General features: G+C 48.6%; 2 protein-coding genes across 3 annotated transcripts; one reads left to right on the top strand and one right to left on the bottom strand.

The window, feature by feature from the left end:
• Positions 1-31,899: 31,899 nt before the first annotated feature.
• On the top strand, positions 31,900-40,072 carry LOC109759673 (uncharacterized). Of its 2 annotated transcripts, XM_045228319.2 has the most exons (3): positions 31,900-32,085; positions 32,238-32,998; positions 39,283-40,072. In XM_045228319.2, the coding sequence occupies exon 2, from the start codon at positions 32,308-32,310 to the stop codon at positions 32,950-32,952; it is 645 nt and encodes a 214-aa protein (XP_045084254.1). In that variant the 5' UTR covers positions 31,900-32,085; positions 32,238-32,307; the 3' UTR covers positions 32,953-32,998; positions 39,283-40,072. The 2 variants fall into 2 exon arrangements, with proteins under 2 accessions (XP_045084254.1, XP_020174092.1); XM_020318503.4 differs by lacking the exon at positions 39,283-40,072 and having other exon boundaries at positions 31,902-32,085; positions 32,238-33,082.
• Positions 40,073-47,848: 7,776 nt separating this feature from the next.
• Positions 47,849-55,976, bottom strand: LOC109759674 (syntaxin-132-like). Its single transcript, XM_020318504.2, has 12 exons — positions 55,959-55,976; positions 51,371-51,478; positions 51,206-51,262; positions 51,055-51,103; positions 50,889-50,977; positions 50,711-50,784; positions 50,552-50,594; positions 48,997-49,079; positions 48,824-48,905; positions 48,668-48,748; positions 48,511-48,576; positions 47,849-48,309 (listed from the first exon to the last, which is right to left on the bottom strand). The coding sequence occupies exons 1-12, from the start codon at positions 55,974-55,976 to the stop codon at positions 48,163-48,165; spliced, it is 897 nt and encodes a 298-aa protein (XP_020174093.1). The 3' UTR covers positions 47,849-48,162.
• Positions 55,977-72,089: the final 16,113 nt, after the last annotated feature.

Raw genomic sequence — 72,089 nt, 5'->3', positions numbered from 1 at the left:
GAACATGACTTAAATCTGTCATCGGACCACATCCAGGAGATAGCTCCTGCAACTACTCTGGCCTTAGATCCGGAGCAAATCACGCCATCCGAGGATGGGAAGCTCAACCCCGCCACGGAGGCCGCAGATGCCGCGACGTTGGAGCCGCACACAGACTTAGCCTCATGTGATGTCTGTGTCACCGGAACTCCGGACTCGTTTCCAGCTATAGGTTCCAAACCATGTGCGTCCGCGGACGCCGAGCTTGATCGGTTATCGATCTTCGAATTCAGCGCCGCAGACATCTTCCGACACTCGGCTTTTGGCGATGTGCTAGACTTATTAAAGAATCTGTCATTGGCAGGAGACTCACAGTCGAATTATGTCCGGTTCGAACTGGAGGCTGATGATGGAGAATTTCGCTTCCCACCCACCACCCACTTCATAGCCACTGTCGATGACTTAACTAACACGCTCGACTATGACTCCGAATACATCGATGGCATGTACGACGATGCTGGAGAAGAGGAGGCCCATAACCCGCCGTTCACCGGACGATGGACGGCCAGTTCTTCATATGACATATACATGGTGGATACGCCGAAAGATAATAGCGGCGACGACAAGGAAAACCCAGGGGAGGATAGCCCCCCTAAGACACAACCAAGCGCCAACGTCAGCGGCGCCGCTCTAAACCACGCCGCAGCAAGGACATCAACACCGGCACAGGAAACGACAACACTCCGGACGGTGCCGAAGACATAGAAGACCACGATGAACAAACTGCCGAATAGGACAATCAGGAGGATGGGCAAGTCAGCCCTGACGATCAGGCCATAAATGAAGACTCGGAGGACAGTAGTTATCATCCGCTCTCCGAGGAGGAGGCGAGCCTCGGCAACGAGGACTTTATCGTGCCTGAGGAGCCCCTCGAGCAGGAGCGCTTTAAGCGCCACCTAATAGCCACGGCAAGGAGCCTGAAAAAGAAGCAGCAGCAGCTTCGAGCTGACCAAGACCTACTGAACGATAAATGGACTGATGTCCTGGCAGTCGAGGCATACGGCCTTAAGCGCCCAGCCAAAAGCTACCCTCTGCGTAAATTGCTACCTCAGTTTGATGATGAGGCATTGGAGCCCATACCATCATCGCGCAATGCGGCTGAGCGACCACCACGGGGTCGGGACAAAGCGGCAACTCAAGCCGAACACCAGCCTGCTCCAACTCACCGTAAGGGTAGAGATCAAACAGCTCGGGGATATACCTATGACCTACGGCAAAAACTGGACAATAATGCAGGACATACCAGATCGATCTACGGACCGCGAGGGCGTGCCCTGACACGTGACGACGGACACCTATTTGGACGTAATAAGCCCAGTCACGCCCGGGCCGAACTCCGCAGACGGACTCAATCGGAGCTACATCGTGATGTGGCCCGATACAGAGGCGCCGCACACCCTCGTTGCTTCACTGATGAAGTAATGGATCATGAATTCCCAGAAGGGTTTAAACCCGTAAACATCGAATCATATGATGGGACGACAGACCCTGCGGTCTGGATAGAGGATTTCCTCCTCCATATTCATATGGCTCCTGGTGACGATCTCCACGCCATCAAATATCTCCCACTGAAACTCAAAGGACCAGCTCGGTACTGGTTGAATAGTCTGCCAGAAAACTCCATCGGCAGCTGGGAAGACTTGGAAGAAGCCTTCTTGGACAACTTCCAAGGAACATACGTCCGGCCTCCGGATGTAGATGATTTAAGTCATATAGTCCAACAGCCCGAAGAATCAGCCCGGAAATTCTGGACTAGGTTCCTAACTAAAAAGAACCAAATCGTCGACTGTCCAGACGCCGAAGCCCTAGCGGCCTTTAAGCATAGCATCCGCGACGAATGGCTCGCCCGACATCTCGGGCAGGAAAAGCCGAAGTCCATGGCGGCCCTTACGGCACTTATGACCCGCTTTTGCGCGGGCGAAGATAGTTGGCTAGCCTGTTGCAATAATAATGCAAGCGAACTCGGCGCCTCTGAAGCCAAGGATAACAATGACAAGCCCCGACGAACAGACACAAGCGTCGAAACAATGGCAACCATACCGATGACACGGCGGTCAACGCCGGATTCAGTGGCTCCAAGTCCGGTCAGCGGAAGATGCCGTACAATAAGAACAATTCGGGCTCATCCAGTCTGGACCGTGATAATCCCCAAGTGCAGGGAATCATCGTAGCAATTTCCAAAGGTGGAAGTGATAAGTATGGAGTGTCGAACCCACAAGGAGCTAAAGGTAAGATCAATATTCTCTCAAGCCCTATCTGCCACTGATACGACTCTATGTGCACCGATCGTTTGCTTCCAACTAGAAACGAGAAATAAAACTACGTTGTGGGTATGAAGAGGATAACTTTGCATGATATCGGAGAGCTAAAATATAAAAGTAGGTGCTGTTATCATAAAGTTAGAATATATTACTAAATATTATAAATAGCGAGTGTGGAATAATGGTGGATCGGTGTGCGGAATTGTCCTAGGCAATCGTTAACAAGACCAATAGTCGTCATTGCAATTTCATATGAGGGAGAGGCATAAGCTAACATACTTTCTCTACTTGGATCATATGCACTTATGATTGGACCTCTAGCAAGCATCCGCAACTACTAAAGATCATTAAGGTAAAACCCAACCATAGCATTAAAGCATCAAGTCCTCTTTATTCCCATACGCAACAACCCCCTTACTCGGGTTTGTGTTTCAGTCACTCACCAACCCACTATAAGCGAATCATGAACGTATTGCAACACCCTACAGCGGGAATCCCTCACGCTTGCGCGACACGGAGGGCACCATAGGACAGCACCAAACTAAAACATACAACTCGTACCAATCTAGATCATCAATCAACCCAAAGACAAAGGATATCTACTCAAAACATCATAGGATGGCAACACATCGTTGGATCATAATATGTGGCATAAAGCACCATGTTCAAGTAGGGATTACAGCGGGGTGCGGGAGAGCGGACCGCGTAAAAGAGATGAGGATGGTGATGATGATGGTGATGTTGCTGAAGACGATCACCGCGGCGATGATTCCCCTCCCGATGGCACTCCGGCGCCACCGAGAGAGAGGAGGAGAGGTTCTCCCCCTTGTGCATCCTCCTCCATGGCCTCCCCCTAGACGCGGAAAGGTTCTCCCTCTGGTCCTTGGCCTTCATGGCGATGATGGCCTCTCCGGGATACTCCTCCATGGCCACCGGTGATGATGGCTCCCTCCAGCAGGGTGCCAGAGAGGGCCTAGATTGATTTCTCGTGGCTACAGAGGCTTGCGGCGGCGAAACTTCTGATCTAGGTTAATTTTCCGAGGTTTATGTATTTATAGGAATTTTTGGCGCCGGTCTCACGTCAAGGAGGTGCCCGAGGCGTCCACGAGGCAGGCCCACGCGCCTGGGGGGCCGCCCCCCACCCTCGTGGACGCCCCGGGACTCTCCTGGCCCAACTCTTTTACTCCGGGGTCTTCTTTTGGTCCATAAAAAATCGTCAAAAATTGGCACGTCAATTGGACTCCATTTGATATTCCTTTTCTGTAAAACTCAAAAACAAGGAAAAAACAGAAACTGGCACTAGGTTAATAGGTTAGTCCCAAAAATCATATAAAATAGCATATAAATGCATATAAAACATCCAAGGTTGATAATATAATAGCATGAATACTTCATAAATTATAGATACGTTGGAGACGTATCAGCATCCCCAAGCTTAATTCCTGCTCGTCCTCGAGTAGGTAAATGATAAAAGAAATAATTTATGAAGTGTGAATGCTAGCAAGTGCATAAGTTTCATCAATGAAAGTTTCAATCACTTTTTATAGCATCATTATATATCATAACAGTAGCCCAACTTCATAAAACTTTTCATGATCAAGTAACAAGCTATTCACATGTTAAAGTATAGATCATAAACTTTCTTGAAACTAACAAACTATATTCTCAGTCATCAAACAATTGCAATTCATCTTATTTTCAGGAAGGGTCTATGTCAGAGCTGTGATTTAGCAAACTCCACATACTCAACTATCATTTAGTCTTTCACAATTGCTAACACTCACGTGATATTTATGGGTTCAAAGTTTTAATCGGACATAGAGAAAGATAGGGGCTTATAGATTCGCCTCCCAACCTTTTACCTCAAGGGTAATGTCAACAATAATAGTTCATGATAACTTACATCCAATTGGATATATATATCAGGATCTTTCCAACACAATGTGCTTGCCAAAGGATAAAATGTAAAAAAAGGAAAGGTGAAGATCACCATGACTCTTGCATAAGGGTATAAGATAAAAGTAAAAGATAGGCCCTTCGCAGAGGGAAGCAGAGGTTGCCATGCGCTTTTAGGGTTGGATGCACAAAATCTTAATGCGAAAGAACATCACTTTATATTGCCACTTGTGATATGGACCTTTATTATGCAGTCCGTCGCTTTTATTTCTTCCACATCACAAGATCGTATAAAGCTTATTTCCTCCACACTAATCAATCTTACATATTTAGAGAGCAATTTTTATTGCTTGCACCGATGACAACTTACTTGAAGGATCTTACTCAATCCATAGGTAGGTATGGTGGACTCTCATGGCAAAACCGGGTTTAAGGGTATTTGGAAGCACAAGTAGTATCTCTACTTAGTGCAAAGAATTTGGCTAGCATGAGGGGGAAGGCAAGCTCAACGTGTTGGGCGATCCATGACAATATACTTTATTTCATATATAAGAAAACATAACCCATTATGTTGTCTTCCTTGTCCAACATCAACCTTTTAGCATTTCATATTTTAATGAGTGCTCACAATTACAAAAGATGTCCAAGATAGTATATTTATATGTGAAATCCCTCTTCCTTCAATATTCTTTCATGAATTGTTCAAGTGACCAGTTTCTGCTTCAGTCCGGAGACTTCGGCAGCGCGTGAGGTCGCGGCCGGTAGCGACGCCTGCTCAGTCACATAAGACATATCTAGTTAGTCTCGTACAGGGTATTGATCCTCTGTCCGGCTTTTTCTTTTCGAACACCGGACAGTGTCTCAGGGGCTACTGTCTATATTGGGACTTTATCTTTTGTGTCTCTTACCTCAAAGCCGGTCAGCAGATTGCTGCAGGCTTCGGTCAGTCCGCTCTTGACGGACTGGACCTTCTCAATCACCGTACCCATAAGGATATGGTGCTCATCCACAATGGAAGCGCCTCATAGCACTTCCAGCAGATTATCCGGTACCTCTGGTTGGACAGAGGTCACCGGCGGGATAGGCACACCTCCTCCTTTCAGGGAAGGCTACTCGCTTGACTCCGGAGGCATATAGGTCCCCGGAATGGTATTCGGCTGTGGGCCGAATTGGCCATGGCCCCCATTGCCAGTCTCCATGGGGGCTTTCTCCCCCATGTGTCCGGCGGCCGAGGAGTCATCCTCTGGCACCGCCCTGGCGGCCTCCTGAACCTCTCCCCGGCCTGGGAAGGTCCTTTGGGACATCACCTCGTTGTCGCCTCGGGCCGTGGGAGAGTGAGCGGTCGGCGGTGACTCGCTGGCCATCGCCTTCGAATCCAACGAACCCCCTGACGAGGATCGCTGGAGGCTGTCGTGGGCCGGACTGTAATAGCACGATCTCACATATTAATACCACGAGGCTGGACACATGGACATAAACAAGATTTTAGTACTTACGATGCGGACAGGGGCTTGGTCCTAGGAGGCCGCTCCGGACTGCTGTCGACGTCCCACGCGGAGTTATCCGCGAGGGGGCCTTTTCCCCTCTTGGGCGCCTCCGCCTCCAAATTTGTGGAGGCTACCCTCTTCTTCCTTACGGCGGGGGCCACTTCAGACCCCCTTGGCCTTCTTCTTGGCCTTCTTCTCCGGCGCCTTGTAGGGCGCTGGAACCAGCATCTTCCCCAGGAGCGAGATGACTGGTTCTTCGGGCAGCGGAGCCGGACATCGAATCCGCTCCGCTTTCTCTGTCCACGCCTGAAAAGCGAACAGTAAAAGTTTTATGATATCTTCCTTGAGTAACTAAGAGGAGGATGTACCTTGAGACATAAATGAGTTACCGCACTGGCAGGATGGGCGAGATTGTGCCCGCGGTCCGAGTCTATGGCCGGCGGAGTCTCGGTGCCCTTGAAGAGCAACTTCCAGACATATTCATGAGTGGTTCCGAAGAGCCTCTCCAAACTCTGGTGCTTCTCCGAATCAAATTCCCACAAAGGGCATGTTCGGCTCTGGCATGGAAGGATCCAGCGAATGAGCATCACCTGGATCACATTGACGAGCTTGATGTTTTTTTCCACCATTCTCTTGATGCGCGTTTGCAGCGCTGTCAGTTCGTCCGATGAAGACCAGTGCAGGCCCTTCTTTAGCCAGGAGGTGAGCCGCATTGGAGCTCCGGACTTGAACTCTGGAGCCACGGCCCAGGTGGCATCACGAGGCGCTGTGATATAGAGCCACAGCTACTGCCACTCCTTGACGGTCTCCACAAACGTACCTTTGGGCCATGTGACGTTGGGCATCTTGCTCACCATTGCTCCTCCGCCCTCCGCATGTTGGCCATCCACCACCTTCGGCTTCACGTTGAAGACCTTCAGCCACAGCCCGAAGTGGGGCTGGATGCGGAGGAAAGCCTCGCACACGACGATGAATGCCGAGATGTTGAGGAAGGAGTTCAGGGCTAGATCATGAAAGTCTAGCCTGTAGTAGAACATCAGCCCTCGGACGAAAGGGTGGAGTGGAAACCCTAACCCGCAGACGAAATGAGGGAGGAACACCACCCTCTCGTTGGGCTTTGGTGTGGGGACGACTTGCCCCTTGGCTTGAAGCCGGTGGGTGATCACTTTCGCCAGATACCTGGCCTCCCGAAGCTTGGCGATGTCCTTCTCCTTGACGGAGGAGGCCATCCATTTGCCTTGCCCTCCAGATCAGGACATGGTGGAATGCTTTCTTGGGGAGGAAAGGGCAAGAACTTGGGCGCTGGAGCTCGAGAATGGAAGGGCAGAAAGAGAGAAGGCGTGGGTGAAGAAAGGGAATCCTTATCCCTTATAAAGGCAGTGAATATCGAACGCCTCCCCACTCGCCCTAAAATTCGCCTATTCCCAAGGACTGTGCAAATGGCACGGTTGGGTTACCCGCGCTCGTATTGTGAGAATCCCACAATAAGGGGACACGATCTCTGCTTTGATAAGACGTGCCAATGGAAACCGCATCTCGAAACACGGAACGGCGGATGAAAACGGTTCGAAATAATGACCGGGTGGATGTGATGTCACATTACAAAAAAGTTGTCAGCGGATTAGACTCGTGGAATATTATACTCTCTGCGGCTGTGCCTGTGGTATTTATGTTGCAGATCCGCACATATCTCTTGTCCGGAGATTATCTTGGAGTTCGGAAAGAGGAGCCCGCCTTGCAATGCCGAAGACAATCTGCGCGCCGGACACCTCATCATTGAAGCCTGGTTCAGGGGCTACTGAGGGAGTCCTGGACTAAGGGGTCCTCGGGCGTCCAGCCTGGTAGCCATGGGCCGGACTGATGGGCTGTGAAGATATGAAGACCGAAGACTTCACCCGTGTCCGGATGGGACTCTCCTTGGTGTGGAAGGCAAGCTTGGCGACCAAATATGAAGATTTCCTTTCTCTGTAACTGTCGTGGAATTGTCACGGCAGATGTCCTCGTGCAAGGACTTAGTCATGGAGCCATCGCAGCTAGGAAGCTTAAAGGGGTTAAACGGGACAAGGAACACGAGGGTTATACTGGTTCGGCCCCTTACGGTGAAGGTAAAAGCCTACGTCCAGTTGAGGTGGTATTGATTAGGGTTTCGATGACCAGGAGCTAAACCGCCCTGCCTGGTTTCGGTCTTGTCTTTTTTTGCCCTCAAACCGCCGCCGGGTCGTCCCTTTATACAGAGAGGTTGACGCCCAGTGGCTCTCGGAGTCCCGGCCGGCTCATAACAGTGTCCGGCTCGGACTCTTAACTATTCTTGCCTTACACTACAAGTCTTGCCATACGGCGGTTTACCACTACGGGCCTTAAGCCACCTCCGGGTCTTAAGCCCATTATCTAACCCGCCGTCTTCAAGCTTGGTACTGGGCTTCGCATGATGACCATTATGAGTAACCCGGCCCCTCCTGGGCGGGTGATTCCAATGGTTATATTCTCAACATTAGGCCCCAGATTGATTTGAACCGGTTCATGTCAATCTTCAATTCCTTTGAGAGAAAAAATCTTCTCGCTTATGCTCGTGCGAAGGTTATAACCCGCCGTGACGTCATCTTCTGGATTCCTGGTGACCCGCCATGACGTCATCTTCCATTAAGTCCATTTTTTTTATTCTGTTATACTCCAACGGATCTTATCTTTAATGGCTATCCCGAAAATCGAGGCGCTTTCGTGGCGAGATAATCACGCCGTGGCCTCCTCGTTTCTCGCGCCCACTTATGAGCCTCACCTTATAAATAGCCCGGCCCATGAGCCTCCAGTTACTCGTCGCCTCCATCTTCTTCCTCCTCTCGCCACTGGACTGCCGCCCGAGCTCCGCCGCCGCCGCGTCATGTTGAACTTGATCCGCCGGAGCCACCGTAGTGGCCAGATCACCCTCGCCCTCAACCAGCTCGTCATTGACATCTCCGAGCCGATCCTTGACGCGATGCTGGTGGCCGTCCTCGACAACTCCTGGATTCTTGTGGCCGGCCTCCCCGACATTGCCCGGTCGAAGCCTGTCATCCGCCAGACGTCTCGGATCCTGGGCAAGGTGGTGGTGGTGGACGAGCTCTCCCTCTGCAAAGAGGAGGAGGTCCGGGTTAAGGTCAAATGCCTGGACTCCTCCAAGCTCCATGTCACCGTGTGTGTGTTCTTCAACGACAAAGGCTTCGACCGCCGGATCGCCCCGAGCCTCCCAACCACACCGGCCGCCCGTGCTTCTCCGACGATGGCCCTCCCGGTGCCAACCCGGGGGCAGATGGGGACTACTGTGGTCGCCGCCGCCCTCACGGCCGCCGCTCCGAGGAGGAGGGGGGCCTCGGACGACTCGGCCTCCCGCTCCCCGTCCCCCTCGCCCCCCTGACCACCGGGGGTCACAGGTGCCAGGCCACTCTCCGGCTGCTCTCCTCCCTGACGGCTGCTCGGGATTGGTCGCTGGACCCGGCAGCCGAGACCTCGGAGGTTAGGGATGCCTCCAGCGTCGGTCTGGTCGTCTTTCCCGCCACCTCCCCGCGCTCCCCCGCGATCCCCTTCGTCGTCGCGTCGGACCTGGAGGCGGTCCCGCCCGTGCTGCTCCCGGTGGGGATGCCGCCCCCCCGGCTCGGCTTCGCTTGGCCCTCCTCCTGCGGCACCTCCCGTGGCCAAGCTCTCGGTCACGGCTTCGCCGCCCGCGCCTACTCCTACGGCTCCACCCGCGGCCGCCCTGGCCCCCGACTCCACCCACCCAGCTGGCTCCGCTGCCGCGGGCGGATCCGGCGCCCCTCGACCCCGCTCCGGCGCCGCCGTCGGCACGTCCCCGACCTCGCTGATCCTCCACTGCACCGGACCGATGCTCCAGCTCCTCCCCGTGGGTGACCCAGGCGTGGATGGGGAGACTCAGGTGACCACGCCCGTGGCCGCCCAGCCTCCCCCTCCGCGGTCCAGGGCCTACTCCCGCCGCGCCCGGTCTGCCTCCTCCCCGGTGACGGCCTCCCGCCGGAGCGCTCGCCTCGACGCTGCGTGCCCCGAGGGCGGCCTGGTCCTACCCGTTCGTGCTCGGGCAGAGCTCCGTGCCGCGGCCCGGAACCTGGAGCTAGGTACGCCCGCAGTCGCCCCCTCCGCTACTACTTGCTCATTCTATGCTCTCGAGTCGGCCCCTCTTGGGCATCTTCTGAAGGTCACGACCGATTCCGCGATCATCTTCAGGGGGGAGGTGCCCCCCTAGTGCAGATCAAGGCCATTAGGGCATGTGAGATTCTCGACGGTAGACTAGAGGAAGCCCGTGTAACACCCCGGATGTAACTTTCCATATTTGTAACTCCAACTCTTGCCATTTTCGGCTATGTGCTATGATATTCCCTCCGTGGTTGGGTTTTGTTTATCGTTTTGCATTTTGTTCATGTCATGCATCTCATACCATGTCATCATGTGCATTGCATTTGCATACGTGTTCGTCTCATGCATCCGAGCATTTTCCCCGTTGTCCGTTTTGCAATCCGGCGCTCCTACCTCCTCCGGCGCACCCCTCTTGTTTCTTTTCGTGAGCGGGTGTTAAACGTTCTCGGAATGGACCGAGGCTTGTCAAGTGGCCTTGGTATACCACCGGTAGACCACCGGTCAAGTTTCGTTCCATTTGGAGGTCGTTTGGTACTCCAACGGTTAACCGGGCATCCGCAAAGTCCTTTTGTGTGTTGCAGCAAAACCCCTCTCTAACCAGCCCAAAACCCACCAAACTCTCTTCCATGCTCTAGGTCATTCGATCACGATCGTGTGGGCGAAAACCGCACCTCATTTGGACTCTCCTAGCTCCCTCTACCTATTTATATGTGAGTCCCCCCGAAAACGTTCGCAGTCCAAACCCTACCCTTCTTCCACCTCGCGCCCGGACAAACCCGCCGCCGCCGGACACGTCCACCCGCCACCTCACCTCGGCCAATAGGCCGCTACCACGTCGCCTTCCCCGCCGCCTCAGCCAACCAACCGCCGCCACGTCGCCAGCCGCCTTCCCCCCTTCACGCCCGCGGCCGCCGAGGCCCGCCGAGCCCAGCGGGGGCCCGCGAGGCCCGTTTGCCGCCGCCAGCCGCCCACGGCTCGGCCCGACCGTGCGCCGCCCCGCGCCTCATTCCGGCGCCGCCCGCCGGATCGCCTCCGCCGCCGTCGCGTGCCCCGGTCGCCACCCCGCGCCCGAGCGAGCCCAGCCGTCGGCGCCGCCGTCCGCCGCCGCTCCGGTGCCCCCCTCCGGTCTCCCTCGTCGTCCCTCTCCCTCCGGCCGAAGATCCGGCGAGCCCGAGCTCCTCTCGCCCCGATCCGATCTGTGAACCTTGAGGTTGACTTTTCCCGTATCCCGAAATATTCATGTCTTTTATTTTGGCATCACATGCCCATGTTCATAGCATCGTAACTCACTGCATATAACTCCGTTTCACGCGTGTAATATATCGAAATGTTCGCCTCGTGATGCTCTTCATTTTGTTCCATTGCACCATGTTCATTAGGGTTCATCTTGATGCCCAAATCTCTGGTGCAAGAATGCTAGTTGCTGTTATCTGCTGTTACTTAGCAGAACTTGGAGATTTGTTATTTTTGTATCATTTAATCTGTGCATCTTATGGGCATGAGCTCTACATGTGTTTTCTTGTATGCCATGCCATCCTTCCAGAGGTGTATGCCATGTATTTTTGTGATCTCTGTGGTGACTAGCACAAGCATGCAAACTAGGCTCCGTAATGTTTCTGATTTCAGGGACTTAGCGATTTCTCCAAGTCTTTGTCTGCTGTTATTTTGTTGCCATGTAAACTTGATGATACAGAGAGATCCATGCATATTTTTGAGATGTTCAGTAAAGATGTTTTGTAGATGTTGTAATTGATCCATTCCTGCCTTTGTTTGCAATTATGGGGTGCCACAGCATGACTCAATCTTGCTCTACTTTTGCTATAAAATATTTCTGACAGATTATTAACATGATATTCAATCTTGCCAAGCTTGTTGTAATTGTTTCATACATGCTATGTACTTGCTCTTGCCATGGATAGCTTCATGAACATGTGATCTTGCTATAGCTATACTTGTTTTGTCATGCATTGCTCTGTAGTGAGTGCATCAAGCTCACCAAGATGCCTTCATATTATTGTTTCTGTCATGCTCTGTTTTCTGCTGTCTGAAACCTGTTAACGAAACTTGGTATGTTTACATGGTTGCCATCATATCTTCTGGTCCTTTTTGGCTTATGGTCAGTAAGGGACTTTTGTCATATGCATTTAGTAGAATCCTTCTATGCCTTGTTTTGCCATGTTAAGTTCCTGTAGGATGTTGATTTCGTGCTCTGAACATTGCTACCTGATGCTGTTTCAGCCATGTCCAGTAATTTCACTAAGTCTGTGAACCTGTTATCTTTTGCACTTTTGCCATGCTTGTTTGAGCTTGTTATGTTGTGATATAGCCGTAGCTCAATGTTCATCTTTTGTCAAGCATCTCCTGTAGATTACTTCCATATGCTTTGTTGCTACGTTGGAGTGCTATAGCATTGTTACTTGTTGCATTCTAAGTGCTATCTTGCTGTTAATCGCAGATTCGTGTCATTCTTGTTTTGCTTGCCATTTGCAAACCGTGCATCCGTTTCCGGTGATCTTTATATCGATTTCAACCGAAATCATCTCATCTTTCAAGTGGCATGCTTTGTTTGCCAAATTAATGCCTTTTTCATCATTTTCCTCCCGGAGCACGCATACGCATCGCATATCATATCTTGCATATCATTCATGTATTGCATCATGTTGCTTGTGCATTTCCCGTGATTGATTGTGGTTCTGTTGCTTTGTTCTTGTTTTGGGTAGAGCCGGGAGACGAGTTCGTGAACGAGGAACCTGTTGAGTACGCTTACGAGGATCAAGCTTTCGACAACTCTGAGAACCTTGCAGGCAAGATGACCACCCCTCGAAATCACTTCTATCTTTGCTTTGCTAGTTGTTCATTCTATTGCCATGCTGCGCTACCTACCACTTGCTATATCATGCCTCCCATACTGCCATGTCAGCCTCTAACCATCCTTTCCTAGCAAACCGTTGTTTGGCTAAGTTACCGCTTTTGCTCAGCCCTTCTTATAGCGTTGCTAGTGCAGGTGAAGTTGAAGTTTGTTCCATGTTGGAACATGGATATGTTGGGATATCACAATATTTCTTATTTAATTAATACATCTATATATTTGGTAAAGGGTGGAAGGCTCGGCCTTATGCCTGGTGTTTTGTTCCACTCTTGCCGCCCTAGTTTCTGTCTTACCGGTATTATGTTCCTTGAGTTTGCGTTCCTTACGCGGTTGGGTGATTTATGGGACCCCTTGACAGTTCGCCTTGAATTAAACTCCTCCAGCAAGGCCCAACCTTGGTTTTACCATTTGCCACCTAAGCTTTTCCCCCGGGTTTCGCGAGCCCGAGGGTCATCTTATTTTAACCCCCCGGGCCAGTGCTCCTTCGAGTGTTGGTCCGAACTGAGTAGACTGCGGAGCCCCCTCCTGGAAACTCGAGGTATGGTTTTACTCGTAGGATGTCTCATCCGGTGTGCCCTGAGAACGAGATATGTGCAGCTCCTATCGGGATTTGTCGGCGCATCGGGCGGCTTTGTTGTTCTTGTTTTACCATTGTCGAAATGTCTTGTAAACCGGGATTCCGAGACTGATCGGGTCTTTCCGGGAGAAGGTTTATCCTTCGTTGACCGTGAGAGCTTATGATGGGCTAAGTTGGGACACCCCTGCAGGGTAATATCTTTCGAAAGTCGTGCCCGCGGTTATGTGGCAGATCGGAATTTGTTAATGTCCGGTTGTAGAGAACTTGTCACTTGACCCAGTTAAAATACACAAACTGTGTGTGTAGCCGTGATGGTCTCTTCTCGGCGGAGTCCGGGAAGTGAACACGGTTTGAGTTATGAATGACGTAAGTAGGAGTTCAGGATCACTTCTTGGTCATTACTAGATGACGACTGTTCCGTTGCTTCTCTTCTCGTTCTCTTTTGTGTATGTTAGCCACCATATATGCTTATTGCCTGCTGCAGTTTCACCTCATTACACCATCCTTTCCTATAAGCTTAAATAGTCTTGATCTCCCGGGTGTGAGACTGCTGAGTCCTCGTGACTCACAGATTCTACCAAAACAGTTACAGGTGCCGACGATGCCAGTGCAGATGATGGAATCGACCTCAAGTGGGAGTGCAATGAGGAACGTGGTCGTTACTATGTGTCTTTTCCTGATGATCAGTAGTGGAGCCCAGTTGAGACGATCGGGGATCTAGCATTTGGGGTTATCTTATTTTCATTTGGATTTTGACCGTAGTCGGTCTATGTGTGTATTTTTGGATGATGTATGTGTTGGAAATATGCCCTAGAGGCAATAATAAATAGGTTATTATTATATTTCCTTGTTCATGATAATCGTTTATTATCCATGCTAGAATTGTATTGGTAGGAAACTCAGATACATGTGTGGATACATAGACAACACCATGTCCCTAGTAAGCCTCTAGTTGACTAGCTCGTTGATCAATAGATGGTTACGGTTTCCTGACCATGGACATTGGATGTCGTTGATAACGGGATCACATCATTAGGAGAATGATGTGATGGACAAGACCCAATCCTAAGCCTAGCACAAGATCGTGTAGTTCGTTTGCTCAGAGCTTTTTCTAATGTCAAGTATCATTTCCTTAGACCATGAGATTGTGCAACTCCCGGATACCGTAGGAATGCTTTGGGTGTACCAAACGTCACAACGTAACTGGGTGACTATAAAGGTGCACTACAGGTATCTCCGAAAGTGTCTGTTGGGTTGGCACGAATCGAGACTGGGATTTGTCACTCCGTGTAAACGGAGAGGTATCTCTGGGCCCACTCGGTAGGACATCATCATAATGTGCACAGTGTGACCAAGGAGTTGATCACGGGATGATGTGAGTTACGGAACGAGTAAAGAGACTTGCCGGTAACGAGATTGAACAAGGTATAGGGATACCGACGATCGAATCTCGGGCAAGTAACATATCGATAGACAAAGGGAATTGCATACGGGATTGATTGAATCCCCGACATCGTGGTTCATCCGATGAGATCATCGTGGAACATGTGGGAGCCAACATGGGTATCCAGATCCCGCTGTTGGTTATTGACCGGAGAACGTCTCGGTCATGTCTGCATGGTTCCCGAACCCGTAGGGTCTACACGCTTAAGGTTCGATGACGCTAGGGTTATAGGGAAAGCATGTACGTGGTTACCGAATGTTGTTCGGAGTCCCGGATGAGATCCCGGACGTCACGAGGAGTTCCGGAATGGTCCGGAGGTAAAGATTTATATATGGAAAGTTGTTGTTCGGGTTCCGGGAAAAGTTCGGGTTTTTTCGGTATTGTACAGGGAAGCTTCCAGAAGGTTCCGGAGGATTCCGGAGGGGTCCGGAGGTCCGGAAAATGTTCCACCACGTCCAGTACAGCAGCATGGGCTGTAAGGGGGCGCCCTAGCCTTAATGGGCCAGGGGCACCAGCCCCCCCAAGGCCCATGCGCATGGGAGAGGGGAAACCCTAAGGGGGAGGGCCTCCACTTGACTTGGGAGGCACTCCTCCCCCCTTTGGCCGCCGCCCCCAACCCTACATGAGATCTAAGGGGGCCGGCCCCCCTCTCCCCCCACCTATAAATAGTGGAGGGGTGGGATGGCAGCGACCACCAAAGTTCTGGCGCAGCCCTTCCCCTCTACCTCCTCCTCCTCCTCTCCTGCGGTGCTTGGCGAAGCCCTGCGGGATTGCCACGCTCCTCCACCACCACCACGCCGTCGTGCTGCTGCTGGATGGAGTCTTCCCCAACCTCTCCCTCTCACCTTGCTGGATCAAGGCGTGGGAGACGTCACCGGGCTGCACGTGTGTTGAACGCGGAGGCGCCGTGGTTCGGCGCTTAGATCGGAATCAACCGCGATATGAATCGCTACGAGTACGACTCCTAAATCCGCGTTCTTGCAATGCTTCCGCATCGCGATCTACAATGGTATGTAGATGCACTCCCCTTCCCCTCGTTGCTAGATTACTCCATAGATTGATCTTGGTGATGCGTAGAAAATTTTGAATTTCTGCTACGTTCCCCAACAGTGGCATCATGAGCTAGGTCTATGCGTAGTTTCTATGCACGAGTAGAACACAAAGTAGTTGTGGGCATCGATGTTGCCAATTCTTCTTGCCGCTACTAGTCTTATCTTGTTTCGGCGGCATTGTGGGATGAAGCGGCCCGGACCGACCTTACACGTACTCTTACGTGAGACAGGTTCCACCGACTGACATGCACTAGTTGCATAAGGTGGCTAGCGGGTGTCTGTCTCTCCCACTTTAGTTGGAACGGATTCGATGAAAAGGGTCCTTATGAAGGGTAAATAGAAATTGGCATATCACGTTGTGGTTTTACGTAGGTAAGAAACGTTCTTGCTAGAAACCTATACAAGCCACGTAAAAACTTGCAACAACAATTAGAGGACGTCTAACTTGTTTTTGCAGCATGTGCTATGTGATGTGATATGGCCAGAAGATGTGATGAATGATATATGTGATGTATGAGATTGATCATATTCTTGTAATAGGAATCACGACTTGCATGTCGATGAGTATGACAATCGGCAGGAGCCATAGGAGTTGTCTTTATTTTTTGTATGACCTGCGTGTCATTGAAAACGCCATGTAATTACTTTACTTTATTGCTAACCGTTAGCCATAGTAGTAGAAGTAATAGTTGGCGTGACAACTTCATGAAGACACAATGATGGAGATCATGATGATGGAGATCATGGTGTCATGCCGGTGACAAAGATGATCATGGTGCCCCGAAGATGGAGATCAAAGGAGCAAAATGATATTGGCCATATCATGTCACTATTTGATTGCATGTGATGTTTATCATGTTTACATCTTATTTGCTTAGAACGACGGTAGCATAAATAAGATGATCCCTCACTAAAATTTCAAGAGACGTGTTCCCCCTAACTGTGCACCGTTGCGAAGGTTCGTTGTTTCGAAGCACCACGTGATGATCGGGTGTGATAGATTCTAACGTTCGAATACAACGGGTGTTGACGAGCCTAGCATGTACAGACATGGCCTCGGAACACATGCAAAACACTTAGGTTGACTTGACGAGCCTAGCATGTACAGACATGGCCTCGGAACACAAGAGACCGAAAGGTCGAACATGAGTCGTATAGTAGATACGATCAACATGGAGATGTTCACCGATGATGACTAGTCCGTCTCACGTGATGATCGGACACGGCCTAGTTTGACTCGGATCATGTATCACTTAGATGACTAGAGGGATGTCTATCTGAGTGGGAGTTCATTAAATAATCAGATGAACTTCATTATCATAAACATAGTCAAAAGGTCTTTGCAAATTTTGTCATAACTTGCGCTTTAGTTCTACTGGTTAAGATATGTTCCTAGAGAAAATTTAGTTGAAAGTTGGTAGTGGCAATTATGCGGACTGGGTCCGTAAGCTGAGGATTGTCCTCATTGCTGCACAGAAGGCTTATGTCCTTAATGCACCGCTTGGTGTGTTGAACCTCAGCGTCGTCTGTAGATGTTGCGGAACATCTGGCATACACGTTTTGATAACTACGTGATAGTTCAGTGCGTAATGCTAATGGTTTAGAATTGTGGCACCAAAGACGGTTTTTGAAACGTCGCAGAACATATGAGATGTTCCGAAGACTGAAATTGGGATTTCAGACTAGTGCCCGCGTCAAGAGGTATGAGACCTCTAACAAGTTTCTTAAGCCTGAAGACTAAGGGAGAAAAGCTCAATCGTTGAGCATGTACTCAGATTGTCTGAGTACTACAATCGCTTGAATCGAGTGGGAGTTAATCTTCCAGATGAGATAGTGATGATTCTCCATAATCACTGCCACCAAGCTATTGGAGCTTCGTGATGAACTATAAATATCAGGGATAGTTATGATGATCCTTGAGCTATTCGCAATGTTTGACACCGCGAGAGTAGAAATCAAGAAGGAGCATCAATTGTTGATGGTTAGTAAAACCACTAGTTTCTAGAAGGGCAAGGGCAAAAGGGATACTTCATGAAACAGCAAATCATTTGCTGCTCTAGTGAAGAAACCCAAGGTTGAACCCAAACCCGAGACTAAGTGCTTCTGTAATGAGGGGAACGGTCACTGAAGCAGTACTACCCTAGACACTTGGTAGATGAGAAGGCAGGCAAGGTCGACAGAAGTATATTGGATATACGTTATATGAATGTGTACTTTACTAGTACTCCCAGCAGCACCAGGGTATTAGATACCGGTTCGGTTGCTAAGTGTTAGTAACTCGAAATAAAAGCTGCGGAATAAACGGAGACTAGCTAAAGGTGAGATGACGATATGTGTTGGAAGTGTTTCCAAGGTTGATGTGATCAAGCATCGCATGCTCCCTCTACCATCGAGATTTGGTGTTTGCGTTGAGCATGATTGGATTATGTTTATCGCAATACGGTTATTCATTTAAGGAGAATAATGGTTACTCTGTTTATTTGAATAATACCTTCAATGGTCTTGCACCTAAATGAATCTCGATCATAGTGATACACATGTTCATGCCAAGATAGTAATGATAGTACCACATACTTGTGGCACTGCCACTTGAGTCATATTGGTATAAAACGCATGAAGAAGCTCCATGTAGATGGATCTTTGGACTCACTCGTTTTTGAAAAAGATTGAGACATGCGAACCATGTCTATTGGTATATATGCATGAAGAAACTCCATGCAGATGGATCGTTTGGACTCACTTGATTTTGAATCACTTGAGACATGCAAATCATACCACATGGGCAAGATGACTGGAAAGCCTCGTTTTCAGTAAGATGGAACAAGAGAGCAACTTGTTGGAAGTAATACATTTGATGTATGCAGTCCAATGAGTACTGAGGCATGCAGTGGATATCGTTATGTTCTTACTTCACAGATGATTTGAGTAGATGCTGAGTGTATTTTCTTGATAAAACACAAGTCTGAATTATTGAAAGGTACAAGTAATTTCAGAGTGAAGTTGAAGATCGTCGTGACAAGAGGATAAAATGTCTGTGATATGATCATAGAGATGAGTATCTGAGTTACGAGTTTGGCACACAATTAAGACATTGTGGAAAGTGTTTCACAAGTAATACCGCCTGGAACACCATAGTGTGATGGTGTGTCCGAACATCATAACTGCACCCTATTGGATATGGTGCATACCATGATGTCTCTTATCAAATTTACCACTATCGTTTATGGGTTAGGCATTAGAGATAACCGCATTCACTTTAAAAGGGGCACCACGTAATTCCGCTGAGACGACACCGTTTAGAGAAACCTGAGTTGTCGTTTCTTAAAAGTTTGGGGCTGCGATGCTTATGTGAAAAAGTTTCAGGCTGATAAGCTCGAACCCAAAGCGGATAAATGCATCTTCATACAAAACCCAAAACAGTTGGGTATACCTCCTATTTCAGATCTGGAAGCAAAAGTAATTGCTTCTAGAAACAGGTCCTTTCTCGAGGAAAAGTTTCTCTCGAAAGAATTGAGTGGGAGGATGGTAGAGACTTGATAAGGTTATTGAACCGTCACTTCAACTAGTGTGTAGCAGGGCACAGGAAGTTGTTCCTGTGGCACCTACACCAATTGAAGTGGAAGCTTATGATAGTGATCATGAAACTTCGGATCAAGTCACTACCAAACCTCGTAGGACGACGAGGATGCGTGCTACTTCAGAGTGGTACGTGATCCTGTCTGAGATATCATGTTGTGGGACAATACTGAACCTACGAGCTATGGAGAAGCGATGGTGGGCCCATATTCCAACAAATGGTTAGAAGCCATGAAATCCGAGATAAATGGATCTTTGAGAAGAAGACGGACGTGGATGGTAATGTTACCGTCTATGAAGCTCGACTTGTGGCTAAGAGTATTTCCACAAGTTCAAGGAATTGACTACGATGAGATTTTTTCTCATCCGTAGCGATGCTTAAGTCCGTCGAAATCATGTTAGCACTAGCTGCATTTATGAAATCTGGCAGATGGATGTCAAAACAAGTTTCCTTATCAGTTTTCGTAAGGAAAGGTTGTATGTGATACAATCAGAAAGGTTTTGTCGATCCTAAGGATGCTAAAAGATATGCTAGCTCCAGCGATCCTTCCATGGATTAGAGCAAGCATCTCGGAGTCAGAATATACGCTTTGATGGAGTGATCAAAGTTTTTGGGTTTATACAAAGTTTGTTAGAAACTTGTATTTACAATAAAGTGAGTGGGAGCGCTACAACATTTCTGATAAGTATATGTGAATGACATATTGTTGATCCGAAATGATGTAAAAATTTCTGGAAAGCATAAAGGGTTGTTTGAAAGTAGTTTTTCAAAGGAAGACCTGGATAAAGCTGCTTACATATTGGGCATCAAGATCTATAGAGATAGATCAAGACGCCCGATGATACTTTCAAAGAACGCACACCTTGACATGTTTTTGAAAGAGTTCAAAATAGATCAGCAAAGAAGGAGTTCTTGGCTATGTTACAAGGTGTGAGTATTGAGTAAGACTCAAGACCTGACCACAGCAGAAGAGAAGGTCGTCCCCTATGCTTCAGACGTAGGCTCTACAGTATGCTATGTTGTGTACCGCACATGTAGTGTGCCTTGCCATGAGTTGGTCAAGGGGTACAATAGTGATCCGGGAATGGATCACATGACAGCGGTTGAACTTATCCTTAGTACCTAGTGGACTAAGGAATTTTCTCGATTATGGAGGTGAAAAGGAGTTCGTCGTAAAGGGTTACGTCGATGCGAACTTTGACACTAATCCGAATGACTCTGAGTAGTAAACCGGATTCGTATAGTAGAGCAATTATTTGAAATGGCTCCAAATAGCGCGTGGTAGCATCCACAAGATGACATAGATATTCGTAAAGCACACACGGATCTGAAAGGTTCAGACCCGTTGACTAATAACCTCTCTCACAAGCATAACATGATCAAACCAGAACTCATTGAGTGTTAATCACATAGTGATGTGAACTAGATTGTTGACTCTAGTAAACTCTTTGGATGTTGGTCACATGGTGATGTGACCTATGAGTGTTAATCACATGGTGATGTGGACTAGATTATTGACTCTAGTGCAAGTGGGAGACTGCTGGAAATATGCCCTAGAGGCAATAATAAATAGGTTATTATTATATTTCCTTGTTCATGATAATCGTTTATTATCCATGCTAGAATTGTATTGGTAGGAAACTCAGATACATGTGTGGATACATAGACAACACCATGTCCCTAGTAAGCCTCTAGTTGACTAGCTCGTTGATCAATAGATGGTTACGGTTTCCTGACCATGGACATTGGATGTCATTGATAACGGGATCACATCATTAGGAGAATGATGTGATGGACAAGACCCAATCCTAAGCCTAGCACAAGATCGTGTAGTTCGTTTGCTCAGAGCTTTTTCTAATGTCAAGTATCATTTCCTTAGACCATGAGATTGTGCAACTCCCGGATACCGTAGGAATGCTTTGGGTGTACCAAACGTCACAACGTAACTGGGTGACTATAAAGGTGCACTACAGGTATCTCCGAAAGTGTCTATTGGGTTGACACGAATTGAGACTGGGATTTGTCACTCCGTGTAAACGGAGAGGTATCTCTGGGCCCACTCGGTAGGACATCATCATAATGTGCACAGTGTGACCAAGGAGTTGATCACGGGATGATGTGAGTTACGGAACGAGTAAAGAGACTTGCCGGTGACGAGATTGAACAAGGTATAGGGATACCGACGATCGAATCTCGGGCAAGTAACATATCGATAGACAAAGGGAATTGCATACGGGATTGATTGAATCCCCGACATCGTGGTTCATCCGATGAGATCATCGTGGAACATGTGGGAGCCAACATGGGTATCCAGATCCCGCTGTTGGTTATTGACCGGAGAACGTCTCGGTCATGTCTGCATGGTTCCCGAACCTGTAGGGTCTACACGCTTAAGGTTCGATGACGCTAGGGTTATAGGGAAAGCATGTACGTGGTTACCGAATGTTGTTCGGAGTCCCGGATGAGATCCCGGACATCACGAGGAGTTCCGGAATGGTCCGGAGGTAAAGATTTATATATGGAAAGTTGTTGTTCGGGTTCCGGGAAAAGTTCGGGTTTTTTCGGTATTGTACCGGGAAGCTTCCAGAAGGTTCCGGAGGATTCCGGAGGGGTCCGGAGGTCCAGAAAATGTTCCACCACGTCCAATACAGCAGCATGGGCTGTAAGGGGCACCCTAGCCTTAATGGGCCAGGGGCACCAGCCCCCCCAAGGCCCATGCGCATGGGAGAGGGGAAACCCTAAGGGGGAGGGCCTCCACTTGACTTGGGAGGCACTCCTCCCCCCTTTGGCCGCCGCCCCCAACCCTAGATGAGATCTAAGGGGGCCGGCCCCCCTCTCCCCCCACCTATAAATAGTGGAGGGGTGGGATGGCAGCGACCACCCAAGTTCTGGCACAGCCCTTCCCCTCTACCTCCTCCTCCTCCTCTCCCGTGGTGCTTGGCCAAGCCCTGCGGGATTGCCATGCTCCTCCACCACCACCACGCCGTCGTGCTGCTGCTGGATGGAGTCTTCCCCAACCTCTCCCTCTCACCTTGCTGGATCAAGGCGTGGGAGACGTCACCGGGCTGCACGTGTGTTGAACGCAGAGGCGCCGTGGTTCGGCGCTTAGATCGGAATCAACCGCGATATGAATCGCTACGAGTACGACTCCTTCATCCGCGTTCTTGCAACGCTTCCGCATCGCGATCTACAATGGTATGTAGATGCACTCCCCTTCCCCTCGTTTCTAGATTACTCCATAGATTGATCTTGGTGATGCGTAGAAAATTTTGAATTTCTGCTACGTTCCCCAACAGTATGGATTATATTTATGTATTGTGTGAAGTGGCGATTGTAAGCCAACTCTCGTTATCCCATTCTTGTTCATTACATGGGATTGTGTGAAGATGACCCTTCTTGCGACAAAACCACAATGCGGTTATGCCTCTAAGTCGTGCCTCGACACGTGGGAGATATAGCCGCATCGTGGGCGTTACAGCCCGTGCGGCTCTGCTCTCGCCCCCCGCCCCTGCGCCTGTCGACGAGGCCCCCACCCCGGCCCCACCTCGGAGGACCGGTGGCCTCCTCCCGCTGGCTGCCGCCGACCTTCATGGTCGCACCCGGTCTCGGACCGCCGCCCTCCGCGCCCAAAGCGCCTCTCGTGTCCTGGGGTCAAGCAGCCCCCCAATGGATGCCTGATGCGCACCCTCTTCTGGAATATACGCGGTTTCGGCCATGATGGCCGGCGCCGCCAACTCATTGAGTACATGCGTGAGGAACACATTGACATCGTCGCCATCCAAGAAACCATGCGCACTGAGTTCTCCCTTCCCGAGCTCGATCGGCTTATCTCCCACCTCTTCACCTGGAATTGGCTCCCTTCTAGTGGGAGCACGGGCCATTCCGGTGGCATCCTGTTAGGTGTTAAGGATGCCACCTTCGAGGTGGGAAGTATGGACCGAGGCCAGTTCTTTGTTAGTATGGAACTCTTCGAGCGGTCCTTGAACTTCAAGTGGGAGGTTATTATCGTCTATGGCCCTGCAGACCATAGTAGGTCCGCATCCTTCCTCGAGGAGCTCCACCGGAAGGTCTCGGCGGCTACGCTTCCAGTAGTGGTTGGGGGCGATTTTAACCTCCTTCGGTGCGCGGAAGACAAGAGCAATTCGCACGTCAACTTTGCTCGCATGCAAATGTTTAATGACTGCATTGATGACCTTGGTCTCCGCAAGATAGATAGGGTTGGAGCCAGATTTACTTGGACCAACCGGCAGACCTCCCCGACCCAGTCCGTCATGGACCTAGTTCTAGTCTCCCCGGAATGGGACCTTCGATGCTCCCTTGCTTCCCTCCGAGCCATCACTTGGATTGGTTCCGACCACGTCCCCCTGCTCCTCTCCTCCCCTGACGAACGCCCCCTGGTCCCCCCCCCCCCCCCCGATTCCGGTTTGAGACGTTCTGGCTGTCCCAAACTGGCTTTGTGGAGGCGGTTGGCGGCCGTTGGGTGGAGGCGCGGACCAACGGAGGTGCCCCGCTTTCCGGAGGCCATTTGGGCCTCCGGAGGTGGCCGCGTGGCAAGAGCTGCTTGACTGCGTTGCTCTCCACGAACCGGTTGTGGATGTTGGCCCGGATGAGGTGCGGTGGCGCCTTAAGCCCTCTGGCTAGTTCTCCACCAAGTCCCTTTATCTGGCCATAGCTCCCTCCTCCGCACCGCCCCCCTCTCGGCGGTGTGGTCCATCTGCTTGCCATTGAAAATTCGGATATTCATGTGGCAATGGATCCATGGTCGGCTCCCGTCTGGGGTGGAGGTTCGCAAGCGCAATGGCCCTGGGACTGGCCTCTGCCCGCTATGTGGGACCCCAGAAGACTCCAATCACATATTCTTCTCCTGTGTGTCCGCTCAGTTCGTTTGGAGCTGCTTTAGAGAAGCGGTGGGAGGCGATTGGTGCCACACCAACTTCCCTGACCTCTTTGCCGAACTCCAGAACTCCCCCCTGCCCTCTCGCCACATTAGGTGGCTCGAGATTGGGGCACTCGCGTGGACCCTCTGGACGATCCGCAATAGGCTTGTAATTCAGCGCATCCCTCTCCGACGTGCCACTGACGCTCTCTTCAAACTGTCTGGTTTCTTGCAGCTCTGGCGACCGCTTAGCCGCCCTCAGGATCGGGATGCCATCTCCACCTTCATCGCCGACCTCCACTCGATGGCCGTCCGCTTATCGCCGCCGCTTCCTCCGCCACCTCCAGAGCCTGATTAGATGCCGGGCGTCGTCGTCGCTGGCTACGGCCTCCTTCTCTTTTTTTGTGTTTTGGGCTTCTTGAGATGTGCCCTTAGCAGAACCTTTGTACTCTTGTTGTGTGTCTTGGGTGTGTGTGTGTGTGTTGAACTAGTCCGTGTATGTGTGCTCTTGGCGGTTTGCTTTATTTATAAAGCGGGGCGAAAGCCTTTTTCGGTAAAAGCGTGTCAAAAGGAGAAAGAATGTGATGATGATTGATGGCATGCCTCCACCATGGCATAAAGTGATGAGTCATCATGTGCTTCGCGGCAACTCATGCTTTCAAGACATTGTCTTGAGTTAACTAATTTTTTTCCATGTTTTCACAATTTTTTATAATTTCTAGGTGAGGATAATAAACCTAAGTCATTCTCTATTGTTTTTCCTTTCTCTATACTTTGTCCGGAAAGAGACCGACTCATTTGCAAGAATTAACTTTTTTTGCTTTTAAAAAAGTTAACAATTCAGATGATGTTGCACGACCCAATCTAGTTGCTTTAACAAAGTGAAAATCCTAGCTTATTAGTCCCTCACATTCTCACATATCAAATGACCATGCCTCTAAACTGTTTTTGCTAGGACCACTAAAATTTGTTTAGCGCCAACTGAGGCTCAGAGAATGTATGACATAACGGACTGTCAAGATAAGTTTAACCATCAAATTAATGTCGCCTGTGCAGGAATTAAGATCAGAATACATATTCACATCAAGTTGTAAATATATTTTTATAATTGATCTAGTGGAATTATGGCATAGGAAATCAAGTGAAGATTGGCTCCTTAAATGGGATAACAATGCTTAACCACCGTGATGCACCAAAGGTTCATGTGTCCCCTCGGCACATGTGCTTCCTTCATGGCGGATACGCAAGATAAACTCGTCATCACCGAAGCTCGCAATTCCCACATCTCAATGATGCATGTCGTGGTGCCCCATGCATGACGCGCCTTCATGGCACTCTCATGGCAGTTGTTTCTCAAGCGGTCACCCAGCATCATGTTGAGCTATGTCACACCACCATGGCCTTCTTCTTCATCACCCGCCATGCCATCACCACCTTTACCCCTCTTCCACCGCTTCAAGGAGACCGGTGTTAAGGAACCAGAACACCGCCCACTAGGGCCACTTGGCTGGATCCACCGATTCAACTTCCTCCATGGCCTAAAGGACCTCGGCATCCATCGCCTCGCTCACCGTCATGGCTTTCGCGTTGAGGGAGCTCGTCGTCAGGAACCACGAGTTGATCACTTGATCTAGCAAAGGCGGGCAAGCATCGGCGCATCCCCGCCAGTGACCTCTGCCATCGAGGTCAGGCTGGAAAGAGGACCCGCACCCAATCCAAGTCAACCAGAGCCCCCACCCCCCTGCAGTGAGACAGATCTAGCAAAGTGGTGCCGATTAAATCCAGTCACCCCGATACCTCTACCTCCACATCTCCCTCGCCATTCCTAAGGTCCACACCATGCACCGAGTCCAGCAGCGTTAGGACACGTGCCCAATGACATGGGAAACGTACCTCGTCATCCACTGAAATTTGTTCCTCTCGCCGACACGATCGCGAATCTACCACGCCTCCTCAGTAGTCGGGGAGGATCAGCTGACGCATCGCCACCGGCCGGAGAAACGCTCTATGCTGGTACACGAGCACGCCAGCCGCCCGGAGATCTGGGAAGAACCTCACTTCCCAACGCGTGTCGAAGCATGGGTCATACGGGACGCTCTTCCCGATGTGTCGATTTATCATCACCCGAATCTACTAGTGAAGCCCCGCTCGGCCAGATATGATATAGTTGTTTCTTGGAGGCCATCTATGGTTTTCCGTGTTGTGGACCGAAGCAAAATATGGTAATCTTCTCAGCTCTCGTTGATGGATTCTATGGAAACCTATACATGGGATGTGAAATATGGGAAAGGTCATTTTCTTTGGCAAACAAAGGCAACAGAGCGCGCCCTCAAGCTTAATTACAAAAATAGGCCTGGGGCAGTCTATACAATTATTGATGATCTGTTCACAATCACTCCGGCTTAGTTCAACGGAGGCTTAATTCCCTGAACTTGGTCCAACTTGGCTTGGGCTTTGCCTCGCCATGCCATTGATGCATGGAGGGAGGGTACGAGCATGCGTGTCTCCCGATGTGTGCTTGCTGCGGTTTATGCGTGGTCGTGGCATGCAAAACTCAAGAGCACGTCACGTGCGCGCACCTTAGCTACCCTGCGCCGATCACCACTCTGCACTGCACTGCGCGTAGTACTAAAACTAGCCAGCAGCCAGCCATGCCCAACCACCAAGCTAGGACGTAGGACCAGCCGATCGAGAGGGTCAGCTCAGGTCACTCCTCACCCAAAAATCTATCAGACCAATCATTTCCAAGTCACATTTATACGCCAGCGCCGGTTGGTTGCCACACGACTGAAACACAATGAATGGCTCAACTCAACACCAGAAACAACATGAGTGAGTGAGTGTGCGCATTCATACATATATATGCATATGAACTGAACTGCAAACAGTGTGACAAACATTGATTCATATAATACCCAAGAAGCTAGCTGGATATAATTAAGCATCTCACTGATCATAACAACAATTCACAAGATAATTAGAATCACACATACGGCACTTAATCAGTCTGTCACAGCATTATACTGCATGCCCCATACTACATATTATTCAGAGTACCTCAGGAGTTTGGGCATCCATGCCTTTCCCTGATCATCAAACACACATGCGGTCCAAACTTGCAACTGAAGGACATTACCATGCATGCACGGCAAGATTCAGAGTAAAAGTTGGAAATAAACGGAAGCCACCCTAAACACTAGCTGAATAATGAAATGCAGGAATGAAATTAGCACAAGCAAAGCAAACAGTCAGTGTAAGAAGACATCTGTAAAGTACATGCATGTAATCTGAACATTTTCCTCTGCACTTTATTTCCTTGTCTCGAAAAACACATGTAAGCGAGTGAGGTTACAGGCTAAAAATCATTAGGAGGCGTTTATCGGTGGAGAATTTTACAGGAACCTTAAGTTGCATTTGCACAGCTCTAGAAAACTTCTTGATCATCAAAGTAAGTTGAAACTTGGAACCAAAATTGAAACAACATAAATGTGTGTATGAATACTAACTGCAGTACCAATTTCAGCAACATCAATTTGACCCAAGATAAGCTAATTATGCATGCGAGTCACTGAGTATATATGCATACAAGCATAACTGCAATTATTCTGTATGCTGAAATAAAACTATTAAGCTAAATTTCTTTAATTTGCTAGCTGTACCCCAACAATCTTCTAGAGGTTCAGGGGAACCAACAGCTATGCCCCCAATGGATTATGCCAGCGGTTGCGTGAAAAACAATGTTTATCATAAATATACTTCATGAATATATATAAACTGCAGTGACATTCTCACCAACATCAATTATACCGAAACCGGATAAATAAGCATATAAATGATGTTCGGTCGTATAAAGAAAAGGTCAAATACTACTGCATTAAAGACGTCCACAATTCACACATAGAGAGTACACTAGTAAATTGACACACACACATAGGGCAGGGCACCGCAAAGTCATATTGCGCGGTTCCGTCTCCTACCGGCGATAATCTTACGATTCCATAGCTGCTTTAAGATTTGGTCTAAAAAAACACTTATTTTCCTCTTTTTACGATACAGCTACTGTCCCACACCATTTGTCCTCGCATGGCAGGCATTGATGTTACAGCTCACTCTCCCTCTTTTCTCGCACACGCGTATGCATATGTCTTTCCGCTCTTCATTGCAAACAAATCCATGGACTTTTTTTTCATCTTGACCAATTAAAAATATTTATATCTTTTAAAATTTAAGTTCATTTTTGAAATAATTTATATATTTGAACTCCTAGCGCCAAGACCTTTAGAAGTAATCCAATTTTGGATATATTTCAAACACGTTTAAATTTGAACGTTTCACATTTCATATGTGAAACAAACCTATTTCACTTGAAAAATGTGTTTTTTCTGAAACAAGACAGTGGAAGTGAAATATTGGTTTTGAAAGTGAAAAAAAATTATGAAACTGAAATGTGAAATTGTGAAACTGATTATTTGGAAATGTGTAACCATTTATTTTTAAAAGAGTGAAATTTGTTATTTTAAAAATGTGCAAATGAAATTGATGTGATTTTTGTCAAACAAGCAAGCGAAAAGTGAAAATGTAGCTTCTGAATTGTGAACTAGTAACCACAAAAAGTGAAATTATAATGTATCATTGTGAAACTGATTGCTCGAAAATGTGAAACAATTTATTTCAAAAGAGTGAAACAGTTTTTTTTTTGATAAATGTACAATTGAAATATATTTTTTATGAAACAAGCCAGTGAAAAATGAAATGTAGGCTATGAATTGTGAAATAGTAACCACGGAAAGTGAAATTCTAGTGTATCATTGTGAAATTGATTATTTGGAAATATGAAACATTTTATTTCAAAAGAGTGAAACAGGTTATTTTACAAATGTACAAATTGAAATAGGTGTTATTTTTGTGAAACAAGCCAGTGGAAAGTGAAATGTTGGGTCTGAATTGTGAAATAGTAAGCACATAAAGTGAATTATAATGTATCCTTATGAAATTGATTATTCAAAACTATGGAACAATTTATTTGAAAACAATGAAATAGTTTTTGAGTAATGTGCAAGTGAAATATATTTTTGGTGAAACAAGCAAGCGAAAAGTGAAAAGTAGGTTTTGAATTGTGAAATGTGCAATTGATATATTATTTTTGCGAAAGAAGACAGTGAAAAGTGAAATGTTAGTTCCAAATTATGAAATAGTAAGCACAGAAGCTGAAATTCATTGTTCGCATTTTCAAATATTCGGTTTCAAAATCATATATTATAATTTCATTTTCTGTACTTATTATTTCATAATTCTGAAATATGTTATTAACTTGTTTCAGATTTTTCGAGTGAAATATGTTAGTTCCACATACGTAATGTGAAATGTTGGAATTTAAATGCGTTTGAAATATATCCAAGATCGCTCTAGTTTTAAAGGTCTTGGCATCAAGAGTTCTAATATATAAATTATTTCAAATATGAAATTATGGTTTAAAAGATAAGAATGTTTTTACTTTGCTAAGATGAAATAAAGTCTATGGATTTGTTTGCAAGGGAGAGAAAAGAGGCTGATGTATGCACGTCCCTGTCTGACAAAAAGTAATACTTCGGACTCGCTAGACTGACAAAAGTAGTACTCTATTGGTGGACCAGCTACTGAAATACCAATATTTCATAAATAGTGGAAACTATGTATACAACACAATATTTAATATATGGTACGACGTGTCAGTAGTTAATTGGCTGCCCAGTTGCTGGTAGCAGACGGAACCGTGTAATTTTACTATTTGGGCAGGGCACTCGATCAATCATCGCAGCTGGCATAATAATATTCACCAGTCACTCATCATCAGTACATCTCGACCTGATCCATATGTGTTAAGCATTGTACAATATACAGTATGTATATAAACCGTATATAGTAGGTTGTGTGCGTTGTAATCTGTTGGGCTATTCGCAAAAAAAAAAAAAGTAATCTGTTGGGCTGTTGAGATATGATCTTGGGGATCAATCCACGCCTAAACTGCCTATGTATTTCTCCTGGCTTCGGCCTTTATTAACACGAAGGGCGTCCTTGCAGAAGCATACGCTTATTCAGAGCCCATCTTTTCCACCGCATCTAGCATGTCGAGCTCCTCCTCATCTGTCGCCATGGTTTCGCCCTCCCTCGCCTCTCTCGGGCACATCATCACCGAAAAACTGACCCGAGAGAACTTCCTAGTCTGGAACGCACAAGTCCTGACACACATGCGGCTCGATCAGGGAGCCTCCCGCTGTGATCCTCTCGAAGAAGGATGTCTCCGGCAAAAAGGAGATCACGTCCTCGCCAAAACCCGAGCACGCTGTGTGGGTTAACCAAGATCAGCAAATCCTTATGTTTTTGATCTCATCGCTCTCCCGTGAGGTCTTACTGCAAGCCAGCTCCTACACCACCACCGCCACGATCTGGAACGTCCTGCTACAGAGTTTCGCCTCGCAGTCGAGGGCGAGGGTAATACAGCTTCACTCCGCGAACGAACACACTCGCAAAGGGGACCTGTCGGCCGCGGCCTACTTCACCAAGATGGTGAGCATCTCCGACGAGCTGGCAGCCGCTGACAAGCCTCTGGATGAGGACGACGTTATCTCCCACATCCTGCAAGGTCTTCTTCATGAACCCGACTACAACGGCTTCGTCTCGGCCATCTCCACCCGCACCATCACCGATCAGCCGATCGGTCTCAGCTAGCTCTTCTCTCTGTTGCTCGCGGCTGAAGCTCGGATCGCCGCGCAGAATGCCGCCTTCCACTCTGCCAATTTGGCGGCGAGGGGTGGAGGTCGCGGTAACTCAAACCGCCATGGTGGTGGCGGTAACAGCGGCAGAGGAGGCGGCTACAGCAACAACAACGCAGGCGCCCGCTACTCCGACAATCCCGGCGGTGGTGGCTCTGGTAGTGGGTCGTGCCAAGGATTTGGTGACTGCGGTGACCACGAACGCGAGAAGGGCCAGATCTGCAAGTTTGAAGGGCACGGCACGTGGCATTGCAAGAAACGCTTTGATCACAACTACAATAGCTACTACTTCCGATCCATATTACTCACTCAAATGGATATATCTAGACATATTTTAGTGCTATATACATCCATTTAAGCGATAAGTAATATGGATATGAGGGAGTAGTCTTTTTTTCTCTTTTGAGGCACCGGCGGCGGCAACCCAAACCCTTATCCCTTTCCTCTGTTCATCATGATTGTATCCCTCGAATTGTAACCAAAACATATAGATCAAGCTACTGTGAGTGAATCGATCGTCGTTGCGACCCACCACCGCATACCACCTCTTACATGATGCTTAATTCCCTAGAACAAAAAAATCCTCCTCAAATATGACTTTTGAGGGATCTCCTTCGGATGCTCTAAGGCCCTATTTCCCTTTAATGACATTCTTTAATTTATTTCCTACTGTGGCAAAATCCCTGGTGATCAATTCTAAACCATATACACAGAACATGACGTGCATGTGGGCGGATGCAAGATGCATATGCGTATGCTACTCGAGTAGAAGCCACCATAGCTAGTTGAAAAAACTAGTGCGCGGCTAAAATGAGCTAGCTGGGTTTCACTGACTGCTAGTACTATACAATTTCACCCACCGCATTAGTTTCTCCACATGCCATAGCAAAGAAAGAAATGACGCTTTGCCAAAGATGGCAGACGCGCTTGGCTGGGTGCAATGCAGATAGGCAGCTTCCCGGTTGTTTCCTGTGCCTGTCATATCGTCACTGCCGCTCACTCTCCTCTCACTCTCTCTCTCTCTCTCTCTCTCTCTCTCTCGCATCGGATCCAAGGATAAATTAAAGCTCCGTCTGCGACCAAGACTATACTCCAGAAAGAAGCACAGCAAGGCAAGGCATCCGAGAAGTGCGGTGAGTAGTCCCCGTTCCCCCACTAGGCAGAGGCACTAGCTCGTCGGATCTACTCACTAGAATCTTCTCACCAGTTGAAATTAAGCCAACCAACTAACCGTCTTCTTCTCTGAATCTTCTCACTGAAATCTTTCTTCTTGCTTCTTTTGCAGACAGGAAACTGAACAAGCAACTAAACCGATCGTTGCTAGCAGCTTGGAGTTGGATCCTTCCACCATCACCATGGACGGCAACGACCAGATCCGTGATCCGCTGCTTGCGACCGTGCCCAAGGAGGAGACCATCCCGGCTGCCGTCCAGCGGGCCAGTGGATGGGCGCTCTTCACTGCCTGCTGCGGCACCCTCCTCTCGTTCGCCGCGGGCCACGCGGCCGCCTACGCAGTCGGCCAGTACCAAGTCTGCTCCACCCAGGTCGGACTACGTAACTACACCCGCTTGGCTGGTTTCTGCACATTCCGAATTATCGATCGATGGATCCATCCATCATATTCAAGCTGGTTGGGTGTGGTGTTCGTCTGGATGCACACCCCGTTCGTCCTGCGGTGCGTCCAGTGGACGGACGCGCAGGCCGCCGAGAACAGCGCCCTCTGGTTCGGGATGCTGTGCTGCGCCCTACTCCAGGCGGCCGCGGCGGCGCTGGCGCGGCACCTCCCGTGCCGTGACCGCTGGGTCCACCGCGCCCTCGCCTACCTCGCGCTCGTCGTCACCTTCGTCGGGCACTTCATGTACGCCGCCGCCGTCCGCCTCCTCCTCGCCGTCGACCCAGGATGCATCATCGCCAGGATCTTCTACACGGCAAACATCGTCATCTTCGCGGGGGGCGACCTCATCTGCTTCCTGGGCCTCCTCCTGGGAGGGGACAACTGATGAGCAGGGCGTAGGCAGCCGATCGATCAGTTCGCGCATTCATGAGGTACGGATGAAGTGATGAGTACCTAGCTTGTTCTAAGGAATAAGAAAGGGGCAAATAGCTCCCATGCGACATCTTTGAGTTGAATTGTCTCTCATGCGACGTCGTTGGTTGTAATGGCTCTCATGCGACGTCTCTTACGCGGCTAGTTGGCTGTTAGTTAGGCTGAGGTTCGGTTAGGACACCGGGGGTTATGTGCTCTGACTGGTGGGGTCCACCTAGGGCCACGTAGTCAAGAGTCAACCGTCCACGACTCGACCGGTGACTGTGTGACCGTGCTCGACTCGCCCGTGCTGGACTGGGCGAGCGGCGCCGCCGTAAGCATCTTCTCCGGCAACGGTTTCTTCTCCGCGGTGGTGGAGCGCATTTCTCGGTAGCGGCAGAGCTATTGCGAGTGAGCCTGAAACCCTAGTCCCACTCCCCAGAATTTTGGGGGATCTGTGGCCTCATGTTGCCCCTCTGTTTCTTGGCGATTTAGAATCTCGATCGGATCCGGGGGCTGTTTCTTCTCCGCGGCCCGCCCGATGGTGGAGCGCCTTTCTCGGCAGCGGCTATTGCGAGTGAGTATTTTCCAAACTCTAGTCCCATTCCCCAGAATTTTGGATAAATCTGTGGCCTCATGCTGCCCCTGTTTCTTGGCGTTTTAGAATCTCGATTGGATAGGAGCGCGGGGGCTGAATGAGATGGAGCGAGGAGACAGTGCTTCAAATCGGTAATGCCGCCCTCTTTTCTATTTTAGCTGTTATCGAACTCGATTTGGTAGTGACTGTCGCTTACACTGCTGCCGCTGCCTGCCATTGACAAAACAGGGGAGGTTCAGGTTCTGCCACCACATTCACAATTATAGTGGATTTTTTTCCCTGTAAAGCCAAGCTCAGTGATGGCAGTGTCCAAGACATTGATAGAGATACCACCGTGAGGTTGGATGTCGAATTTGCAGATGTTGATCCCCAGGAATTGGAGAGCATGAAGGAGAAGGCCGTGGGCAATTTGGTGGAGAGAATTGGGGAGAGTATTGTTTGGGGTCCAGAACAAGAGGTATCTCTGCAACGTTTCGATAACTATAATGGTGAATATGTGAGAATTGAAGATGGAGAATCCATGGTTGCTGAAATTGATCAGCAAGAAGGGTGGGCAAGCAAACAAGTAACATTTTATGCTGAGCTAATTGATCTGCAAACTCATTCCAGAGTTGGTTATGTGCCATCAAAGATGGCTGCACAGGTGGAAGATAATGAGTGGGTTTCACAAAAGAAGATGTTGGCATTGTTGACTGTACCGACTGTAGTAGCTGAAGATACAGGGATTGATGCAGATGGAGAGGAGGGAACCCATGGTGCTAGGAAGATTGTTGTTGACTGGAATGTAGTAGAGTTGAATGAAAAAGCAGATTTGGTCATTACACCAATATCTGACATTGATATGGCCGAAATGTTTGGCATTCAAGTTGATGACAAAGATAAGGAGAAGGATGACAGTTCTTTGCCTGCTGATGGTAACACATGCCCTAGAAATGCAAATGAGGATGAAGAAGAGCTGATGAGAGAGGCTGCAGATGATGTGGATGATGCAGATGATAATGAGTTGGTTTGTTTGTATGACAAAGAGAACCCAGTTATTGAGGTGGGAAAGTTGTGGCCAAGCATGAAGGAGTTTAGGATGTCTTTCAGGACCTATGCAGTGAAAAAAGAGTTTGATGCCAAGACTATGTGGACTGATCGAAAGAAATTTTATGCTCGGTGCAAAGGTTATGATGGTGGTGGCAATCCTTGCAAATGGTACTTGTCTGCCAGACTACAACCTGATGGAAGTACAGTAAGGGTAAATCAAATACCACACCAGCATACATGTATGACCACTTCACAGAGAGTTTCAAAGATGACATCACAGCTTTGGGTTACAGAGAAGATTACTCCTATTTTAGCCAAGACTCCAAACACTACTGCAAAGAGGCTTAAAATTGACTTGGAGAAGCTGTACCCCATCCAGCTGCAATATACCACAGTGTGGAAAGCAAAACAAAGGGCCATGAAATCATTATATGGTGACTGGGTAAATACATTTAGGATGTTGTATAGTTTTAAAGCAGAGGTGGAGAAGAGGTCACCTGGAAGTGTGGTGGAGATAGATACAGAGGTAACAGAGGATGGCAAGGTTTTATTCAGCAAGATTTTTATGTGTTTGAAGCCTTGCATAGATGGATTCAAAGCAGGTTGTCGTCCATATTTGAGCATAGACTCATCTTTTTTGACTGGAAAATGGAATGGTCAGTTGGTTGCATGCAATGCTCTAGATGGACACAACCGGATGTTCCCAATTGCAATAGGAATGTTTCAATCAGAGACAGAGGCATCATGGATATGGTTCATGATGCAACTGAAAAGATGCATAGGGCCGGCCAGTATCTCCTTTGGCCATCCACACAGATGCATGTAAAGGGTTGGAAAATGCAGTAAAAAATGTTTTCCCCCATGCTGAGCAGAGGGAGTGCTTTGGACATATGTGGATGAATCTGATAAAAAAATTCAGGGGAGATGAATTTGGGCGCATGTGGCCAGCAGCAAGATCCTACACCAGACAGACACATTCCTATCACCTTGGTAAGATATTGGCATCATGTAGTGATAATGAATTTGCTTCATGGTTGAACACGCACCATTCTCTGTTGTGGTATAGATCAGGTTTTAATACTGCCATAAAATGTGATCATATCAATAACAACTTGGCAGAAAGTTTTAACAACAAAGTGAAGAATTTGAAAGACTTGCCTGTGCATGACATGCTGGACCAAATAAGGATCATGATCATGCGTTTGTGGGAGTTGAGAGGAAAAATTGCTAATATTTTGGAAGGGGACAAGCTTCCAGCAGTGGTACAACAGGTGGTCAACAGGAGTAGAAATCTTTCACATCTATCTGTTGAGAAATCTTCCTTGTGGGGTGCTGAAGTTAGAGATACAAAGAGTGGCAAGAGGCATGTGGTAAATACTGAGTTGCATGAGTGCACTTGCCAAGAGTGGCAACACACTGGAAAACCATGTGAGCATTCCATACTTTTTTTGGCATCTAAACCCAGGTAAATATGCACCCATATTTGCATGAGTATTATTCAGTACAAAAATTCAAAGCTGCATATGCAAGTCCAATTCCTGCACTGACTGACCAATCTCAGTGGCTTGAGGTGGAAATAGAATTTACCTTGTGTCCCCCTGTCACTAGAAGAAAGACTGGGAGGCCAAAACAGAGCAGATTCAAAGCTTGGTTTGAGAAAGGTGGTTGTAGTAAGAAGGTGAAAGAACATGCGGTGCCCCCATGTTTGGTTTTGGTAATTGATGACAATCTCTATGGACTAATGGTTGCCTTGAGTTATATTTGAAGGATTTGTCCATAGGCATTTCTTGAAGTCCATGTGTTGGTTTCAAGGAGTTTATGTGGTGACCAAGGTGTTATTAAGGAATTATCCAAAGATTGGTCATGTGAGAGTAGAGCTTATTGCAAGCATGTCTTGAAGAAGAAGATGGTGTGATTATTCATGTTTACCTTCAAGACATCATCCAAATGAAGAGAGTTGGAAAGAGTCAAGGTTGATCAAGACTAAGTCAAGAGTGAATCAAGTTGATCAACACACAAAGCGCAAAAGATGTACCGAGAGGGATCAAGCGATCCCATGGTGTGGTAAGCATTGTCGATTACGCTTTGTGTACTAACCCATGATCTTCGTGAGAGTTCTTTGTGGGGTTAGGTTGCGGTGTGCAAGTTCAAGTGAAGCATCATGAAGAGATCAAATGCTTGAAGCTTGCCGTCCATTGTGGCGACAATGGACTTGTGAAGATGTTGCGGTGCGCAAGTTCAAGTGAAGCATCATGATGAGATCAAATGCTTGAAGCTTGCCGTCCATTGTGGTGACAATGGACTGGTGAAGATGTGCGGAAGAGTGGCTCACCCATAGTGGAGTATGGGGGAGCAATCAACTAGTCTTCATCGAGCCAACACAACCAAGAAAGGTGGTCCAACTTGAGGGAGTCAAGATCGTCATCATCTAGCTCAAGTGGACCATGTGCAAGGCAAAGGTTTGCTCTTGATAGGTTTTCTATTTTACCGGTCTCATGATGGTAGTTGGGAGACCGGGTTATAGGATCGATTGCCGTACTATCAAGGGGGGCTCTCGATGAGTAGCTTGATCGTATCGTTCATAGAGAGCTCAAACCATTGCATCCTTGCATCATCTTTGTTGGTTCTTGTTTGGTTCTTCTCTTTGTGAGTTTTGGAGCTTATGGTCATCTTGATGACAAGCTCGAGTTCATCGAAAACGGAGTTCACTCGCATCTTCTATGATGTTTTCGATGTTGGAAGTTATGCCGGTTCTTCTCGGTTGGAGGTTTCACTCCTCTATTTTTTTGGCATACCTCCCCTGCCTCTTCTTACTATGCTGTTTTGATGCTACTCGTCTTTCTCAATCCAACAAGCTTGAGTTTGCTCAATTCGGAGCTCATATGCAGAAGTTATGGCAGTTTTGGTTTCCTAGCGGTAGTACCGCGTCCAGAGCGGCAGTACCGCTTATCACCCCAAGCGGTAGTACCGCTGTCCAAAGCGGTAGTACCGCCTATGGCCATAAGCGGTAGTACGGCTACGGTTCCGCGCTGGTACCGCCTCGATTTTGGGTCTTGCATTTTTCGTGTCGAGTTTTGCAGTAGTTGCACGGCAGTAAGGCACGGCAGTTCCACCTATAAGCGGTAGTACCGCCCTGATGGGCGGTAGTACCGCCTATAAGAGGTAGTACCGCTCCGGTCGGGCGGTAGTACCGCTGCTGCATTTTTGGTCCTGTGTTCTGCTCCTCCAGCGGTAGTACCGCTGGGGTGCGCGGTAGTACCGCTTATAAGCGGTACTACCGCCCCAAGGTTCATGTTTGGTTGCTCCTTTTCCCTGCTTCTTCCGCCAGAGCGGTAGTACCGCTCGTGTGCGGGCTGAGCACATAACGGTTGGATTTTTCCCCTTCTATAAAAGGGGGTCTTCTTCCCCATTGAACCTTATCCTTTGAGCTCGTGTTCTTCCCCCATTGTTGACCTTTTTCGAGCTTGCTATCTCTCAATCCCTCCATGGATTCTTGCTAGTTTGAGGGAAAAGAGAGAGGAGATCTAGATCCACATTTCCACCAATCACTTTCTCCTCTATGTGAGGGGAACCCATTGGATCTAGATCTTGGAGTTCTTGGTGTTCTCCTTCTTGTTCTTCCTCTCATTTTCCTCCCTAGCATTAGTTGCTTCGGTGGGATTTGAGAGAGAGGGACTTGGGCACTCCGTGTGCCCTTGCCATTGCATTTGGTGCATCGGTTTGAGTTCTCCACGGTGATACGTGGAAGTTACAAGTTGAGAAGCTTATTACTCTTGGGTGCTTGGTGCCCTTGAGCTTGTTCCTCTTGGGTGCTTGGGCGCCCTAGACGGTTGGTGGTGTTCGGAGCTCAATCATTGTGGTGTAAAGCTCCGGGCAAGCGTCGGGGTCTCCAATTAGGTTGTGGAGATCGCCCCGAGCAATTTGACGGGTACCGGTGACCGCCCCCAAGGGTTGCCAAAGTGTACGGGTTCGGTGACCGCCCCCAAGGGTTGCCATTTGTACGGGTTCGGTGACCGCCCTCAAGGGTCCCTTAGTGGAATCACGGCATCCTGCATTGTGCGAGGGCGTGAGGAGATTACGGTGGCCCTAGTGGCTTCTTGGGGAGCATTGTGCCTCCACACCGCTCCAAACGGAGATTAGCATCCGCAAGGGTGTGAACTTCGGGATACATCGTCGTCTCCTCGTGCCTCGGTTATCTCTTAACCGAACCCTTTACTTACGCACTTTACTTTGTGATAGCCATATTGTTTCTTGTCATATATCTTGCTATCACTTAGTTGTTTATCTTGCTTAGCATAAGTTGTTGGTGCACATAGGTGAGCCTAGTTGTTGTAGGTTTTGTGCTTGTCAAATTAACCGCTAGGTTTATTCCGCATTTGTTCAAGCCTAAACCGTAATTATTTTAAAGCGCCTATTCACCCCCCCCCCCCTCTAGGCGACATCCACGATCTTTCAGAAGGGGAAAAAGGAAAAGAAAAGGAATGATAAGCCCAAAAGGGCTCAAAAAGGTAACAAAAATAGGTGCAAGTTGTGTGAGGTACTTGGGCACAGAGTTGGTTAATCCAAATGCATCTACACTCCTCAGAGGCCAAAGTATGTTTATGTTACTGTTTTTGCAAGTTTTTGATTTTGCTACTTGTTCTAGTATCTAACCAAGTGAAATGCTTTACTTTTTAGGAGGAAGCGTGCAGAAAAAGCCCCACCTCTTCTTGTTGAACAGTGCTGGCCATTGAAAAAAGCAAGACTCAATGGCTTTAGAAGGAAGAGCACTAAGCAGATAATGTTTGGTGACAAAGATATGGAGCAAACTGAAACTGTTACTGCTGAACATGAGCTAAGTGTTTCTGTTTTGGACGATGTGATGCATACTGAATCTGTTTTGCAGGCGCTAGGGCAATCTGAAACTGTTGCAGATGAAGCAACTATTGTGCTGCCATGCAAATCTGCTTTAACAGCTGTGTTGCCATGTTTGGAGGTTGTGTTGCCAAGTGTTGAGTTGCAAACTGAAGTAGTTGAACAATGTGTGCCATCTACTCAAGCTGCAGAAGTGCAAACTGAAGAAGTGGGACATGGTGAGGGGCAAAAGATGAGGGGGCCTAGTGGAGTTGGCAAGAAAACCAAGGGGCCAAAAAGCAAGAGCATCAGCATCAACAAACTATGCGCCGTGTAACCAAACGGTGGAAAAAAGGAGAAGGAATCGAGTGGTAGAAAGAAGCAAAAGAAATAGAGTCGAAATCATTCAAATTTGATGTGAAAACTTATGTTTGTTGTCATTCGATGTGAAAACTTATGTTTTTTCATGTGAAAACTTATGTGCTATGATGTTGATTTGACTTGAAATAAAATTCAAATTTGAACCGAAATTCAAATTTGAACCTATCTCCAATATTTTTGGAGTTCATTTGTTTGTTCTATGATGTTGCATTTGTTTTATGTACTACTATGCACTTTAGTTCATAAATCCAACCCTTTTTGTGAAGTCCAACTCATAGTCACTGAAAATGTTGTCCAAACAGGCTCCAAAGTAAGGGAAAACGACCCCATTTCTAAGCAAGTTTTTTTCGACCTTCTCAAAATCACAAAAAAAGATTTTCTTAGCTTATATTATACCTATATAGGATCAATACGAAGTCTCACCTTTTTTTTTAATAAGTATTCATATTATTAATTTATTTTTGAAAAAACACCCTTTAATACAAAGTCAGCAATAAAACAAGTTTAAAAATTTAAAATGCAAAAATAACTTCAGATCCTCCTTAGTCACTCCAAAATGAAGCTAAGGTGAGGTTTTTGATTTTTTGCATTTTCAAAACCTCAAACCCTTTTCTCACTCCTTTGAACTCTATGCAACCTCAATCGAGATAGTCCAATTTGTGAACGTTTTTTCATGCAAAGATCATTAGATCAAGTTTATCATTTTATATCATAACTATGTAACATAACAAGACTATATGCGCAGGTTTTTCATTTTTTAGATTTTTTTTTGAATTAGTTATACACATTTGAATGTTCGATCAAACCTTTCAAAACTCCGTTGACTGCCTCCAAAACCCATGTAACCCTAGCGCCAAACGTCCACCGTCGATCTAACCCTAACGCCAAACAGCGGCCGTCGGATAGGCCTTCTAGAAGGATTCCACGGGGGCGATCCGTGGGAGCCCTGATTCTCCAATCTGATTGGCCACCGTTTTTTCTCTCTGACGAACAGATAACGTTGAGCGGGGGAGCATCTCAGTGACCGTTGGGCCGAGTGGATCGGGCCCGGCAGAGCCTGGCGTGCGTGCGCAGGGCCGTCGAGAGGGGGGTGGGCTGCATGCGAGAGGGTCAATGACATGTGGGCCATCCCTGTCCCATGCATGCCATGCAACATCGCAGCCTAGCTATTCTGTACTCGTGAACGCTGTGACACAGCCTAGCCATTTGCATGCGGGCTTGCATGCACGCATCGACGCAGTAAAGCAGCGGCAGGGGCGCAGCGTATAGGTACGTCGCATCTAAGCTATTTTAACAAATGCATGTTTGAACCCGAGACACGAGACGGACGCGTCAGTGGTGCAGCTCCTTTTTCAGTGTCACGCGCGGATGAACGGGCCTGTTTCCCACGCGGCGTCACCGCCAATGCAAGTGCACGAAACGATGCATCTCGCCTATGCCGCCCGTGCCTCTTTGGATGCTCTGCCCGCCGTTTTTGAATTAATGCCGCCAATTACTTATGCCAGTACGAACGGAGAAGAGAAAACGATCGAGAAGGCACCGTGTACACATTGATCACGGCTGCAACGCGGCTATAAAAGGGCACCATTTCCTCATCCCTCTCACACTCATCTCTCAAGCCTCCTCCGCTTCTTCTTTTCGAGCCAAATCCACCACTCGAGCCACCATGCAGTTCAACGGCCCTACCTACCGTCGCCCTCGCACCGTGCCGGAGAGGGAGTACCCGGCCGGAGTCATCGTCGAGAATAGCCTGAGGGTGCGGGCCATCTCAAGGTGGAGGGGCCCTAGAGAGCTGGCTCGCTTCTTCCTCCAAGCCGGCTACTGCCACCTCCCTCCGGGCACTCCGCCCATGTTCCACCTCCACGAGCAGTACGATGGCAACGCCAACGGCTTCGTCATCGGCCTCTACGTCACCTTCACCAACCCCTACAATGCTCACCACCTCCTCGGCGAGGTGTTCTGGTGTGGATGCGAGTTTATCGCGTTCACGACCTACAACATCTTCACCAACTTCCACCACATCTTCCCTCACCCCAACGGCATGCACACCCTCCCCTACCAGATGCCGGAGAATGACGAGTGAGGGGCGCCGGCTAAGGAGGAGGGGCCAAGGAGTTGTTCGAGTGCGAGTCTTTCTATCTATCTAGCTTGTGTTTGTGTTGGTTCGGGCGTGTGTGCCCGTGTCTTCTATCTATCTAGTTTTAATTATTTTCCTTTCATGTTTTATGAACTATATGTTGTAAGGGGATGCCCCTCTATATGTTCTATCTAACTATGCTACTAGGGTACCCGATGCCCCTCTATCGTGTTATCTATTAATGTTTTTTCGGGCCTAAAGTTTCTCCATTGCATTTTATTTATGTGGCCATGTGAACTAAAAAATGCACTAAAACATGATCCAATCATATAAGTTGTTGTTAGCACGTGTCTAGTTAATTATCTTCCTTTTATGTTTTATGCACTATATGTTGTAAGGGGATGCCCCTCTATGTTGTAAGGAGATGCTACTAGGGGCACACTAGATGTCTTCTTTTTTTGAGAGGGGCACAACCTTTTTGTTTGAAACACACGAGTAAAACTTTGAAAACACCATAGCACAAATCAAAAAAATTTAAAAATGATGCTTGGTTGAAATAAACTAGAACCAAACAATTGCAACTTTTTTGGTTCACAAAGACTGCAAGTTAGACTGCTAACTAGAACCAACCTTTTATTTTAGCCGAAACAACATGGGACCCTGCCATCGGACACGATAGCTTATGCATAAAAATAGCTCAAATAATTATCAGATGAGTTATCTCAAAAAAGGGGACTGCAGGAAACTTAAAATTTGTGAAATAACCTAAAGCCGAAAAGATATATCGATGTCAATGACCGTGTGCACTTTTTTTTTGCACTAGCTACACTTCTTTTATCAATGGGCCTGGATATGTTCTATTTGGCCCTGCCTAACTTCTATATGGGCCTGGCCTTTTCGGGCAACTGTGGACGAACCTTTTTTTTCCTTTTCTCCCTCTACCACTGAAACTGAAACTGATGACGAACTGAAGAACTGAAAAAACGGGGCCGAAACAGAGTGGAGAAGACATGCCGAATTCGTACAGCGCAACACTTTTATTCAAATATCCATATCATTACGATTATAAATGATGCCCAATCTATTCACTTACGACTAATTATCATCACATAAACAAATGCGAGAGCAATTACACAAACATAAAAAAGTCCGGCCATCAGCCCCATCAAATTGCCCTGCTTCTGCAATTCGATGAGTTTTTTCATCTGCTTGTTCAGCTTCTTCAGCTCTGCCGTCACTCCTGCATCCCCCACAGTAGCACCAATGGAATGGGCGCCCCCAATGGAATTGCCAGATCCAGGGGCCCCAGATCCAGACGCGCCCGATCCAAACTTGCCCAACTTCTCCGCCTCCAACGGTAAATCAAGCTCCCTTGATGCACCCTCCAGTTGAATCCGCTCTATGTACTCATCTAGCCACTCAAAATGGGTGCATTGCTTCAATTTGAAATCGGAAAGATGAACCCTAAATCCCAAATCCGATGAAAAATGGGCAAATATGAAATTGGGAGACAAAAACCAAAATTGGCATATTGAGAAATAAAATCTCACCTTTCCCTGCTCTGGTTTGCTCTCGCATTTCACGAATTCCCGCCCAAGGTTGCCATTCTTGTCGGTCGTTGTGACTAGCCGCTTCAGGGGTGCGATACGTGGGCATGCAGGGCACCTTGTCATGGGCACTGCGCCATAGCGCGGCCATGAGCGGCGGGAGGCTGAAGCGGAGCTCGACATTGCTAGGTCGCGGCCCGGAACGGCGTTGCTGCGCATCGTCGCCGGAGAAGAAGAACAACAACGGTCGGGGAGGGGGGGGGGAGGATGGGCTCGGGTGCTGCACGGCTCGGGGCACGGCTCGGTGTCCTCTTGTACCAATGCTGACCTGGATAAGTTAGTGGGTCCCATGCTGTGAGTCCCGCTCACCTGACCAATGCTGAGTTGGATAAGTTAGTGGGTCCCACGCTGTGGGTCCCGCTCACTTGATTCGAGTTTTAAACATGTGTCTTTGGATTAGGCAGCAGTGTTGCATGGGAGCTATTTTTTACAACGCAGATGTCGCATGAGAGCTATTTACAACCAACGACGTCGCATGAGAGACAATTCACACCAACGACGTCGCATGGGAGCTATTCGCCCAATAAGAAAGTAGAGTATGCATTATGCTATGACCATTGATGGAGTGCGCTATGTCTGAATTTACTAGTGTTAATTGGATGGGTCGACTATACTAGCTAGTAGTATTTGTGTAATGTGGGCTATATACTTCGCCTGGATTGTGGCCGTCTTTGATGTATATATTGGACCTTTTCATTTCCCTGCAGTATGATTATCTGACTTCAGACATGAGTTATATATCTATGCATCCCTCGCTCATGTTGTTTGTGGTGTGGAGTGAGCCATTGTTTTTCATTGAATTGCAGCATGTATGAATGTATTTCGCCGGGGTTCAGCTGTGACCTGTGAGTTTGGTCAGGCCGGATTTTTGGATGCAAGAGTGACCTGACCTGACCTGACCACACTCTTGATCGGCTGGGCTGGGGGTGGCCACATGCAATTGAGAGCGACACGGTTGGTGACATAGATTCAGGTGTACTAGGTCTGAAACCGCTGGGATTTGTACTATTGTACTAACTAAAGCAGTGGCCCCTGCAAATGCCAGGGCACCTAGCTAACCAGAGAGCACTCGATCGACTATAGTAGTACTAGTTGGTATATTTGCATCGCGTAATGGGGTCTATAGATGTATGTAATTTAGCCTGAATTGTGGTCGTCATTGATGTAGTGTTCGACATTTCCTATGTATGATCAGACATCAGTACGTCAATTATATTCAGCTTCCGTATGATCAAGTTGGTGAAACTGCGGCAGTTTACTTATACAATCTATCTAGTATCCTATAGTGTGTTAATAATTGGATAACAGAAGAGGCACGTTGGACATCCATGGTCCAGACGGTGCACGCACAGTCTCCTTCGTGCATTTCGTTTTCACTTTTTGAAAGAAAAAAAATGTTTTCACTTGGTGATTTTTCCTTCCTGGAGACGACGGTGACCACCGTGTGATGTTGGTTGGGAAATACAGAGGGAGAGGGACACAGGTAACTGTTGAACTGAACATATGGGAGCTGGTGAGATACAAGGGCAACTAATCAATTTAGAGAGCCGTGACATGGAAGTGGAAAATAGATAGATATATATGCATGTATTTACAGTTTCTGCTTGTTTAGTTTTGCCATCTTGATATGTGGCGTCGATTCTAGTCCCCTCGCTGAATTCGCCAACTGGAATAGGAGCGAATGATTCCTGTACTTGAACATGTTTTTGTGCTCCGTTGCCTGAAATTCAGAGTTTGGATACAGCACTAGCACTTATGTTTGGAACAAGATATATCTGTGATTCACAAGTAAATGATCGCCCCGGAACCGGCAGTATGTAGCAAAATTAACAGTTGTAGTCCCCTGGCTGAATTCGCCAACTGGAATATGTTGCGTCTACTCCCCTGTCTAGCCATTCAGTGATTTGTGAGCATGAGGGGTTTATTTTTTCTTCAGATTGCATCTTAGAGAATATACCCACCTAAGGATGTTTACAATTTAATTCCTCACAGTTGTTGTAGACATGCTCCCTAAGTTTACAAGCAAAACCTTCAGCCGGATCAAACCATTCTTTGTGAAAGGAGGTAGCATGCTCCAAGATCTAAGGTGTCTTTTGGGTAATAGTTTTTCCCTGTTTCAATCAGAAAAAATATACTGTGTTTCTCCTTCTGCCACTTGCAACTCTGTGAGAAATCAAGTGTATATTAGGCTGTATTCCTATTTAAGGCCAATCTTCAATTTATTTCCTATGCCTAAATTCCTCTTGAACAATTCTAAACCATATCCAGTACCTGATGTGCTATGGATTCCCAGCTGAATTATGGTGCAAACAACTCCAATTTACCGATTAAACTTATGTTAATGACTTAGTTATGCGGAAAGATGTGGTGGCTCCCGGGAGTCCCGGCACCCTCTTATCTGGCCGCCCAGTCCAGCTGAGATTCGTGTTGGGCCTGACTAGTACGAGACCATTTGCAGCTTTGTCAGCTTATTTAATTCTTCTAATGCGGTAGCTGTAGGCACCTGTTTCCATAGTGGTTCCTGACAAAGGTTGCAGCTCACTGTAGCGTTGACAGGCCCGATGTAGGATCCTGTTCTACTAGCTGCTAGTAGATGATAAAACAACGGCACAGATAACTAAATGTACAGCACCTTTTTCCTTTCTCTCTTGTATCTCTGACAGAATACCTCTCTCCCTTCTCTCTCATAGCACCTCTCTAATTAAAAAACCCTCTCACAACGTGAAAGAGACTGCTTGTGGCAGTGGAAAAAGAAATGCTCTCTCTCTCCTCTCTTTTCTTCATCTCTTAAGACTGCTTGTCACGTGAGAACAAGCTTCACACATCACGGGAGATGACAGTGATGGGATGGGTCCATGTGCATGCATACAGTGGCCCTGCCCCATGCACGTCAGTTGGCAAACACAAGGAATCGCAGCACTGCAAATCACAATGCCATGGCAGGCCGGGGCTTCAGATCACGAGGCAAGACAACCATAGAGAACGGTCAAGATAAGAGGGTGTCCCGACCCTCGGGAGCTAAAAAGCCAATCTCAATCTGGATCTATGTGCAATAACGACCGATGACTCTGAAGGTTCGGGCCTAACCGATTTCTTAGGCAACTGCTTAACCAGGAGCAAATAGTTCAACATTTAAATTCAAGCCGTCACGATCTTGTAATTTTTTTATGGATTTCCTCGTGTTTGATTGTTATCCTCTTACACAAGGTGTTAGTACAGAAGGATCAGGTTACCAGGAATGTTTTTTGAGAGTGAGTGCGAAAAAATCGATCGTCTGGTGGGGCTATATACACGGTATGTTTAGCTTCTTTTCTTCTCTTTTCTTTTGCGGGAGATGGTATGTTTAGTTTCAGGATAACCGATGGAACTGTTTTCATTTCCTTGTTATGTACTGATTGAATAACCTGCTTACACCATGCTAAAGGTCCAAAAGCCTCGATTTAGAGGTGCCCTTTCCATCTTGTTACCTGCATGTCAGATTTGAAATGATGATTTATTGCTGAAGGACATGCTCGTATTCTCTCAGATGGATGATGATGAGTGGTGCTCAAAGCTGGGCTTACACACTTGACGTATTTACCGCAAGGACATGACAGTGGTGTATCTGATAAATAGTCAGACTATATCTCGGTTGACTGGCGCCAAGTGTCTGAACTCTGAAACAAGTAATTTTATGTCTCCGCTTGCCGCGCTTATTCTTAGGCATATCTGGCACTCTGGGCAAGTGAAGTTCCAGTATTTTCTTTCCCCTGTTACTGCTGTCTTGTACAGAGATCACTGAATGAGATTATATATAGTGCAGTACCACTACGGTGTTCATTTTCAGGAATAGAGTTGCTTCTTAGACAGAAAGAACAAGCTGACAAAGGATGATATACTTGAGGCATGTCACTCCAATGATCTGTGTGTCTGCATGCCGGCTTGTGAGAATGCATTGTACTGGCATTCTACCTGTACCTGTACTGTGTGTAGGCACGCTTGAGATAACTCAGTGTTAGAGGGGCCTTTCGTCACTCAAAAGAAACTCTTCCAAGTACAGGACCTGGCCATACAAACTTAGAACTCATACTAGATGGACGCTCTCTTATTGTAAACAGGAAAAAAACAGTAACCACGATATATATATTTTGCCACGCCTTGCAACAGCGGCCTCGGCAAACGGGGGCAGCAACACTTGAGGATTGCAAACTTGGTGGTGCTCCTCGAGTACCGAGTTTCGATTCCCAGGGTGAAAACCCAAGGTCTAGCCTTTACTGGTTATCCTCGCAATGACCTTGTTGAAAGCATTGTTTTGGTGTGAATTCAGACTTTCTCCAGGGCGAAAACTCAAGATCTTCGATCGGGTAACGACAACGCTTGTGCATTGTTTCCTTCTTGAAGGCGTTGCTTTTGGAGAACCTCTTTTATAATCCGAGTGTTGTTTTCGGTGGTGGTTAGAGTGTTGTTGCTAGTGATTGATCACCATGGCAGGGTCTTTTTTCTTTATTTCTTTTTTTTGGCTATGTGTATCCCTGATGTCTTTGGACATCTTGTTGATACAGAGGCCGGGTGTAATTGGTATCTTCGCGATATTAATATATTTCATTTGTCGAAAAAAAATATTCTGCCGCGCCGAGATGTTGGGTTTCAGGTCGTGCTCAAGAGTTACTTCTTCCCTGGCTAGATAACTGTGAGCACAACGACAACCACTATCAGCAGGAGAACGAGTACGGCGGAGCACATGCACATTCTCAAGTTCCTCTGTAGCCGCTTTGCCTTCTGGAGAGCATCCAAACCTTGCTGTATGTAGTCGGTAGCCTTTGAAATCTTGTAGAAACAAACAAAATGACAGCATCACAGTCGTTAGCTTGCTTTATGACAAAGCCGGTTAGGTCTATTTATTACTCCCTCTGTTCCAAAATATAAGTATCGCTGATTTAGTACAAAGTTAGTTGTGATAAATCAGCAGCATTTATTTTGGGCCGGAGGGAGTAGAATAAAGCTGTTTTCACAAGTTGGTCGCCTTACACGTGTTACTATGTCATTTGTCATCTCTCCTTGGGCCACAACCAATACTGCCATATCCAGGAATATCTACAAGCCAAATCCCAGGAAATGTGTTCACAAATGCATGGTGTCAACTATTTAAAAAATTGCATAAGAGCTCATGCAAATGAAACGTAACCTGCTGCAACTCTAGAAGCTTCCTCTCTAGATCTCTTACAGCATCATGCCGCTCCTGTATCTCAGCAACAGTATCCAATATCTGCAACATAGAAAATCATCCTAATGAGATTCCCACAAGTGTCCAAATAATGACCAAGTTATAACTCATATATACCTGGCCTCTCCCCTGCTGTTGAACCGCATCTTTGAAAATTTGCTCGCTTCTCCCTGTCTCAATTAAATTGTCTGCAGGTTCCAACGTAATAAAGGAGGCACAATGTAAGATAAACAATAAAATAAGAAATATCAAATTTAATATCCATAGAAAAAAGTTGCAACTGTACCTGTTCATCAGGGTGATTACCAATTACAGTAAATACCCTTCTTTCAACAACTTCCCGGTACTCCTGCCGGATTGATTCTCCCAATACCTGCATCAGAGGGTAACAACACCGTATCACTCGCATAGTTGCAGGATTACATTGTATTATTCCATCTTCAGAGAGATCAGGGGCGACGACGCCCATCTCCTTCCCCTCGCCGCCTCACCACCTTCCCCCCACCCTCGCCACCGGCCGGGGCCGTTGGGGCAAAGCCCCTCGCGGTGGCCGGAGGCAGGGCCATGTTCTTCGCGCCTCAGGAGGGCCGGTGTGGGGCCGTCTTGCCATGCGGCGGAGTCGGGCGAGCGCGGGGATCGACGGCGGCATCCTCTTCAGGACGGTGACGCGGTGGGTGCGGCCCCTTGCACGTTGGTTGCGTTCCCGCGGCGGCGCGGGTCAGATCTGATCTGACCTCGGAACTGCGGCGGCGGCATGGTGGGCCTGCTCCGGTCAGATCTGATCTGGCCCGTGCGGCATGTTTCCATGCGCGGCGGCGGTGATCGGTGGTAGTCTCATGCACACGATGCTGGATGGAGGGTCCTCGAGCGGATCCGGGTGAAAACCCTACTCTTGGCACGTTGCCAAGGCCGACGATGGCGGTGTTTTTCTGCGTCGTCCCCTTCTTGAAGGCATCGTCGTGGAGAAGCTCTTGATCCCTATCCGCTACCTTCGGGGGAAACCCTAGATCAGTCGATCGGATGACTGCGACACTCATGTGTCATACCCCTCTTGAGGGCATCATTCTTGGAGGTGTGCATAAGCTCGAGGGACCAGTGGACTGCTTCTGTGGTGGAGCGGCGTTCCCTATGACACATCGACGTCGTGGAGTCTTGGCGGCGAGGCGCAGCAAAGTATCAGCGACGGATGCGTGATGATTAATGCCCATAGGGAGGAGGCGCTGTCTGGCACCGTGGGGGCATCGATGGCGGGCCTTGCAAGATCGATGGGTTGGTACCTGCACTGAAGATGGATTGATGGAAGACAGCGGTGACGACCTATATGAGGGTGCATCGGACCGGTTTGTGCTCCAGACCCGGTATGTGGCTTGGTCGAGGCCTCCGGCTTTAGATGTTAGGCTAGGTGAGAGGTCTGGTTATTGGGCTCACACTTTCTGCACCCCTTAATCAGTGGATAGGAGTAGCGACAGATATTGCCAAGATGACAGCTTCAGACATACTAATGTATTGTATTATAAGGTCTTTGTGAATAATTAATAAAGTGGTTGCATGCATCTCCCAGATGCAGAGGCCAGGGGTCATCCTTTTTTTCTAAAAAAGAATCTTCGGAGACCAGTCCCAAAGTAAGTATCGTGCCTTCAGTTCAAATTTGAACTAAAGCCACAACACTTATTTTGGGACGGAGGGACTAGTAAATAGAAATATGCACTGGCTTTAACTTTTTTTGTGTGTGTATCTGGAGATTACTATTAGGCATTGGAGGAAAATTTTATTTATTCCCAGACATAATAGGAAAATCATCACTTACATGTCAATTTGGAAATTCAAGTTAGAGGAAAATAGTACCTGAAAATCATCGATCTGTTCCTTCAAATTATTCTTCACTGCTCTGTAGAGATCAATCAGTAAGCAAAGTGACTAAGGACTACATTTGCGCAAAAAAAGAGAGGCTAATTCATGCAGGCAAGAGATTGGAAACATAAATCGACAGTGAATTTAATTTACCCAGTGGTATGTTCCCTTAATTGATCTACCGCAGAGCCCTTCCCGCATCCAGGTTTCTGCTTGTTAGATAAGTTCTGTGGCATAGCACAGGGGTAAGCAGCAAACCATTAGAAGCATGTCAATCTTTTAGTTTATGCTATGCAGATGCGGATACAGCTAGGACAGAAGAATAACAGACATCATCTTCGAGTTCATCAAGTTTTGTTTTGGCCATACGAGCAATTTTCCTCGCTTCATCGACATCTTTCTCCATTTTCTGCTTAATTGCTACAAAAATGTATTGTTGTGCGTGACTAAGTAAAGCGAAATTTTCATCTCATTTATATAAAGCTTGGAGTTATCGCCTTTCATGGCGCTTGCTTTTGTAACTGATTTTGATTCCTTGTTTGCAGTCTGCAAGCAAAGGCACACGAGTTTCCATTATTACTATGAGAATCAATATGTGAGAAGAAGCATATGCAGAAGCAGAAATAAGGAAATTAGAATGGGTTGGACCTGGAGCTTAGTCAAGAGACTCGTTAAGTTAGCTATTAGGCTCTCAATTTCATCAACCTGTGTGTGTATGAAAGCAGCATCACATGTCATTAATCTGAAGTGCAAAAATGGACAAATAACATCAGAGACTACTGACTACTAGAGAGTTTCCAAAACAGCATGCACCTTCTTGAAGAAGCCTTTTAAATTATCAGAGGCGTCGATCTGATGCATTCCCATTTCAACATCCCCCTCATCTCTTGAGGAATCCCGCCGGGGAAGCTCAAAGGAATCCTGCAAAATCGGAGTGTTTAGAAGAACATGTACTGCACTGCAGCACCTGCACGAACGCTAGCTTGATTGTTATGAATTCTTTTTTTTTTTTTTTTTGAGGAATCACCGGGGGGAGAGGATCCCCACCTGAATTATATTGCTCAAAGCTCAGCCAAAGCCGAGGAGAGGGTTTTTACAGGGTTACGGCAAGCCGTGAGGAAAGGTACGTCAGCCAGGATCTGGCTGACACCTTATCTGCCGGTACATGGAACCGGTTGGTCCAGAGGTCAAAATCATTACAAATGTTGGTTATGGTAATGAGAGCTGTGTGATCTTCATTCCTGAATACAGCGGCATTCCGAGAGTCCCAAATCTTCCACAGAATTGCAGGAAGCACCTCGGGCCATGTAGAGTAGTCGAGACCTGGTGGGAGCTCAGCAAGCCATAGGTCTTGGAATCTGTCAGTCGGGGTGAGGCCGAGCTGCAGCCATAGCAGGTTTGCTTTAGGGCATCGGATGAAGAGATGAGTTGTGTCCTCAGAGGTAACCGAGCACCTTGGACACATAGCATCCGTTCCAATGTGCTTATGGAACAGGTTTGCTTTGGTGTTGAGACGCCCATGGAAGAGCAGCGAGGCGAAGAGCTTCAGTTTGGGATGCGCCTTGGAGCGCCAGATTAAGGCAGCGTGATCGTGCTCGTGATCCTCATGAGTGAGCAACTTATACGCAGCTTTGGAGGATAAGGCGGCGCCATGGATCAGATGCCTCTCGTCGGGGCTCGGAGACGGAGAAAAATCCTGCAATAACAACATCACCTCATCCAGCTCGCACGAGGCGGCCGTGGTTAGCCGGTCCGTTAGGTTCGTAAGTAGCCCATACTGCATGACATGGTAGACTAGGATGTGCTTATCTATGGAGTGAGAGTAAAGGCCTGGAAAAAGAGTAGCTAGTAGGGCATGTGCAAGCCAAGTGTCGTGACAGAAGAAATTTTTTAGGCCATTGTTTGTGAGGACAAAGGTGATAGAGGAGAGAGTCTGTAGTTGGGCTTGCACAGCCTTGGTGAGGTAGGAGGGGTTTTTGCATAACCAGGCAACCCAAGAAAACTCGTGGTGGGAGGAGGTGGAGAGGAATTTGTAGGCAAACTTCATAAGCAAGCAGTCATTTTGTAAAGATAAGTCTTTGATGCCTAGACCACCGAACTCTTTTGGTTTACATATGTTAGACCAAGCAATAAGGCATTGGGCACCCGAACAGGACTCATCGGCAGCCCAGAAAAACGCGCGTCTAATGGCATCAAGCTTTTTGATCATCTTTTTGGGCAGTTTAAACACAGACATGAAGTAGGTAGCTAGCGAGTCGAGCACAGAAGAAATGAGGACCAGACGACCGGCGCGAGAGAGGAGCTTGGCACACCAACCAGGAAGGTAACTAACGCAGTTCGTAATGATTGGCTGAAAGGCCGCGGCATTAAGCTTAACGGGGGAGAGTGGCAGACCCAGGTAAGTTTGCAGGAAGCAAGAGACAGAGCAATCCAGAGTTTGTGCGATTTCAAGGGTGATCGCATCCTCTAGGTTCATAGGGACGAACGTGGTTTTTGAAAAATTAATTCGTAGTCCCGTCCCGTAGCCTAGGCAAACTGGTCTAGGAGCGAGCATAGCAGAACGGCGGCATTCGGTGAAGCATGAGCGATAATGAGCGGGTCGTCAGCGTATTGCAGGATGGCCAGGGGGAGATCAGGGTAAATTGGGTGGCGAAGGTCGGGGCAAGAAGCGGCTGAGGTTAGTATAAGCTGCTGGAGAACATCTCCAACTATTATGAAAAGGCAGGGGGACATGGGATCGCCTTGGCGCAGGCCATTTCTGCAGTTAATCCAATCACCATGAACACCATTTAGCATGACAGCCCTTTACCGAAAAAGGGTTGCCCCCTGTTTTATATTATAAAGCAACGACCACACGATACACTAGCTGGGGCCACAGCACAAGCAAGCCCAAAAGAAACGAAAAAGGAACTGAAGAGAAAATAATGCCAACAACGGCGGATCAACGAAAACGATGAGGACCCGCAACCGCCGCGCCCACCGGAAAATTCCACCACTCTCCTAGCACTCCGGACCGCCGCATACCAAACAACACCTTCAAGAAGGATCGCGACGATGACGACGCTGTTGCCCGGACATGTCCTAGGGTTTCCCCCGGTACGCGAGGGGTGAGGTGGAAGGGGTATGTCCGACGCCCTTCAGGAAGGCACGGCGGCGCCCACGGGCGTCACCGCGTCGGTGCCGGCCCTGCCGACAAGGATTTCTCCCGACCACCCACCAACCACGACCCCAGACGATCCATCCCGCGCCACCAAACACACCGCCCACCAACTTGCGCCACCACGGTCGAGCAGTCTCCATCGCTGTCTCACCATGGCAAACGAAACGGGACCGACGGAAACAAGACGACGCAACCAGGAACCAGGAGCGGCAACATCAGCAGCCTCGCGGGAGGGGACATCCTCCACCGCCCCCGGCGGGATCCGGCCGGACGCAGCACAGGGGCAAACCGGGCCACCCCCGGCCCAGCCGAGCCCGAAACGGGCTTGCGAAGCCCCCGTCGCCGCGCTGCAGAAGGCGAGCCACCGTCGCCACCACCCCCAGCACGAGTCACGCCCCCGACCCGCCGGAGACGCCGCAAGCAGACCGGGCCAGGCCCGCCCATACCCAGATCGATCCCAAAAGGGCCCAGATCTGGGCCGGGGAGGCCCGCCGCGAGCCACCGCGCCGCCCCGCCGCCAAGCGGCCGCGCCACCGCCCGCACGCCACCCAGCACTCCGCCGCCCAGGGAGCCGCGCCGCCGCCGGATCCATTGTCGCCGAGGAGCACCCCCGTCGGCCGCCGTCCGCCCGAGCCGAGGCGCCATGCGGGGGGGAAAGGCCGGGGCCGCCGCCGCCGGCACCACGCGGGCAAGGCCCGGTGGCCCAGGCCGACGGCGGTGGAAGGGAAGGAGGGGGAGGGGAGGGCTGGGAGGGGCGACGAGAGCCCCCGGTCGCCCCGCTCGGGGAGGCGATGCGGGGGCCCTTTTCCCAGAGGTAAGTAGGTCGGAAATCCAGGAGCAGAAACGGGTGGGGCAACCCCGATGCTGCAGGATGAGAAGAAGGGCGTGCCATGACACAGAGTCGAAAGCCTTCCTAAAATCAAATTTCAGTACCATCGCAGTAGCTTTCCGCTTATGACATGTGTTTATGAGGTCTGCGGCGTACATGAAGTTTTCGGCGATGCAACGTCCTGAGATAAAACCAGTTTGATCCCCATGGACGAGCAGAGGGATGTAAGTTTTCAGTCGGTTGGTAAGAATTTTGGCTATGCCTTTGATAGGGCAGTTCTGAAGGGCGATAAGGCGAAAAGCGTCTGCAGATTGGGCGTTAGTAGACTTGGGCAGAAGGACCATAGTGGATCCGTTGAACCGTGCAGTTTCCGCGGTTTGGTTCTCTAAGTCTTGGAAGAAGGCGAGGAGGGGGGTTTTGTAGGAACTAGGACCGAAGCCATTAGGACCGGGGCTGGCGTTGGAGTTCATCTGGAGGAAAGCTCGCTTGATCTCTTCCTCAGAGAAGTTGGAATCTAGGTGTCTAAGTTGTGGAATTTGGGCTGGGTAGAAATTTGCAAGGCTGAAGCTCCAGCTAGTATCCACTGCGACGCCAAGCAGATTATGGTAAGAGGATTTAAGAATGTGGGCTTTTTCCGCATGCGAGTGAAACTCTGTTCCCTGGTCGATTAGGACAGGAATTTTGTTCTTTCGGAAACGTTGGGAAGCCGAGACATGGAAGAATTTGTTGTTTTCGTCGCCGAGGGCGGCACTTTTAAACTTGGCACTATAGCCAATTGTGCCAATTGTGCTACTACTTTCATCATCAGCTAAAACCAAACCAATAGGACAGGATCGTTGCGGAAATAAAGCATTAACTGGTCCCAAAGGAGTATTACTAAAGCTTATATGTTGCTAGCAGAAGAGATAAAGTGCTCAAAAAGAGTATTTGAGATGTCACTTTCAAAATCAGAACATGACAGCGAGTCGGCGACCACATATGTAATGCCAAAAGAACATTCTGAAGTTAATTTGAGTGTTGAAATAAGTAATATAATGTGATCACATTACGTGTTGTTTTCAACCTAACAAACAAACAGTGAATGAAATTTTGAGACTTGAGTGCTTGCTAAGCATAAAGCTAGGACAAATTAAAATCATAATAAACTCCCCGAGAGGTTCAGACAAGAGCAACCAGCCCACTGCTGATAGCACACACAAAAGGAGCAAGCATATCCTAAAAGGAGGGGCAAATAAATCCTGCTACTTGGAGCTCAAGCAGATCTGAGCAACTAATTAAGCCGATTCCTGGCGAAAGGTTCCTTGAGGAATTTGAAGCTCGTGCGCTTGGCCTCGGCGAGGCAATTGAGCAGCGTGAAGAGATGAAAGGAGGAACAGGAGGGAGGGTTCAGATGGGATGGAGAGGAAACTTACGGTTAGTAGGTTGTTCATGGCGGCGGGGCGGGAGGAAGAGACGGCGGCGCGGCGAGAGGAAGGAACATACGGACGGCGGCGCGGCGAGGGTTTAGCTGGAGGTACGCCTCGTGTGCTAGCTAGCTTTGCTTTCCTTTCCTTTCATTTTCTTTTCTTTCCTTGTACGGGCTCCACTATTCCATGCACAGCCTGCAAAGAATAGGATACGTCCTATTTCACGTTGGCTGACCACGTGCGACCCATTAAACATGTCCTTTTTTATATTCTTGAAAAATATATTTTCCTTCATGAATTTTTGAGACCATAAAATATAAAAGAAATGTGGGCATACCAATGTACCTAACTACACAAAGAAAGAACGCCCATAAGTGCCACACATGTGGGCGTTAGGGGGCTGCCCACATATTTTGTGTGGTGTATCAGAGGAACAGCCCACACACCCACGTGTGGGCAAAAAAAGTAATGCCCACACACCTCTTTTTTTTCCATCCCGATCCCTCTCACACGCGTGCGTGTGGGCGAAATAGATGACGCCGGCTCGCGTGCCGACGGTGCTGATGCCCTAGTCCCGGCTCTGATTCTTCGCCATGCTGTCCTCACTTCGCTATGCCGTGGTGAGACGGCGTGGGGGCCTCATGACCGCGTTGGCGCATGGTGGTGGTTGGTTTGGTGACTGGATCCGGAGCGCCCGAGGTGCGGGTTGGGATCGGGGGAAACCCCTGTCGGCGTGGCCGACCCCGGCGCGGTGGCGCCTGTGGGTGCCACCTGGCCTTCCAGGAGGGCGTCGGGGACTACCCTTCCTCTCGCCTCGTCGTGTACCGGGGGAAACCCTTGGCAGCAGCGTCGTCATCGTCGCGATCCTTCTTGGAGGTGTTGATAGGTGCCGGCGCTTCGGAGTCTTGGAGCCTAGTGGAAGATCCCGGTGGGCGCAGCGATCGCGAGGCTTCTTCGTTTTTGTTGATCCGCCGTTGTCGGCATTTGTTTCTTTTGCTCTTTCTCTGTCGTTTCTTTTGGGCATGACTGTGCTGCTTCCGCCCCAGCACCTACCCCTGTATGGTTCGGTTGGTTGCTTTGTATACAAAGCGGGGGGAAACCCTTTTTCGGCAAATAGATGACGCCCACACGCCCCGTACGTCAGGCCTCGTACCTCCTGGTCCCGCACGCCCGCGTGACAGTCACCGCGCGTCCCACAGTTGCCATGATCCAGACCCTCGTTCATGTTCGTTTAACTCCAGTTGCCATGTCGCTGAACTTCGGTTGCCATGTCGCTGAACTTCGGTTGCCATGTCGGACAACTACAGTTGACATGGTTGCTCAACTGCAGTTGCCATGTATGGTCTGATCTACTGCAGTTGCCATGATTTCAAAACTTTAGGAGTTGCCACCCACTAAACACTAGGCAGTTGCCATATACCTGCAGAAACACATGGCAACTGCCAGCTTTGGGTGTGGGCTAGGAGACGGGCGTGTGGGCGAAGTGATAAACGTCCACACACCAGCCCCCTCTGCGTGCGTGAAACTAGTGTGTGGGCGAATTGCTAAATGCCCACACACCAGCCCCCCGTGTGGTGAAAGAAGGACGCGTGGGCGACCGGATGAATGCCCACACACCAGCTTAGTCCTACGTGGCACACAAAAACTGCTAGAACGCGCCAAGATTCATGCAGAATTGGTTGGACGAGAATCCATGCGTGTGGGCGAGTTGCCAGACGCCCACACGTGTGGGCGTTAGACTTTTCGCAAAGAAAGGATATAAGAAAATCTGTGTTTTATTAATCTCGTATCGAGAAATAAAATTACCGAAAAAGGCTTTCGCCCTGCTTTATATATAAAGCAAAGATCCTCAACAACCCGGTACAAACACCCGCCAACACTACACACGCACACAGCCAAGGCAGGATACATAGGCGCTGAGCGCAGCAACAACAACCCTAGCACTACAAGAGTAACCGGGGTCCTCCACCATGAACACGCCTCCACCATGAACAACCCTAGCACTACAAGGCAGCGCCTTCAGGAAGAATACGACACCGGAGCGCCGCCACCACCCGACCTGAGGATCAAAGTTTCCCCTGGAGCAACACGACGGGCAATGAAAGCCGCGACGACGCCTTAAAGAAGGGAATGAACTTCGCCGCCGCCGGTCCGTCCGAAGATAGAACAGGTTTTCATCCCGGCCAACACTCACCGCCACCGAATGCCACACCCCGGTGACCACGCCGCCCACACGGCCATGGCCACCGGGCAGCACCTAGCCACGGGCTCTGCCCATGAGCACCGCGGAACCACCAGTAGGGCCGCCACCCTGACATCCAAGACCTGGACACCACCTCACTCGAGACTAACCGCTACCCCAACCAAAGATGTGGGCGGAAAGGACCCGCCTTTCGCACCCCTAGGTTGTCCCCAACGCCTCCATCGACACGTCCTGCTGCCGGGCGCGAGACGAGGTCGGTCCTGCTGCCGGGCGCGAGACGAGGTCGGTCCTCATGCCGGGCGCGAGACGAGCTCGGTCCTGCTGCCGAGCGCGAGACAGGCGATGGACCTTAGCCGGGGGAGGGCCGAACCTTCTATGACGGTAGCGACCCGACGACGAGGAGAGATACCGAAGTTCGAAACAGGCCGCCTACAAACGAGACGACGCTGGAAAACCAGCCGCAACCAACCCGCCAAACTGTCGTGATGCCGTCACAGCGAAAGGAAGCCACCACACCCAGAGGGCCAAGCCACTTCGCCGCCGCCGCCGCCCACAGCTGGAGCAGCCCCCACGCCGGGCCGCTGACCCGTGACGCCCGCCAGAAAAAAGCGTCAGATCCGGCTGGCACACATCCACCACCACCAGCCCTAGCCCTCCTCCAGCCCCCGACCGAAACCAGAGGAGAGGGAGGGCGAGACCCACACCGCTGCACCGCCACCTCCGCCAGCAGCCCACCACCGTGAAGACCACCGCGCGCAACCCATATCGCCCACAGCCCACACCCACCACGTCTGGATCTGACAGCCCGCCTTCACCACACCGGTCGTGCACTACCAGGGCGAGGCCTGTCACGCCGCCACCGCACCTGCGCGCCACCACCAGCGCTGATGCGACGCCGTGCGGTAGAGCCCCACAGAAGCACCACCACCAGGTCCGGGGCCGTCCTCCCGCGCCGGCCACCCCGCACGAAGAGACGAGAGGGCCCCGCCGCCGCCGGCAGCGACCGGGCTTCGCCCGGCCCCGCCCTCTAGCGGCGGCAAGGGAGGAGGAGGCGAGAGGAGGGGTGCGCTCGCGGCGGTGGTGCGGTCGCCCTCCCCGTCGCCCGCGGGAGGGGATAAGGCTCCAGCTATTACCCCCGAGAAACAAAATTACAAAATAATCCCTACGAAGGATGTGCTCCGTGGCCTGCTGGCATGGCCAATGTGACTTCGGCGAATGTGAGGTGCTGGTTCACGGGGCCTCGGAAAGCTCCCAATTAATTACGTCCACGAGTCAAACTCGCGAACGACCTCCGATTATGCTTCTGCACTGGTCGTCATCTTTTGGTCTTGTCTTGTTCGTGAGCTTGGTGTAGACGGGGATGATATGGTGATGAAGTGGAAGGGGAGGGCGAAACGTCCATCGCTTCGGCTATGCTTAGCCATATCCTTCCACCGTGTCAATGTCCGATGAGGAAGATGTGGGCGGCCTTCGCCTCGTTGGTGCCCGGCCTTGTGGTGTCCTCCTTATCAGTGTCGGACTGAATTGCTTGACATTGCCCCGTCGGCATATCAAGTGGTAGTTTGCTTCATCAGAGAAAGACACATCAGTGGTGTATAGCTTCGCATCGCCGGCCGGTGATCTAGATGGTGCGCACCTGTGCGTGATGATGAGAAGGCTCCATCCCACAGCGACCATGAGCGCTGACATACTGGCCTTGTCGTGGCCGGGATAACTGGTGTCCCCCTGATGCGGCGAGCCAGCCTCGTTGTGGCTGAGAATCTGCACCGTTTTCATTACTTGTGGGGTAGAAACCATTAACAGGTTATCATGGATCAAACTGGTCAACGTGAAGCATACTATGAGGATCTCGCGTGTACTATACCTGAAAATTATTTCCGATTTGTAGCATATGACTTCAACTTCATTATCATGAGGTGGGACATCGAAAAAATGGCGGCGACTGATTCTAGAGCACACACATGTGGTGTTAGAGGGTCTGCTAGAACAGTTGGTGCTCTTAGCTCGCCGGTGGGCGGCTTGTTGAGGGCACTAGATTAGATGGTGTGTGTTGATGCGAGGTCAAGACACATCATTAAGCTTGTAGGTGTAGCGGTAATGGTTGTCAGGTACTCGTTGGGTGGATGGGTGGATGTATTTGTTTTGTCCGGTCCTGTTGGACAATATGACAAAATGATTGTATGCATCGCTTGATGCAGAGGCCAGAAGTAATCGTCATTTTCAAAAAAAAAAACTTCACTACCTGCAAATTTGGATGAATTTGTATTTTTACATAACATCAATGAAAAGAGGTGCATCATGAGTAAACAACGGTGAAGTTTGTATGAGTCTTGATGATTTTTTTTCACTGAATTTTTTATTTATTCTACGGAATTATTATGATGAACCTCTTTTCAATCTCTGATGTTATTGTCATGAAACATTATTTAAACATGTTTGAAACAGTGATGAAACAATCTTTGCTCAATCTAATGAATTATTATGATGAAACATTAATGAAATTATTAGGATGAATCTTCGGTAAATATATGCAATTTATCATGAAATTGTATATCCATATGTCAAGAATTGATGCAATTGTTGAATGTTATGTGAATGTTGGTAGGATCGACAATTATGTCTACATGGGGGGGGGGGGGGTGAATAGAATACTAGTGACAATAATGGACTCTTTTCCCAAGTTTTAATTTCTTGCCAAATTTTAGGCTTTTCTAGAAATCTACTCCCTCTGTACTGAAATATATGTCGCTACGGAAAATAAAGACATGCAATTGCAAAGTAAAGATGTGGAGTTGATAGAATCACAAACACAATTGGTTCGGTGAATATTTTTTTCATGGTTCGAATATATAGTTGGTGTTATCTTACATCCACGTTGATGGAGGCTTTGATCTGCAAAGGATCTAAGATCATCACAAGGATACCGGTTGTGAAGTTCCATGAAGGAATAAGGTCCACGAAGGACTCACCCACGAAGGTTCCACAGAGGAGTAACCAAACTTATTACCGCCATGGCGTACGCCCATGAATGACTACCCATACTAGGGTAGATCTTTACAAAGTAGGTGATCTCTAAGCCCTTATAAACTTCTTGGGTTCTCACAACCTTGAAGGTTTCAAAGCAACACCTATACGATCTAGGAGACACACACCCACCAAAGGTAACAAGAAAGAAATTACTTGAAAATGAATCCCTTGCCCTTGCGAGGTTAGAGACGTCTTCATATCTGGCGGAGAGGACTCACAAGGCACCCGCCATGATCACCACTCACCATGGCCTTGCTACCCGACCAACCAAGGATCCATGCCCTACCGCACCAGCGAACGACCCAACTATTGAAAGAACTCCGCCCTCACCGCCCGAGAACACCGCCACAGGGGCCATGGCCCTCATCAACGAGGAAGAGAAGTTGAAAGCCTCGTCACCACCCTCCATGGAGGCCGCATGGAGATCTTGCCAGTAGCAAGTGAGGAAGGGGGAAGGCGTCGCACTGGGAAACCTAGGTCGCCCCAGAGTCGCCCTTGGGAGGATGACATAACTAAGGGCCTATTTTATCTATCGACGTGCCCACCTTCACTTGTCAGGGCAATTTGACTACCCATGAGCGTGAGATTCACAAATTTCAGAGTACATTATGACCGTGCAATCATCTTTTTTCTGGCCTTCCTCATGGAGTCCCCTTCACAGCATATATATATATAATGCATACTCTGTACATTATTCCATTGCTAGAACTACTCATCGGTACTGATCCATGGACATGATCCCCTGCAGCTAACTGGACTAATCGGCTTCGTGCTGCTTGCCCTGCTTCTCACTCCTCACCTCCCTGGAGGAGGGTCAGGAAGCTGATGATGTCGCCCACCGCGTAGAAGACGATGGCCATGGTGCATACAATCCAGCAGACGAGGCGTCCTGGGTCAGCGGCGAGGTTGAGGCAGACGTCGGCGAAAAACATGCAGTGGCCGACGACAGTGAGCACGAGCGCGAGGCAGGGCAAGGCACGGAGGACCCAGCGGCGGCGGCCCGGGAGCCAGAGGACCAGCGCGGCCGCGGCCGCCTGGAACGCGGCACAGCACAGAATCACGATCCAGTGGGTGCGCTCCGCGTCAGTCAGCTGGTCGCACCGGAGAATGAACGAGAACTGCAGAGGACGAACACCAACTTGGCCATGATTCGAACGGAAATCCCTATTCAGAAAGGGTGGTGGACTGGTGGTGGTGGTAGTAGTAGTTACCTGGCTGCAGGAGACGTGGTAATAGTGGAGTGCGTAGTCGATTGCGTAGCCCATGGCGTAGGAGACGACGAAGACGAAGGCGTTGAAGAGAGCCCAAGCCATGACCCGCCGGACAGCAGCATCCGGGCTCCGGGGTCTTCTTGGCCACCGTCACGCTCACGGTCACACTCACAGGCAGCAGATGAGGCATCTTGCTGCCGTCCTTGGTGGATCCGGTCTTCTTTTGCGGCGAGTCCATGGATCCAAGGGTAGCTACAAGGACGGGACCAGCAACAACAAGGACGCACGGTTAGTCCCCTTGATTAATTGCGGTTAGTTCCCTTGAGCTTCGTCCGAGAGGGGAGCCGCGTATACCATCTTTGGCAGTGCAGTGGGCCGGATGCCTAATCTCTTTGCAGAGATGTACAGAAATGTATGTGAAGCTCAAGTGCTCAACAGGCACATCCATACAAGTGCTCGTTCTAATTAGCTGCGCGCTCATTTTCAACTGGTGTGATTCCGGTAAGTAACCTGAAACATATTTCTCCGCACCTGCTTTCCTTTGTCTCCAAAAACACATTCATGTAAGAGAGCGAGATCACAGGCTAAAGACCATGATGAGAAATTTATCAGTCACAACTCTCCGAACCTGACTAATATTAAGCTGCATTTGCCCAACTCTAAGAAACTGCTTGATCAGACACAACGAGGAAATTGCCTAGCAACCAACAGAAAATAACTTAGCCCGGCAACCAACTCTCAGAAGACTGCTTGATGAGACACTATTCAAGGAAACAAACTACAGTACCTAGTAACTTTAGTCAGGTTCTGTAGTTGATCAATCATAACTACTGATAACATCCTGAAACTTAGCCCAGCTACCAACATTTCTGTCATAAGCTAGAATTTAACTTAGGTGAGTTCATCAGTCAAAACCGAATAGACGGGAATATCAAAGAGTTTCAGTAAGGCTGATCCAGTATCTGAATGGCATTTGTCCTACATCATCCACAATGCAAAAACACAACATGCAGTTGAACAATCATGCACACAATGGTGAGCAGAACAAACTGTCGTACAGATAACCTGCAGATCAAACACATCACACTATCATCCAATTTACTACACCTCAATAGATCAGAAACAAGATGACACCGTAAGTTCTTGGAATGGGAATATCAAAGACTTTCAGCTAGAATGAGCTTATATAACGTACGCACGGCATAATCCATGGTGCAAAACACATAATATGCAGATGATAAGGATGACCAGAACAAACAAACTGAAGTAGACAAATATCCTGCAGACCAAACCATCACAAGATCATCTGCAAACTCAACTTATTATATCATAACAGAAGAAGAACGAAATGATAATTGCAGTGAGTTTCTGGCATCCTGTCCTGTGCCTGATCATCAAACACACAAGCTTTTCAAACATAATCCTAACAACTGAATAACATTCCTTGTATGCATGCATGCATTGGATGATTCAGAGTAAAAATTAAAAGTGAATTAAGCCATCTAAACAGTAACTGATGCAAGCAGGAACAAAATTAGCATAAGCAACAACCAAAGTTCAGCAAACAGTCGGAACAGAGCAATAAGAAGATCAACCAAATTCGCACCAAAATTCATTTAAGTCGTACTGGATAAGCTAGGCAACAACCATTCGGTGCCACAAAATGTGATCAGACGTAGGACACAGTACTCATCACAACATCTCATCTAAACCTCTATTGAACTAAACAGTTGCCCAAATCTCTCATCCGAACCACTACGCACTGCTAGCAGTAAATCCTTCATGGCTAGAAACATAACAGAGCAAAACGATCGAGAGGACTCACGCATTAGTGCATTTCACTCGCCAGGAGCTACTTGCCTTGCAGAGAAGCTAATTCAGTCGCTGATAGTTTAGCCAAACACTCCTTTATGTCTAGCTCGTCTGAATTCTGGGAGACTACTATCCCTGACTTTATTCTTCCTCAAGTTGTAAACGATATGTCTATTATATGAGGAATAATGTTGTTGATGCTAAAAAAAGCACCAGATATTGCAGTCCTTTATATTTTTGGTACAAGAGATTTCATCAAAGACCATACGAGTTACATCTGTCTCCGGGATGGTCTCAAGTTAACAATATCCGCCAAACCATAGTACTATCCTGAATTACAGCTGTTAAGATTTAGAAATCACAGTTTGACAGTAATAGAGTAGTAAAAACACTGGATTGGGATCTCGTGCCTTCTTCATTACCACATTGATTGAATGGTTGTATGATTATGCAGAAGAAAAGTGCAGCATTCTTTCAAAGAGGTTGGAGTGGATGAATTTCTTTTCCTACGAAATCTAATACAAATGAATCATATGAATAAAAATGATTTGCATTTACACGAATCAAACAATCCATATAGGGAAATCATCTAGGGATAAGAATTCTCTAAACATCTTTTGAATCAAATAGGCCCTTAGCTAACAGATTTACGGCCCTACATAAAGCCCATCGCAACTGTGTTGCTCGGCCAAAGCCAAACTAGTGGCAACCATTTTGGTGTCAATGTGATTGCACAACTTCTCCTCGCATATCAGCTTCAGCCTCTTGATGTTGTATCTGTCCGCCGCTACAAGTAGATGGCTAGCTGTCACAACATCATCTAGTGTTGCATCTTCATTCACTACCGGAAAACGGGCCTACCCCGACCGCCAAACCTATGCCTACGGCTGCCGTCGGCCTAGTTAGCGCTATGCCGACAGCCCAGTCCTGGCCGTCGGGTTACACCGATCTACGCCGACCATTGATAGAATAAAAAATGACAAGAGACTTTTTTCCTGAAATCCCTGCAAAAGAAGAAATTATACCTCTTTCTATAAGATTTAATGAAAATTGATAAATCATTTAATATAATTGCTATGCTTAGTGTGTGACTCGTTATTTTTTTTCTTTTTTTTAAGAAAAAAACTTAGTAATTATAGAAAATTAACTAATAACCAACCTATTGCTTCGTATTGTCGAGATCCTAACTAAGAAACAGTCACTATATGAATAAATACCTCTATCATAAATGAGTAGATGTGTCATATAGTTGTAGCAACTGCAATTTTTTCTCTAAAAAAGAAAAGGGATTCTAGGTTGTGAAGCAAAACTAAAGGGATGTGGATAAAGGGAGGGATGATAGAAAGAAGGAAGAGGAAATAAATAAGATATAGGATTCCACTATGTATGGTCTATGAATTACATCATAAAAGGCAATGCGATAAAGCATCAATATAATAAAAATAATAGAGAATTAAAAATTGTAACACACAACGGCCGTCGACCTAGATGCAGAGATGCCGACAGCAGCCGTCGGCACAAATCCGCCGTCGGTATACCTGTGGGCCCGGCGACCCCGCCCGTGACAAGCGGCTAACGCCGTCAAACCTATGCCGACGGTCGGGACGGGCGGCCGTCGGCATATCTCCGCATGCCACGTCACCGATCCGCAGCATAGGTATGCCGACGGCAGCCGTCGGCATAGGTGCCACGTCACCGATCCGCGGCACGGCGCCCACCAAAACCCTGCCGACGGCAATGCCGTCGGCATAGATTTTTTTTTTACATGCGTTTTTATGCTTTTTTTACATATGTTTTTATGCTTTTTTTAATATGTTTTTATGCTTTTTTATGTATTATATGAATATATATGTAGTTTGTAATTTTTTCCATATATATGTAGTTTGTAATTTTTTCCATATATATAGTTTCTATTTTTTTTCGAGCACATTAATAATGTGCTGTCATGTTCTTTTGAATATAGGAACTTATATTTTATTAAAATCAAAAACAGTTATGCGACAGAAGTTTAGTGGCGGTTGCAAACGCCCGGCACCCATCTCCGGAGTGTGACCCCCTCACGTCCGCGGTGTGCCCCTCTCACGGACGACGCCGCTGCCAGGATCTGGAGGGCGGAAACAGCCGCATCGGGTCTATACGGTGGGGATGTTGCTCCCAAGTGTTTCTATGGGATGACCTACCACAAGCGGGTGGTGTTGTGGCATGTCCGAAGAGGCGGCACCCATCTCCGGGGCATGGCCCCCCTAACGGACAGCGCCGCCGCCGACACCTGGAGGGGAAAACGGACGCATCGGGTCTACACGGAGAGGATGTAGCTGTGGGTTTGGTCCGGATGTTGCTCCCATGTGTCCCTCTGAGCTAACCTGACACAACCAGGTGGAGAGGTCCACTGGTCAAAGCCCGTCCGTGCAAAGTCAAAGGGCTAGATCCCGTGGTCAAATGCTACAGGGTTAGGCGGGACGGGGTCCTTGGGGGGTAGCAATGCCACCGGAGCGTCGCACCGGCCCCTCATACATGCGGGGTGGTGTTGTGGCATGTCCGAAGAGGCGGCACGCGTCTCCGGGGTGTGGCCCCCCTCACGGACGGCGATGACACAGTAGTAGACGTTCTGCGGTAACGGTAAGGCGTGAAAATTATTAAATACTCGGATCGCGATAAAATCATGACTTTTTTACACGAAGTGGCCACATGTGCTATAGGACCGATGGTAATTTTTCATAATTTTTCATGATGGAGAAGTATCCGAACAATTTCCTCTATGCAGATTGCCCCTCGCATGTCTATGACTATGGCCGGCGGCCTCCGTGGGCTAGCATGCCGCCAATCTTGCATACGCGGCTTCTCACAAGTCTGAAGGTGTTGTGGCGGTTGCAAACGCCCGGCACGCGTCTCCGGGGCGTGGCCTCCCAGCTCACGGACGGCGCCGCCGGCGGCACCTGGATGGGGGAATAGGACGCGTCGAGTCTACACGGAGGGGATGTAGCTGTGGGTTTGGCCCGGATGTTGCTCCCAGGTGTCCCTCTGTGCTGACATGACACAACCGGGTGGAGAGGTCCACTGGTCAAAGCCCGCCCGTGGGGAGTCAAAGGGCTACATCTCGTGGTCAACCGCTCCAGGGTTAGGCAGGACGAGGGCCCTGGGGGTAGCAATGCCACCGGAGCATCGCACCGACCCCTCATACATGCGGGGTGGTGTTGTGGCATGTCCGAAGAGGTGGCACGCGTCCCCGACCGCCCCTGCCTCACTGTCCGTCGACGACCCCCCTCCCCCTTCACTCAGCTGACCTACTAAGCTCCAGATCGAGCACGCGAGGCGGCGGCCAAGCGCTCCCAGACCCGCGGCCAGGCCACGGCCTCGGCGGACGAAGCTGCTCGAGTTTGGCGCCTCCCCTCCCCTCCCCTCTGTGTGGTTCCGGGAGAGGAGAGGGCCGAGCGGTTAAAAAAACATTAAAAATCTATATGAAATAATAATACATAAAAAACATAAAAAGGAAAAATATAACTATAAAAAACATTAAAAAATATGTATTTAATAAAAAAACATAAAGAAGGAAAAATATAAACTATAAACAGCAGCAAAAAACGAAAAATATAGCTATGCCGACGGCTTGCCGTCGGCATAGATGCGGCCATAGGGGACGTGTCACGCGGATCGGTGACGTGGCGTCTATGCCGAAGCAGTCGTCGGCATAGACTGCCTTATCCCCTCGCGCGGCGTCTGGTCCACTCGTTCTCTCCCAGCTCCCCCGCACGACCCCACGAACTCCGCCGCCGCACTCGCCCCCGCCCCCTGCCGCCGCCCACTCCACCCCTGCCTCCCCCGCCGCCGTCTCCACCCGCCGTCGCCCCCGCCGCCCCGCCGCCGTCTCCACCCGTCGTCTCCACCCCTGCCTCCCCCGTCGCCGTCTCCACCCGCCGTCGCCCCGGCCTCCCCCGACCGCGCTGCGCCGCCCCGGCCTCCCCCGACCCCACCGCCGCCCCGGCCTCCCCCCGACCGTGCGCCGGCCGCGGCTCCTGCCGGCCCGCGCGCCCGGCCCTCCCGTCCCCGGCCGCCCTGCCTCAGCAGGCCCTCCACCGACGCCCCCTGCTCGCCCGCTGCACCGGCCGCCCTGCCTCACCGTCCCCGGCCGCCCCTGCCTCACCGTCCACGGCCGCCCCGGTGAGCTTTTTTTCATTTTTTTGCATTTTTTTTACTCCTTGTTATGTGATAGATGCATGTTGTATGGATGAATGGATGGATTGATGTATATTGGTTAGTTATAGCTTTGGTAAGTTAGTGATGTTGTCAAATGTTGTCAAATTTGAAGAACAAAATTGGTATATTTGAGATGTTGTCAAATAGCTATAGTTTCATTTTGTGATGTTGACAAAATTTGAGTAGTTATTTTATCATGATGATCTTGCTAAAAAACTTGAAGAACAAAATTTGACACTTGATGAAAATTAGGATTTGAAGTATCATGATGATCTAAAACCTTGACTAGATGTCATTAGCAATATGATTTTTTTCATAGTTTGAAGTGTCAATGCTTTATGTGATGTGATGCTGTCAAATTTTTTGACTCGGTGAAATTTACAGGCTTTGTGGTATTTCATCTCCCTGGAGCCTTCGTCGTCTGGGTTTGGTCCGTGATCCTGCCGCTGCTCGACTACTTCCTCTACAGCGGAGGGTGAGCTACGAATCCACCTTCATCTCCTAGCCTCTTTTAACTAGATTAATTTTCACATTAAGTTGCGTAACCTAGACGTCTCCCGTCCGAAAGGGTTGCATCGATAAATATGCATTCGATTACATATTTATCATCGCATCTCTTTCGGATTGTCCAACGCTTTCCACGGACAGCCCGAGGATGTGTAGATTGGGTACGTTGTTCATGCTCTACCCCGTTCCGAGACAGGATTTCGGCGGCGCCTCCCTGTTGTTCTCCGGATGCACATTCTCTCGGCATTTTTCCGAGACGTGTATTTGGAGAACAGCAGGGAGGTGCTGCTGAAATTTTGTCTCAGAATGGGGTAGAGCATGGACAACGTACTCAATCTACACATTCTCGGGTGGGATTAGGACCCATCTTTACCTATTAGAGATGTAGGTGGATTAAATGTCGTTTCTCGTCAACCTTGTAAAAAATAAATATTGATGTGAGTAATTTAAACGAATCCTTAATTTTGTTGTGTGGCTTCCAATAAAGCAAAGATGGCAGATAATCAGTGGATGTATAGTGGGTTTTTCCGTCGGAATCAAGTAACAACAGAGTGGGTCAAGAAAACTGATGTGTTTTTGAAAGAGATATTCCGTAGTCCAATGAGGATGGTGCCAGAATGCCCGTGTGCCAAATGTAAGAGACGTATCCGAAGAGATAAGAGTGAGATGACTAAGCACCTTCGCACGCATGGATTTATGCCCAACTTTAATATGCCGATAAACTTTACCCAGCGGGACCGTGGTAGAGAGGAGGTGATACGACAACGCGTTGCTGGTTATGAGGACGATGGGGTTAGAGACATGCTAGATGATGTCTTTGTTGCACAGCCGACACCTCCATCACATTCAGCGAATGAACCGGAGGAGCTGGAGGAAACGGCAAAGGCCTTCCTGGAAATCTTGGCCTCGTCAAAGAAACCTCTCTATGAGGGTGCCAAGCTGTCTGTGCTGGATGCCATCTCGCAACTGATGGCAGTCAAGGCTGAGTACTAAAAGATGACCAAAACTCAAGCGCAGAAGCAACGACTTACCTTGAACAGGGAGCAGTTCATGATGGTAACTATTACTAACTTTTCATTGTTTCAAGCAGTCAACTAAATGTTTCGTGCTCACATGTCATGCTTCCAAAATTTGCATAGGTTGTTCCTCGTTGGTGCTACGGAAGGCATGACGGATGGGCGAGTTTGGTGGATAGGTGGCTCGGCGACGATGCAGAGTTTGCTGCCAAGAGCATCAAGGCCCGGGCTAACCGTGGAAAAGACGGGACACACGGCCAAGGAAACAGGAACCACTGGGGCTTCAAGGCCATGAAGGTATATCTATATGCATGATGCATTTTTGTTCTTCTTTACCGTCATGTTCATATGTATGGCTAACTTCTGTTTGACGTTGCAGGAGGATAAGTTGAAGAGGCCGCTCTCAGACATTGAGTCGTGGAAGCTGGCCCGCGAGCGGAGTGATCCCAAGGAGGGCGAGAGCCAGTACTACGGCAAGACCGAGGAGCACCTGGAGTCTTACACTCAGCACTTTCAGAAGTTGCATCCGGATGTTTCTGTTGCTGAGGTCGCCCAGTCTCAGATCGATGACACGGCGGTGGTGGCCATCCAGGGGAAGTCACATGGCCGGTATCCGTGTTTCGATGGCTTGATCACTCCTTCGATCTCGTACACACAGCTTCGGGCTACCTACTCGAGCCAGTTAGAGAGTACGGGGCGTTCACAGACTCCCTTAGCCCGCCAGCATGCTGTAAGTACTTCCCCTTTATCTTTTTCTCTCTAGCATTCTCAGTTTATTTTCAGCATTGCTCACTTAGAAACAACCTAAATTATGTAGGCATATAAGGCCTTTGTCGAGCATAGAAATCTCGAGGTGCGAGAGTACTTGCAACGAGTGAAGGCAAACGATGATTACAACCGTCAGATGATGGCGGTTAGTTTTGCCCTCTTAAAACCAAGCTAAATTTTTGCACTTTCATTCCTTCTGACCTTCTAGTTTGCTTGTTTAACTAACATCCAGGCTATGTTGGCGTCTTGGAGTAACCGCACGGGTCCACCACAAATGGGACCCCCACCACCACCTACGGGAGAACCCCCACACGTGCCCACGTTCGATGAATGGGTGGCACTAGGCAGTGATAGTCCGGTTAGTACATTTGCCTAACTACTGACAAACTAGTTCTCATTCATTCAACACTATCATATCATATTTACCGTTAGAATCTTCTCTTAAACATGTAGGGGACCGGTGGCTCGACTCCTGCTCCATCGACCCCAGTCACTCCGATCTTCCAGAGTGATGGTGGTCGCGGTGGCGGTTTTGGCGGTGGCGATTTTGGCGGAGGTGGTCTTGGCGGTGGTGGTTTTGGCGGAGGTGGTCTTGGTGGTTTTGGCGGAGGTGGTCTTGGTGGTGGTGGTTTTGGCGGAGGTGGTCTTGCTTGATCGATGAAGATTCCGTGCATGTGGCCGTCGTGCCATACCTTTCATGTTCTTGCACTACTTTTATGTTCATGAACTTTCGTCGGTGATGATCTTTAGATGATGAACTTGACTATGTTTAAATGATGATGATGAACTTGAGTATGTTTAGATGATGAACTGTCATATTTCTGCATAATCCCATATTATTCTGCTTTGAAATGCTGTCAAATGAATTGAAAAAGAGAAAACAGGAAAAATAAAAAAATAAAAAAACTATGCCTACGGCAAAGTCGTCGGCATATATAAGCCCAGGACTTCCCAGGACGCGCCACGTGGCAGAGCTATGCCTACGGCAAAGCCGTCGGCATAGATCATCTATGCCGACGGCTTTGCCGTAGGCATAGCTCTGCCGCCAGGAGGCATCAGGGGACGACACGTGGCAAGGCTATGCCTACGGCAAAGCCGTAGGCATAGATGAAATCTATGCCGACGGCTTTGCCGTAGGGCCATCAGGAGGCACCAGGGGGTGCCACGTGGCCAAGCCGTCGGCATACCTCTGCCACGTGGCATTCCGTGGATCGTTAGCTCTTTTGACGGCGTCGTCCGTTGCCGTCAGGCGAAAAACACTGGCGACGGCTAAACTATGCCGACGGCTGACGCCCGGCCGTTGGCATAGGCCCCTATGCCGACGGCTATACTACGCCGACGGTCTGACAAGACTACGCTGACGTGATCTACGCCGACGGGACTATGCCGACGGCAGTAG

Source organism: Aegilops tauschii, chromosome 5 (genome assembly GCF_002575655.3).
Source record: "Aegilops tauschii subsp. strangulata cultivar AL8/78 chromosome 5, Aet v6.0, whole genome shotgun sequence".
Taxonomy (NCBI): Eukaryota; Viridiplantae; Streptophyta; class Magnoliopsida; order Poales; family Poaceae; genus Aegilops; species Aegilops tauschii.
Note: the sequence above shows the minus strand (reverse complement) of the source record. Positions and strands in the feature narration are given on the sequence as shown.

What these genes read in the sequence shown, in the direction of transcription:
- LOC109759673 (XM_045228319.2), top strand. Translation starts at nt 32,308, where the DNA reads ATGGACGGCAACGACCAGATCCGTGATCCGCTGCTTGCGACCGTGCCC.
- LOC109759674 (XM_020318504.2), bottom strand. An exon ending in GTCTCTTGACTAAGCTCCAG is followed by an intron (nt 51,104 to 51,205) that starts GTCCAACCCATT and finishes CTTTGCTTGCAG; the next exon opens with ACTGCAAACAAGGAATCAAA. An exon ending in TTAAGGGAACATACCACTGG is followed by an intron (nt 50,595 to 50,710) that starts GTAAATTAAATT and finishes TGATCTCTACAG; the next exon opens with AGCAGTGAAGAATAATTTGA.